At 46.1% G+C, this 72,089-nt stretch overlaps 2 protein-coding genes and 2 pseudogenes across 2 annotated transcripts in view; 2 read left to right on the top strand and 2 right to left on the bottom strand.

Moving 5' to 3' along the window:
- The window catches only part of LOC133052438 (uncharacterized protein CXorf49 homolog), a 3,654-nt gene extending 3,293 nt beyond the window's left edge, over window positions 1-361 (bottom strand). The window contains exon 1 of the mRNA XM_061137324.1: window positions 1-361. This exon is cut by the window's left edge and continues 935 nt beyond it. Coding sequence (XP_060993307.1) covers window positions 1-361 — 361 coding nt within the window.
- Window positions 362-26,730: 26,369 nt separating this feature from the next.
- Window positions 26,731-30,376, top strand: LOC133052403 (uncharacterized protein CXorf49 homolog; annotated as a pseudogene).
- A 15,874-nt stretch (window positions 30,377-46,250) lies between these two features.
- LOC133052426 (uncharacterized protein CXorf49 homolog) lies at window positions 46,251-53,606 on the top strand. The gene is made up of 5 exons (XM_061137314.1): window positions 46,251-47,540; window positions 48,172-48,328; window positions 48,792-48,868; window positions 49,140-49,185; window positions 53,566-53,606. Exons 1-5 carry the CDS (start codon window positions 46,251-46,253, stop codon window positions 53,604-53,606), a joined length of 1,611 nt encoding a protein of 536 aa, XP_060993297.1.
- Window positions 53,607-68,099: 14,493 nt separating this feature from the next.
- Window positions 68,100-71,748, bottom strand: LOC133052394 (uncharacterized protein CXorf49 homolog; annotated as a pseudogene).
- Between the last annotated feature and the right edge of the window lie 341 nt (window positions 71,749-72,089).

Here is a 72,089-nt window from a genome sequence, read left to right as displayed (position 1 = left end):
ATCTGCTGATGCCCAGCACATTCAGGAAGGCCAACTGCTGCAGGATGGCCGCCAGTGACTCGTCAGCCAGCTGCAGGGCGTCCCCCTGGTCGTCGGCCGGGAAACCAGACCGGCCTTCGCGGCCCCACAGAACCCGCTCTCCCGCTTCCAGCAGTTCCCGCTCTGACTCGAAGCCCTCAGGGTCTGGGACGCCACCCCCACCCTCACCCTCGCCGCTTCCAGGTGCCCCCGGCTCAGGGCCAGGGCTGGGGCCGGGTCCCCTCGGGGCTGTGGAGCTGGCCTCAAGGCCGCTGGTCTGCTCCCCGCACTCTGAGCCGAAACCCGCTCCCGAAACAGACACCTCATCATCTGGGGAGCTCATGTCGTGAGATGGGTGGCTATCAGACCTGGGGCGGTGACGATTTATCCGGGTCGCGGTGGCGGTTCGGGCAGATAAGGCGGGCGGTGTCTGGAGTGCGTAGTCAAGCACCAGCCGCACCACACGCAGGAGATGGCCGCAAATAACGCGAGGCTTTCAGCGTGCCAGAGCTGCCGCCTCCTCATTGGTCCGCTTCCTGCCAACCAGCATGCGCCTTGTTTGGCCGTCCCCTCGAGGTGTAACCAATGGGTTCGAGGGCCTCCTCTTGTTTGCTGCCAAGCTCAAGGGCCATCCCGGCAGTTGGTGAGTTGGCGGGTGAAGGTGATCCTGCGAGTATACCTCTGTCAAGCCTCTCATCCCACCTCCTCCTGTCCCACCTCCCCTTTCCGGTTAAAGTCACATCCCTGAGCCCTGACTGTGTACAAAATGGGTGAAGCGGGAGGCAGGAGGGTACTGAGGGCGCTGATCTCCTGGGAGGTGAGGATGAAACGTCAGGATGGAGGTGCTGGACGCCTAGCACGTGCTGAAAGCACTTGCCAGCCTCCCTTCCACCACGAAGTCTTATGACCCAATGGGAGAATGGGCAGAGGAATCTTGCACTCAGTGATGAGTGGTCGGCGTACTTCTCCTTAAGTGGCCAGAGGACAAAGGGATCGTAGTTTTGTTCTGTAACATCTCTGCCTCAACTGCTCCATCAAACGTTCTTGGCAGTCAGATTTGAGGGACAGACTGGGGTTGACCTTGTTCCCTCAGCTCTTTTTCCAATCTGAGGCAATTGAAAGAGAGAATCTCAGTGTCCATTTACACTTGCAAAGGTGCTCACCACTGCTGATTCTTGAGATGTAAACTAAGACAACTAATCAGGTTTCACACACTAGGAAGACAACCTTCCAAGAGCTAAACCATTCTGAGAGTGGGAGAAGTTAGGAGCAAACCTCTGTGGCATAGGTGCAAGAAATCTGTTTGGGAGGTAATTTGGCAGAATCTCTTAAAATCAACTTGTACAGCAGGACCCAGTGCCTGGCACTCTTTTAAGTGCCATACATAAATAGTAATGCTTCCTTGTGACTCTCCTAGGACTATAGTACCAGGGATTACCAGCCTCTTACAGGGGAGGAAACAGGTACTGAGAGGTTCAGTCACTGAACCAAGGTCATTTGGCCTGTGCAGATCAGTGGTAGCATTAAAACCAAGCAATCTCACTCCAGAGCCTTTGCTTTGATCCAAAGATCTTAAAACTTAAAAAAAAAAGCCCCTTTTATTCTCTTCCAGCAAGTCTGCTACCTGGCACACCCTCTATAAGTGAGGGTGTATTTCTAAAATCTCTATTTTACGCCATTGGTCTATTTGGTAAATGGCAGTGCCACACAGTTTTGATTACTGTAGCTTTGTAATATTTTGAAATCAGGAAGTGTGAGTTCTCTACTTTTTTCTTTTTCCAAATTGCTTTGCCTATTAAAGATCTCTTTAGATTCTATTTAGATTTTAGGATGAAGTTTTCTTTTTCTGTAAAATATGCCACTGGGATTTTGATAGGGTTTGCAGTGTGTAGGTCAGTCTGAGTAGTGTGTTAGAAGAACAGGTCCAATGGAGCGTGTGTGTGTTTGTGTGTGTGTGTGTGTTTGTGTGTGAAAAAGAATTGACTCATTCAATTATATAGGCTGGTAAGTCCCAAGATCTAGAGGGTGAGTTGGCTAGCTGGAGACCCAGAAGAGCCAGTGGTTTAGCTCTAGTCCAGGTTAGAAGGCCTAAGAACCAAACCAATAGAGCTGATATTTCAGTTTGGGTCTAAAGGCAGTAAAAGAAGCTGATGTCCCAGTCCTAAGGCTTTCACGCAGGAGGAATTCTCTTACATGAGGAAAGTTTGCCTTTTTTGCTTTATTGAGACTATCAACTGATTAGGTAAAGCCCACCCACATTATCGGCAGAGGGGGGTGGTGGTGTTTTATCCAGTTTACCAATTTAGATGTTAATCTCATGGAAAAGCACCCTACAGAAGCACCCAGAATAATGTTTGACTAAATATCTAGGCACTCTGTGGACCAGTCAAGCTGACACATAAAATTAACCATCTCAGATAGTGTGGACCTCTTAACAATATTTAGTATTCCAGTCTGTGTAAACAGATGTCTTTCCATTTATTTGTGTTTCCATTTATTTGTATTTCTTTTTAATTTCTTTTACCCTGATATCATTTCTTTCAGCAATGATTTGTAGTTTGTAGTGTACAAGTCTTTTGACTCCTTGCTTGAGTTTATTCCTCAGTATTTTATTCTTTTTTGATGTTAATGTCAGTGGAATTGTTCTCTTAATTTCCTTTTCAAATTGTTCTTTGTTAGTGTGTAGTGATAAAACTGAATTTTGTTTCTTGACTTTGTGTCCTGGAACTTTGTGCGTGTGTGTAATCTTTTGGGTTTTCCATGTACAAAATCATGCTATCTGCAAACGGAAATAATTTTACTTCTTTCTGATTTGGATGCCTTTAATTTCTTCCTCTTTCTTAAGTGCTCTGGCTATGACTTCCAGTATGTTGAATAGTAATGGTGAGAGTAGGCTTCCTTGTCTTGTTCCTTACCTTAGAAGAAGAGCTTTCAGTTTTTCACCACTGAGTATGATGTTCATTGTGGACTTTACTTATATGGCTTTTATTATGTTGAGGTAATTTCTTTCTACTCCTAGTTCTTTGACTGTTTTTTATCATGAAAGAGTGTTGTATTTTTATGCCTCTATAGAGATGATCATGTGATTTTTGTCCTTCATTCTTGTTAAAGTGTTTTATTGCATTGATTAATTTTTGTATGTTAAACTATCCTTGCATCCAAGGGATAAATCCCATTTGACTGTGGCACATAGTCGTTCTAACGTGCTGTTGAGTTCGTTTTGCTAGTATTTGTTGAGGAGTTTTGCGTCTGCATTCATCTGGGAAACTGGCCTGTAATATTATTTTCTTTTGGTGCCTTTGATATCAGGGTAAAATGAGTTTGATAGTGTTACTTTCCTTCAGCTTTTTTGGAACCATTTGAGAAAGATTGGTATTAATTCCTTAAATGTTTGGTGGAGTTCTCCATTGAAACTATCTGTTCCTGTTTTTTTGTGGGGGAGTTAGTGATTACTGATTCAATCTCATTATTGGTCTATCAGGTTTTCTATTTCTCCTTGATTCAGTTCTGGTAGATTGTGTGTTTCTAAGAATTTATTCACTTCTTCTAGGTTGTCCAGTTACTTTCCAAACAATGGTTCATAATGTTCTCTTATAATCCTGTTTGTTTCTGGGGCATTGGTTGTAATAGCCCCTCTTTTATTTCTGATTTTAGTTATTTTCATCTTTTTCTCTTAATCTATTAGTATTTGTCAGTGTTCTTGATCTTTTAAAAAACCAAATACAGTTATGTTGATTTTTTTCTGTTGTCTTTTCTGTTCTTTATTTTTTATCTCTGCTTTAATCTTTATTATTTCCTTCCTCTGCTGGCTTTGGTTTTCGTTTGTTCTTTTTCTAGCTCCTTGAGGTGTAAAATTATATAGTTGATTTGTGATCTTTCTTCCTTTTTAATGTACACATTTATAGTTATAAACTCCCAGCATTGCTTTCATTGTACCCCATAACTGTGTCATGTTGTGTTTTCATTTCTTCTGTCTTAAGATGTTTTCTAATTTCCCCTGTGCCTTCTTTTCTGACCCATTGATTGCTTAGGTATATGTTGTTAAACTTTCATACATTTGTGGATTTTCCCATCTTCCTTGTGGCTGTTGCTTTCTGGTTTCATTTACTGTGATCCGAAAAGATACTGTGTGTAGTTTCAGTTTTCTTGAAGTTGCTAAGGCTTGTTCTGCGGTTTAACATGTAGTTTATGCTGGAGAATGTTCCATTTATATAGGGGGATGTGTATTTCACTGTTGTTGGATGGATTGTTCTGCATATGTTGTTAAGTTCAATTGGTCTGTAGCCTTGTTAGGTCCTCTATTTGCTTGTTGATCTACTGTTTGGTTGTTTTTATCCATTACTGAAAGTGGGATATCAAAGTGTCTTACTGTTATTATGTGGCAATATATTTCTCCCTTCAAATATGTCAACATTTGCTTTCTATAGTTAAGAGCTCTGAGGTTTGGTGCCTAAATTTGTGTAATTGTTATATTATGTTGATGAATTGACCCTTTTAGCATTATATAATGTCCTTTGTCACTTATTACTGTTTTTTATTTAAAATCCATCTTAGCTGATATTAGTATAGCCATTCCTGCTCTCATTTTGCATGAAAAATCTATTTCCATTCTTTAATTTTCAGCCTCTGTGTGTTCTTAGACCTAAAGCGAATCTCCTATAGACAGTGTATACGGATTCTGTTTTTTCCCTAATCATTCAGCAAATCTATGTATCTTGGGAAGTTTAATCCATTTACATTTAAGGTAATTATTGATAGGATGGACTTTACTACCAGTTTGTTAATTATTTTCCATATGTCTTGTAGCTTTTTCTGTCCCTCCTTTCATCTCTTATTGCTTTCCCTCCAATTTCGTTGATTTTCTTTTTTGTAGTGATATGTATTAATCCCCTTGTTATTTCCTTTTTTATATATTCTACAGATATTTTCCATGTGGTTACCTTTGGAGTTATATAAAACCTCTTTAAGTTATGCACTATTTTAAATGGCTGAAACCAGCTTCAGTTACATATAAAAGCTGAATTCTTTCCCAGCTCGCTCCCTTTTTATGGTATTAATAACATACATCTTTATATATTGTATACCCATTAATATAGGTTTATAATTATTTTTATGTCTTTCTTATTTAATTCTATTCACCAAAACTCTCATAGTGTTTGGTCCATGTATTTGTCTTTACCAGAGAACCTTATATTTTGACACGGCTTCAGAGTGCTGTTTACCTTCCCTTTGTATCAATTGGAAGGACTTCCTTTAGCCTATCTTGTGGAGCAGGTCTAGTGGTAAAGAACTCCATCAGCTTTTGCTCATCTGGGAATGTTTCCAGTCTTGTGGAAGTGGGGCCCAGTATCTGAGACGGCTGTGCAAGTGCAGTATTGGACGGTTGTGTGGGTGAGGTTATCTTCCTTTCATCGCTCTCTGTCTCTCTTCCTATATTCTCTTGCATGATAAGACTTTCTATGTAGAAGGAGTAAAATGCACATACGAACTTAAAACTAACCTAACTGCCCTAAACTACAGTTTTGGTTGGCACAGAACTCACTTTCTGAAGAACCACATACAACTGTTTGACCAAATGTTTCATCACCACATACCTAAAAGTAACAACTTTTCAACCTGCCATAGCTTTACCATTATGGCTCCAAGTCCAATCCTTCGTATTCAGCCAATTCTAAAACTTTAGATTCTGTAACTTACAGCTTGCACTTTGAGGTACCAAATTCTAAATCAATTAGAATCTGAATTAAGCTCCAGTAACAGGGACTCCAAAAACAGTAGCTTAAACAAATTAAGTAAAATTTTTTTTTCTATTTAAGGAAAAGTCTGAAGATGGGCAGTCAAAGGCTGAAATAGTACTTCATGATGTTTTCATAAATTCAGACTCCTTTTGTATTTCTGCTCAATGTGAGAATGATCATTTATTTAGCCTTCACAAGATGGCTGCCTGAGCTTCATCTTTCACATCTGTCTTCAAGGCAGCAGAGAGGAAGAGAAGGTAAAGAACACAAGGAGATTGGTCAACTGATTCAGCTCTCCCATTCATGTTTCTTTTCCATAAAATTTATTTGTATAAGCCTTTAGGTACTTTTAGGTAGGAAAGATGATACTCTGATTTCACTGCTAGTTTTAGCAGAGTATACTTTCAAAGAATGATATATCCAGTGTGGAGTTGGCAGTTCAACATCAAAACAGATGTTAAACAAAGAGCACGCAATCTGCAAAGAGATTTATAATAATAATTTAAAGCTTCATGAACTAGGATCATTCCAATTTAAAACACTATGAAATGAAATCAACTTCTGAAGGTAAGAAAAGGAATATAAGGCAAGAAGAAAACTAGCATTTGTTGAGTTAAGAGTATGAGCTTTCCATAGCATAGATATCATTCTTCAGTGGGAAACCTTGCAGATAGAAAATAAAATCCAAATATTTGGTCATGTAATACAAATTTTACCTGAAATAAAGCCAAAGCCATAGATTCTGGTTCTGGCTTGTCAGCTATTCCTTGCACTAACATATCTGCAGAAGCATCTGGCCAATTTGTACCTAGTGACCCTTTATGCATGCTAATGGGGTTCAGGTAAAATGACCCTGTGTACAGAGCATTCTCCACCCTGGGGAAGTTATCAGTATATAATAGGAGTTCATATTTTTGTTTCCTTATAGTAATTCAAATGTACCTCCTGCTGTGATTTTTATTTTGCAAAATGAATCTGTGTCCTCTACTTACACTTAACAACAACAACAATAATAATAGTAAAAACTCTAGCTTTAAAGAGTTGACATTTACCACTCAAGATGTGGGACATACTGAGGTCACATTGCTTTCTGAGGACTCTACCCCAAAGCTCTATGTACTCACTTCTAATTATTTCTCACTGGCCAGAATTTAGTCGTGTGCTTATACCTCTCTGAGGAAGCCTGGGAAATGTAGCTTTTTAGCCTGCACATATTGCTGCTCCCAACAAAATCAGAGTTTGTTAACAAGGAAGAAGGAAAGAAAAGATCTCATGGGAGCAACTCTAACTAGTTGGGACAGAAGGGAATTTATCCCTTGCAGAATTGTTAGAAGGGCTATAGAAGAAACTTTGGGCAAAGCTCTCAGAAACATTGTTGCTTAATTGGTCTGACTAACCTCAGAAACACTGCCTCTATTGCCATCCGTGCCACGGAAACCATGACCTCTGCCCAGCAGTTTCTTCATGTTACTTGCAAATCAAAGCCTTCTGCAGAAATACCCTAATGGTGAGAACCACATCACAAGCATGCAACAGGTATTGGGAAATGTAGATTAAGAAAATTATCTGAAGAAGATGGGATTCATAGTAGTGGTGAGTAAGCATATTTCATTGATTCTAAGACAGGCTTTTTTTTTGGTTTTGTTTACATTTTCATGTTTCTAAAATGAGCATACATTTGACAGTGCCAGCTGTTGGTGATCTTCCAGTTTTATGATGTAGTTTTTGTTATTTAAACGTACATGAAACACTGGGAAGACCCAGAGGGATCGGGTAGAGAGGGAGGTGGGAAGGGGGATCGGGATGGGGAATACATGTAAATCCATGGCTGATTCATGTCAATGTATGACAAAAACCACTGCAAAGTTGTGGGGTAATTGGCCTCCAACTAATAAAAATTAAAAAAAAGAAAGCATCTCCACTGACAGGGTGCAGATGGGGGTCTCAGTAGTTTGGAAGGAAATCCTGGACCCAGCAGTGAAGCACTCTTTATAAATGTTGCATGTGGTGCAAAACTAGCAACACTGATAATTCTGAGTTGAAAGGGACTAATAAAATTCTATACTAAATAGAAAGAACTCCTGGAAATGTTATAAAATTTTTTTGATTTTTTGTGTATTTCTAAGAGATTTGCAAAATAATTGTAAATGATATTCTTCAATAAGAACAAGATAAGAACATCTAAATGATAAAGGATTGACTCGGTTGTACCATGGTCAGGAATTGAGCCTGAGGAAATCATTTAAAAGAGAAAAAATTCTCTGTGTATAAAGAAGTTTGCTCACAGCAGTGTAGTTTATAAGGGCAAAAAACCCTGATAGATACTTACATTTTCATCACAAAAGCTACTAATTGAAAGTTTATTATGTGCCAAGCCCTCTACATACATTATGTCATTTGATTCTCACAACAGCCATGTGAAGTAGACAGTAATCTTATCCCTATTTCATATACGAGACACAAGCCCGTGATAACTTGTCCAAAGTCAAACAACTAGTAGGTGGTGGAATCAGGATTTAAACTCTGGTTCAGGGGTTACAAATCTGTGTTATGCAGCTGTTAGAAAAAGAAGTATGTTGCAATAAAAATAATATACTGTACTGTTCTAAGCAAGAACTCACGAAATCTGAAAGTATCTAAAAATGTTGTATTAAAACATGAATGTACAGAATGGGTTTCAGGCAACCAGTAGGTCCAATGGCTCTGGATCTTTCTTGGTTATGGAACTTGTGTTAGTCTGTTCAAGCTGCCAAAACCAAATACCACAGACTGGATGGCTTAAATAAAGAACATTTAGTTTCTCACAGTTCGGGATACTAGAAATCCAAGATCAAGGTGCCAGCAAGTTCAACTCATGGTGAAAGCACTCCTCTTGTATTGTAGTTCACCACCTTCTCTCTGTTTCTTCACATAACATTTCCTCTGGGTATGTATGGAGAAAGAGAGAGAGAGATCTCTGGTAGCTCTTCCTCTTATAAGGATATCAGATCCTATGGGATTAGGGCCCCAATCTTACAACCTCTGTGTGTGCTGTACATGGTTTCTCAGTCGTGTGTGACACTTGGCACCCCATGAACGATGGCCCACCAGGCTGCTCTGTCCATGGGAATTCTCCAGGCAAGAATACTGGTGTGGGTTGCCATGCCCTCCTCCAGGGGATCTCCCCATCACAGGGGTCGAACCCAGGTGTCCCGCATTGCAGGCGGATTCTTTACCATCTAGACACAATGGAAGTCCAAGAATACTAGGGTAGGTAGCCTATCCCTCCTCCAGGGGAACTTCCCGACCCAGGAATCTAACTGGGGTCTTCTGCATTGCAGGCGGATTCTTTACCAGCTCCCTTAATTAACCCTAATTACCTCTCTAAAGACTCCATCTCCAAATTCAGTCACATTGAGGGTTAAGACTTTAAGATAGGAATTTGCGGGCAACACAATTCAGCCCATAATAGGACTCCTTTGAGAATCTAATGAAAGCTCCTTACACTCTCCAAGAAGAGTGTATACATGCCTCCCACAACTTTGCACACAATTTCAGGACGTTCTTGGACCCCAGGTTGAGAACCAGTGATCTAGGTCACCTTCCTCTTTTCCCAGATGGAGAAACAGAGGTTCAGAAAGGGGAAGTGCTTTTCAGCAGGTTAGGAGAGAGGTAGGTTTCCTGATTCCTCATCAAGTGCTTGCCCTACCTTACTCTGCCTTGTGTTAGGCCTGTTAGGTCAACAATCCACAGTGACCACAAAACACTAGAGATTCTGTGGATGCAGTGAAGGGGAGTGCTTCACCTGGGATGCTCAAGTGAGTGAACAAGACTCTAGCTATAACTGACAGTAAATGGGCCAGATTTCATTGTTTCAACTAGTCGTGAGTTTGGGAAATAGCTGCACCAAATTCAACATACATCCATAAGAGGTCTGATTGTGAAGAGATGGAGGTGCTTCTGTTCTAACTAATGACAAAGTGGGAACTGAAGGGGTACAGTTGAATTGTCTTCTGGCCTTGGCATGGCACTGTCCCTCTACTCTTAGATTCCTCATTTGTACACCTCTCAGGAGGAGACCTATTAGATTTCTGCATCAGATTATCTAGCTCTAATATTTTGTATGTTTGTGGTTCTGGGGCAGGAACCATGTGGGAAATATCCGTTGAGGCGTTTGGGTCCTAGAATTATGGGCAAATATTTTTTTTCAAAATGTCTTCTGATGGTGTCCTAGAATTAGCAATAAAGCAAATGTCATTTAAAGAGATGAAAAATCCATAAGAAGAATCTGAGAAGATCCTTTAGATACTCAGTCATTTAAAGTCAAGTCTCAACATAAATGTTTATTCAATTTTTGCTTCAAGGCCATCCTTATAAAGGGAGGTGAATTATGATAGCTGGAATTTTAAACAACAAGGTTAGAAGATGTAACAGTATTTTTAATAGGAAATGTTATTTTATTTTTAGGCAGAGAGGTGGCCCCAGAGAATGATTTTGTTTCATTTCATCAGTCAAAGAGATTTGAAAAAATGACATTCTTCCTGTTGGCCTTATCAATGCCACAAACCAGTGTGGAGCCTTCACTTGGACCACAAGTCTAGAAACAAAGGAGGCACACTCACTGTGGGGTGGAGGCTATCATTTCAGGAAAATTCTTCCAGTTTTGCTCGGTACAAAGAACAAGGGAAGGGCTTGAAGTGTTGTGTGCACACCCACCTACCACGTCTGTGCCAGTGGAAGGTGGGAGCTCACCCAGTCTAGGACATCAATGGTCTCAGTTTCTGTCTGAGGAGAAAGAGGAAGAAAAGAGCTGCTGCTGCAGGGAGCAGGGGTGAAGGCTGGTGTTAAGATAGCAGTTTCAAACGGGCAAGAGAGATGCAGCCCATCCAACCACCACCACCATCACCATCACCACCATATTGGCTCAAATAAGCCCCTCAGTCCCAGGGGTTAATAAGCTAATCACAAAGAACAGAAGAACTCTGAAGGCCTGGCATCTGGCCCTTCCCAACAAACAGCCTTAAACGATACTGCCCTCGGCTGGTCAAATAGGTATGTTACAATGCAGGCACATTACTCTGTATTTTTGGCCTTCATTTCTTTTTCACAGGTTCTTGGTGCTCCACCTCTGAGAGGAAGTGGATGGGAAGGGAGAAGTCTCTGAGAAATTGTAACCAAATACAACACCTCTGTGGGTTTCAGCACAAATTCACAATTAAATTCTGACTTAAAATGTACTACCCAAATATGGAATATTTATTAAAAATTGAGATTGATATTATAATTATGTAAGCATCACTTTCTTATTTTTAGCAAACAGCTATGAGTTCTTGAAAACAAAGCTATTAATATAAATGATATAAGATTACTAATCTCAATTAGATATGTTACAAACAAAGAAAGTAATTTCGGTTCTACTTCTGGTTAGAACATAATTACAATATGCTTATACTGGGATGTTATTTCCCTTAGCATTATCTTTTTCTCCAATTATACTGAAATGTAACATAGACAGAGAAGAAGTAGCAATATATACATGGAGTGTAATAATTGATTATCAATTATATACCCTCAAGTCACAGAAGAGGATAGTGTTGGCTTTCCCTAAGACTTCTGAAGTTTCCCTGTCTTATATTAGCCCCATTCCTTCTTCAAGGAGAATATCCACACTCTTACTTTTGTGCCATCCTTTCTTCCCTTTTCCTCAAAGTTTTGTATTGTATATATATCTGTAAATGATATGAGTTAGCGATGACAGCTATTTACAGCTATATGAGTGAAATTATTAAATGTATCTGTTTAATTTCTTACTTTTTCAATGTTGAATTTGTAAGTTTCATGCTTATTCTGTATAGTTCTACTCTGTATATTTTTGCTGATGGAATTATATTTATTCATATGAAGATGATCTCCCAGAATATTGGGCTTTGATGATCAGCACGACTTACTTTTGGGAGGGCCAGAGGGCTGTAGGAAATAGACACCGCTCTTAAAGGGGACATACAACATCTCACATGCTCCAGGACCCAGGGCTGAAGCAATAATTTGAAAGGAGCCTGGGCCAGAGGCAGCTGCAGGTCTTGGAGAGCCTCCCAGAGAGGCAAGAGGCAGTTGGACTCACCCTGGGGACGTAGACACTGGAAGCAGCCATTTTGCAGAGCTCCTTCTACCACATGGTCACTGGTGCTAACAAGTGCCATTTTGGAATCCTCCCTTAGCTTATTAGCACCTGTGCTCAGACCTACCAGTCAGCCTGTAGACAGTAATACTAGGGCAGGCCAAGCCACGAGGCAAGCAGGGACACAGCCCCACCCACAAGCAAGGTGCTATCTTAAGACTCCCTGGAGCTGGACCTGTCAGTCAGAGGCCCTGACATACCACACTGGCCCTATACACCAGTAAGAAGGCATTAAGCCAGGACTCCAGGGTCCTGCAGTCAAGAGACCCTGGGACCTAGTTCCTGCCCACAGCAGGTCATCACTAGCCCCAGGACCAGTTTTACCCATCAGTGGGTAGGCAACAGCCCTAGTACACCCTGGACCACAGCCCCAACCAAAAGTGGCCCAAAACACCAACTCCTAGAACACTCCAGGGCCCTGAAGCCAGCAAACCCAAGAACCAGCTCCACCCACCAGCAGGCAGACAACAGCAACCACAGTAACTCCCGCTTTGCAGTCTGCCATACCAGGAAAAAGGCCACCCACCAGCAGGCCCACACCAGCACCAGGAGCCACTGAGTTCCAGCAAAGTGTACCAGAAAGTAGACACCAGGTCTGGGACACTTTGGAGCTCTCAGCCAGCAGCTCTGGAATCTGACCCCACACTGCAGTGTGTGGACACCCGCTATGGGACATCTAGGACCCCACCGCCAGCCATGTTAGGAACTGTCCCCACCCAACAGTGAACTGTGACCAGCTCTGGGACCCCAGGGCCCTGCAGCTAGAGACCCAGGAACAGAAACAGATCTCTACACACTAGTGAGCTGGCACTAGCCCCAGGACACCCTGGACCCCAAACTCAGTCAATGGCAGGACAAACCAGCCTCATGATACCTTGGCCTCTCAGCCAGCTGCCTCCAGAAACAGCCACACTCACCAGCAGGACAAGCAAAGTTTTGGGATACCTAGGACCCCGTAGCTAGCCCTACGAAACAATTGGCCTATGCTAGATCTGGGATTCCCAAGCTTGCACCTATTCACAAGAGAAACAGGCTCAGAAATCCCTCAGGGACACAGAGCCAGCAGTGCCATGACCCCCCCGCACTCATAAGTGACTGGCAGACTCCACACAAAGCAGCACCGGGCAAGCAGTCAGACCGGAGGCTAGCTAGCCCTATGAGACCATGCCTCACATACGGGGCATCCCTAGAGCATATAGCTCTGGTGACCAGAGGGGAGTGCACTGCAGAGATGCATGGGATGTCTCCTACAGAAGGCCATTCTTCCAAGATTGGTAGATGTAATCAACCTACTAAACACATAGGATTAAAAATGCAAATTAGACAAAATGATGAGACAGAGGAATATGTTCAAAACAAAGGAGCAAGGTAAGCACTAAGTGAAGTGGAGGTAGGCACTCTACTTGAGAAAGCATTCAGGGTAGGGATCATAAACCAGATCAAAAAATTCAGGGCAAGATTGGATGGACAGGGAAAGAAGTTACAAGTTTTTAACAGAGAATTGAAACTCTAAGACAAGAAACTCTAAAATTCTTAGAGGAAAACAGGCAGAATATTCTATGACATAAATCACAGCAAGATTCTCTATGACACACCACCTAAAGTAATGGAAATAAAAAGAAACAGTGGGATCTAACTAAACTTAAAAGCTTTAGCACAGTAAAGGAATGATAAACAAGATGAAAATACAACCCTCAGAACAGGAGAAAATAACAGCAAATTGAACAACTGACAAAGAAGTAATCTTCAAAAAGATACAAGCAGCTCATGAAGCTCAACACCAGAAAAACAGAAAACCCAATCAAAGACTTGGCAAAATACCTAAATAGACATTTATGCAAGGAAGACACAGAAGGCTAATAAACAGATGGAAGATGCTCAACATCACTCATTATTAGAGACATGTAAATCAAAACTATAATGAGGTATCACCTCACACCAGTCAGAGTGGTCATCATCAAAAAGTTATAAACAATAAATGCTGGAGGGGATGTGGAGGAAAGGGAACCCTCTTGCACTGTTGGTGGGAATGTACATTGATACAGTCAGTATGGAGAACAGTATGGAGAGTCCTTAAAAAAAAAAGCTAGGAATAAAACTACCACAAGACCCAGCAATCCAACTTCTGGGCATATACCATAAGGGAACCATAATGGAAAAAGACGCATGAATGGATAAAGAAGTTGTGGTACATATATACAATTGAATGTTACTCAGCCAGAAAAAGGAATGCATTTGAGTCAGTTCTATTGAGGTGGATGAGCCTAGAGCCTAATATACAGAATGAAGTATGTCAGAAAGAGAAAAACAAGTATCGGATGTTAATGCATACACATGGAATCTAGAAAGATGGTACTGATGAACCTATTTGCAGGGATGAAATGGAGACACAGACATAGAGAACAGATTTGTGGACACAGTGGGGGAAGGAGTGGGTGGAACAAATGGAGAGAGTAGCATTGAAACACATACATTACCTTATATAAAACAGATAGCCAGTGGGAATTTGTTGTGTGACAAAGGGAGCTCAAACCTGGTGCTCTGTGAAAACCTAGATGGATGGGATGGGGTGGGAGCTGGGAAGGAGGTTCAAGTTCATTCAGTTCAGTCGCTCAGTTGTGTCCGACTCTTTGCGACCCCATGAATAGCACGCCAGGCCTCCCTGTCCATCACCAGCTCCCGGAGTTTACTCAAACCCATGTCCATCGAGTCAGTGATGCCATCTAGCCAACTCATCCTCTGTTGTCCCCTTCTCCTCCTGCCCCCAATCCCTCCCAGCACCAGGGTCTTTTCCAATGAGTCTGCTCTTCGCATGAGGTGGCCAAAGTATTGGAGTTTCAGCTTCAGCATCAGTCCTTCCAATGGACACCTTTAGGATGGACTGGTTGGATTTCCTTGCAGTTCAAGGGACTCATAAGAGTCTTCTCCGACACCATAGTTCAAAAGCATCAATTCTTCGGTGCTCAGCTTTCTTCACAGTCCAACTCTCATATCCATACATGACCACTGGAAAAACCATAGCCTTGACTAGACAGACCTTTGTTGGCAAAGTAATGTCTCTGCTTTTTAATATGCTATCGAGGTTGGTCATAACTTTCCTTTCAAGGAGTAAGCATCTTTTAATTTCATGGCTGCAATCACCATCTGCAGTGATTTTGGAACCCCCAAAAATAAAGTCTGACACTGTTTCCACTGTCTCCCCTCTATTTGCCATGAAGTGATGGGACCAGATGCCATGATCTTAGTTTTCTGAATGTTGAGCTTTAAGAGGTTCAGGAGGAGGGTACAAAAAAACAGAGGAAAGGGACATATATATACCTATGGCTGATTCCTGTTGATATATGCCAGAAACCAACATAATATCTTAAAGCACTTATCCTCCAGTTAAAAATAATCAATAAAAAAGTTAAAAAAAAAACAAAAAATGAGTCTATAGGAGAACCAAACAGAGCTGGAGAGTACAATAAGTGAAATGAAAAATACACTTCAATGGTAGGTGAGATGATACAGAGGGACGGATCAATAAGCTGGGAGACAGAATAGTGGAAATCACTGAAGCTGAACAGAAAAAAGAAAGAATAAACAGAAATGAGGATGGTTTCAGAGACCTCTGGGACCACATCAAGCATAGAAACATTTGAATTCTAGGGGTCCCAGGAGGAGAAGAAAGAGAGAAAGGGGTAGAGAATACATTTGAAGACATACTAGCTGAACACTTTGCTAACCTGGGAAAAGAAATGGGCATCCTGGAACAGAGTCCCAAACAAAAAGAAGACCACACCAAGACACATTGTAATTAGAATGGCAAAAATTAAAGCTAGAGAAGGGATATTAAAAGCAGCAAGGGAGAAGCAACAAGTTACAAACAAGAAACTCTGCATGCCAGAAGGGAGTGGCACAATATATTTAAAATAATAAAGAGAAAACCCTACAACCAAGAAGACACTACTGGCAAACTGTCATTTCTTCAAATCTGTCATCCAGATTTGAAGGAGATCAAAAGTTTTACAGACAGGCAAAAGCTAAGAGTTCAGCATCATCAAACCAGCTTTACAGGAAATGTTAAGGGGACTTCTCCAAGCAAAAAAGAAAAGACACAATTAGAAATATGAAAATGATGAAAGGAGTAAGTTCACTGATAAAGGCAAATATACAGTTTACAAAGCTGTATCAATGACTTACAAAGCTATTGGGAAGGTTATAAGACAAAAGTAGTAAAATAATCTATATCTGCAATACGTAGTTAATGCATTGTTGTTGTTTATTCGCTAAGTCATGTCCAACTCTTTGAGATCCCGTGGACTGTAACCTGCCAGGCTCCTTTGTCCGAGGGATTCTCCAGGGAAGAATAGTGGAGTGGGTTGCCATTTCCTTCTCCAGGGGATCTTCCCGAACTGGGGATCGAACTCACATCTCCAGCACTGAGCCACCAGGGAAACCCCTTAGTTAAGTAATATATAGGAAAAAAAAAAAAAGGGAAAATATGATGTCAGTAACAGTAAGCATGAGGAGAGGAGTAAAAATGTGGGGATGTTAAAATGTGTTTAAACTTAAGAGGTCAGCAACTTAAAATAATCAGATACAGAAAGAGTTATGCATAGTGTAGGAAATATAGCCAATAACCGTGTACTATCTTGCATGGTGGCACATTATAACTAGAATTATAGTGCTGACCATTTTGAAATATACAAAAATAATAAATCACTATGTTGTGTACCAGGAGCTAACATAGTGTTGTACATCAATTACACTTCAAAAACAACCAAACAAGCAAAGAAAAAAAGAATCACAGAAAAAGATTTCAGATTTGCACTTACCAAAGGGTAGGTGTGGGGGAGGGGACAGGGGTGGGCAGAAGGGACACACTTCCAGTTATTAGATAAATAAGTACGAGGGATGTAATGTATAACATGATAAATACAATTAACGTTGCTGTATGTTTTATATGAAAGTTGTTAAGAGAATAAATCCCAAGTGGTCTCATCAGAAGAAAAATTTTTTCTTTATCTTTAATTTTCTATCTATATGAGAAGATGCATGTTTACTAAACTTATTGTGATAATCATTTCATGATGTAGGTATGTCAAATCATTATGCTGTACACTTTAATACATACAGTGCTGTATGTCAAGTATATCTGAATAGAATTGGAAGAATCATAAGAAAATCCTAATGCCATAAATTCAGAAAGACAGGACATCACCTATGCAATATTCCTTCTGAAACGTTTAACCTGAATAGAATCAGGAAGCAGCAATCAGACAAATTCCACTGGAGAAGCTTTCTGAAAACCACCTGGACTGGATCTTTAAAAATTTCAATATCATGCAAACCCCCCCAAAAATCTAGGAAAATGTTGTAGTTTAAAGAACACTAAAGACACTGATAACCAAATGCACTACATAACCTTTATTTGGAAGCAAGGTTTATTTTAGAGTTCAGGTACGAAAACAATATTGGGACAATCAGACATTTTGAATGAGGATCATATAGTAAGTTAATTATATTGTCTTAAAGTTAAATTTCCTGAGTATGATAATTGGATTAAGATTTGAGGCAGACTAATTTTTCTCTGAGGAGATACATACTGAAGTATTGAAAGAAGAAACACTGCAATGTCTTAAAGTAACTCCAGTGATTCAACAACACAGAGACAGAAACAGAATATGGGAAATTTGACAAAATATTAATAATGGATCAGTCAAGGTGAAGGATGTTTGGGTGTTCTGTGTTATTTTCTTGCAACTACTGTATGTAGGAGAAATGTTAATATTTCCAAAAATAGAATTTGAGAGGAAAGAGGACACTATGAGCCATTTTATTCTAATCAGCTTGAAAACTTAGGCAAATTGACCAGTTTTAATTTTATTTATTTAATTATTTTATTTTTATATGGCCAAACACAGAAGATATTTTTATTCATCAAAAATATTTAAAATTGACAATTTAAAACAGAACAATGATAATGTGTTTAGAGTTTATAATGTGCATAGATGCAAAATGTATGACAACCACGTGTGTGTGTGTGTGTGTGTGTATACATATGTATATGTATATATAAAGTAAAGTAAAGTTGCTCAGTTGTGTCCGACTCTTTGCAACCCCATGAACTGTAGCCTACCAGGCTCCTCTGTCTGTGGGATTTTCCAGGCAAGAATACTGGAGTGGGTTGCCATTTCCTTCTCCAGGGGATCTTCCCGACCCAGGGATTGAACCTGGGTCTCCAGCATTGCAGACAGATGCTTTACTGTCTGAGCCACCAGGGAAGCCCATATGTATATATATACATATATACAGAGAGAGAGAGAGAGAGAGGGAGAGGGAGAGAAGAGGGACAGAGAGACAGAGAGACAGAGAGAGAGTTGCATGACCTGTTTGCATATTTTGGAAATTAATCCCTTGTTGCTTGCTTTGTTTGCAAATATTTTCTCTGATTCTGAGGGAGGTCTTTCATCTTGTTTATAGTTTCCTTTGCTGTGCAAAAGCTTTTAATTTTAATTTTGTCCTATTGTTTATTTCTGTTTTTATTTTCATTACTCTAGGAGGTGCATGAAAAAACATATTGCTGCGATTTATGTCAAAGCGTGTTCTGCCTGTGTTTTACTCTAAGAGTTTTAGAGTATCTGGTGTTACATTTAGGTCTTTAATCCATTTTGAGTTTATTTCTTTGTATGATATTAGGGAATGTTTTAATTTCATTGTTTTACATGTAGCTGTACTGCTTTCCCAGCACCACTTATTGTAGAGAGTGCCTTTTCTCTTTTGTATATTCTTACCTCCTTTGTCATAGATTAATTGACCATAGGTGCATAGGTTTATTTCTGGGCTTTCTATCCTGTTTCATTGATCAATATTTCTGTTTCTGTGCCAGTACCACACTGTTTTGGTGACTGTATCTTTGTTGTATACTCTGAAGCCCTGGAGCCTGATTCCTCCAGCTCCATTTTTTCTCTCTCAAGATTTCTTTGGCTATTCACGGTCTTTTGTGTCTCCATACAAACTTTGAGATTTTTTGGTTCTAGTTCTGTGAATGATACCGTTGGTAATTTGATAAGGATTGCATTGCATCAGTAGATTGCATTGGGTAGTGTAGTCATTTTGACAGTTTTGATTCTTCCAATCCAAGTGGAGTGGCAGCAGTGAGCAGTGGCTTGAGTGAGCTCTTAGTTCCCTGCCCAGGAATTGAACATGGGTAGCCTGGATGAAAACCAGGAACCCTACGCACTAGACTGAAAATGGCTAGAGGCTAGAAGCAAGTTTTCCCTAGCTCTTTCCCCATTGAAAAATTCGTTTCTGAAGGAAGTAAAAACTTTAAGGCAGTTCAGTCAAGTCAGCCACTCAGTTGCGTCCGACTCTTTGTGACCCCATGGACTGTAGCATGCCAGGCTTCCCTGTCCATCACCAACTACCAGAGCTTGGTCAAACTCATGTCCATCGAGTCAGTGATACCATCCAACCATCTCATGCTCTGTCATCCCCTTCTCCTCCTGCCTTCAACCTTTCCCAGCATCAAAGTCTTTCCCAATGGGTCAGTTTCTTCACATCAGGTGGCCAAAGTATTGGAGCTTCGGTTTCAGCATCATTCCTTCCAATGAATATTCAGGACTGATTTTCTTTAAGATGGACTGGTTTGATCTCCCTGCAGCCCAAGGGACTCTCAAGAGTCTTCTCCAACACCACAGTTCAAAAGCATCAATTCTTCTGTGCTCAGCTTTCTTTATAGTCCACCTCTCACATCCATACATGACTACTGGAAAAACCATAGCTTTGACTAGATGGACCTTTATCAACAAAGTAATGTCTCTGCTTTTTAATATGCTGTCTAGCTTAGTCACAACTTTTCTTCCAAGGAGTAAGTGTCTTTTAATTTCACGGCTGCAGTCACCATCTGCAGTGATTTTGGAACCCAAGGAAATAAAGTTTGTCACTATTTCCATTGTAAAAACAGATACAAAGATTATTGTTAGTGATACAGCACAACAAGTGGGAGAGCACACAGAGAAACAGTTTATTTAGTTAAGACAGAGCAAGGCACAGGAGAGAAGGAAAGATATAACCATCTGAACGCAGAGTTCCAAAGAAGAGCAAGGAGAGATAAGAAAGCCTTCCTAAGTGATCAATGCAAAGAAAGAGAGGAAAACAATGGAATAGTAAAGTCTAGAGATCTTTTCGAGAAAATTAGAGATACCAAGACAACATTTCATGCAAAGATGGGCATAATAAAGGACAGAAATGGTATGGACCTAACAGAACCAGAAGATATTAAGAAGAAGTGGCAAGAATACACAGAAGAACTATACAAAAAAGATCTTAATGACCCGGAAAACCACAATGGTGTGATCACTCACCTAGAGCCAGACATCCTGGAGTGTGAAGGCAAGTGGGCCTTAGGAAGTATGACTATGAACAAAGCTAGTGAAGGTTACAGAATTCCAGTCGAGCTATTTCAAATCCTAAAAGATGATGCTGTGAAAGTGCTGCACTCAATATGCCAGCAATTTTTAAAAACTCAGTTGTGGCCACAGGACTGGAAAAAGTCAGTTTTTATCCCAATCCCAAAGAAAGGCAATGCCAAAGAATGTTCAAACTACCACACAATTGCACTCATCTCACACCATACCAAAGCAATGCTCAAAATTCTCCAAGCAAGGCTTCAACAGTACATGAACCCAGAACTTCCAGATGTTCAAGCTTGATTTAGAAAAGGCAAAGGAGCCAGAGAGCAAGTTGCCAACATCTGTTGGATCATCAGAATAGCAAGGGAGTTCCAGAAAAACATCTACTTCTGCTTTATTGACTATGCCAGAGCCTTTGACTGTGTGGCTCATGACAAACTGGAAAATTCTTCAAGCGATGGGAATACCAGATAACCTGACCTGCCTCCTGAGAAATCTGTATGCAGCAAGAAGCCACTGACATGGAAAAACAGACTGGTTTCAAACTGGGAAAGGAGGTCGTCAAGGCTGTATATTGCCATCTTGTTTATTTAACTTATATGCAGAGTACATTATGCAAAATGCCGGGCTGGATGAAGCACAACCTGGAATCAAGATTGCCGGGAGAAATATCAATAACCTTAGATACACAGATGACACCACCCTTATGGCACAAAGAGAAGAGGAACTGAAGACCCTCTTGATGGAAGTGAAAGAATAGAGTGAAAAAGCTAGCTAAAAACTCAACATTCAAAAAACCAAGGCCATGGTATCCAGTCCCATCACTTCATGGCAAGAGATGGGGAAACAATGGACCATGACAGACTATTTTCTTGGGCTCCAAAATCATTGCAGATGGTGCCTGCAGCCATGAAATTAAAAGATACTTGCTCCTTGGAAGAAAAACTGTGACCAACCCAGACAGTGTATTAAAAAGCAGAGACATTACTTTGCCAAAAAAGGTCCGTCTAGTCAAAGCTATGGTTTTTCCAGTAGTCATATATGGATGTGAGATTTGGACCATAAAGAAGTCTGATTGCTGAAGAATTGATGCTTTTGAACTGTGGTGTTGGAGAAGACTCTTGAGAGTCCCTTGGACTGCAAGGAGATCCAACCAGTCCATCCTAAAGGAAATTGGTCCTGAATGTTCATTGGAAGGGCTGATGCTACAGCTGAAGCTCCAATATTTTGGCCACCTGATGTGAAGAAGTGACTCATTGGAAAAGACCCTGATGCTGAGAAAGATTGAAGGCAGGAGGAGAAGGGGACAACAGAGCATGAGGTGGGATGGTATCACTGACTCGATGGACATGAGTTTGACCAAGCTCTGGTAGTTGGTGATGGACAGGGAAGCCTGGCATGCTGCAGTCCATGGGGTGGCAAAGAAGGGGACACAACAGAGCGACTGAACTGAACTGAACTGAAGGCAAAGATACACACTTGGTGAGAAACAGTGTGGGCATCTGTCGTAATGAGGAGGAGTGCAGTAAAGATTCAGTTAAGTCATTTATATAGGGCAGTCCTTCTGGGTCTTAGTTATGTTTGGCCAGTTATCTGGTTTCTTTTCCCACATCTGACTTGCCCTAGCACCCTCCCCAACATGCATGCACTACTCTATTCCAAGATGGGCGCCAGCCCAGAGACCTATGGGGGAGATGGCATCACATACTATGAGGTGGTGCCCTTTTCTTTTTGACCCCCAAGGGGCACATTCTGCACATGTGCCGTGTCTCTCCTGCCCTGAAGATGGGAAATATGTGATCTCTTGATCTTTTACTCAAACAGGGTATAGCCCCTCTCTGTCTCTGCCATAGCTATCATCTTACAGCGTCGTCAGGAGACAAAGCCTGACTACCCTGTTTCTGTTGTTATTTCTATTTCGAAGTGCAAGCCGGAATCTGATTTAAATATCTAGACTCAGGCCCACTTGCCTCCTTCCTCAGGAAATGTAAACTTTTTATTTAAATAATAAAATGTTATTGGATTTTTCTCAAACGCTTTTTCTGCATATAGAGACCTATGGATTTGTGAATATTGAAAAATTCTTGTATCATATGATAAATCCCTCTTGACCATATTGTATGGTCCTCTTAATGTGTTGTTGGATTAGGTTTGCTACTGTTTTGTTGAGGATTTTTTGCCTATGTTCATCAGTGATAGCGACCTATAGTTTTCTCTTTTGGTGGTATCTTTGTTTGCTTTTGGTATCAGGGTGACAGTGACCTGATAGAATGAGTTTGGAATAGATTCAGAAGGATAGGTATTGACTCTTCCCTTAATGCCTAATAGAATTTGCCTGTGAAGTCATCTGGTCCTGGACTTTTGTTCGCTTGCATGTTGTTGTTCAGTCACCCAGTCATGTCTGACTCTTTCTGACCCCATGGACTGCAGCATGCCAGGCTTCCTTTTCCTTCACCAACTCCCGGAGCTTGGTCAAACTCATGTCCATCGAGTCAGTGATGCAATCCAACAATCTCATCCCCTGTCATTCCCTTCTCCTCCCACATTCAGTCTTTGCCAGCACCAGGGTCTTTTCTAAAGAGTCGGCTCTTCACAACAGGTGGCCAAAGTATTGGAGCTTCAGCTTCAGCATCAGTCCTTCTAATGAATATTCGGGACTGATTTTCTTTAGGATTGACTGGGTGGATCTCCTTGCAGTCCAAGGGACCCTCAAGAGGCTTCACCACAGTTCAAAAGCATCAGTTCTTCAGCAATCACCCTTCTTTATGGTCCAACTCACACATCCATACGTGACTACTGAAAAAACCATAGCTTTGACTAGACAGACCTTTGTTGGCAAAGTAGTGTCTCTGCTTTTTAATATGCTGTCTAGGTGTCTCATAGCTTTTCTTCAAGTAGCAAGTGTCTTTTAATTTCATGGTTGCACTCACCATCTGCAGTGATTTTGGAGCCCAAGAAAATAAAGTCTGTCACTGTTTCCATTGTTTCCCCATCTATTTTTGACATGAAGTGATGGGACTGGATGCCATGATCTTAGCTTTTTAAATGTTGAGTTTTAAGCCAGCTTTTTCACCCTCCTCTTTCCCCTTCATCAGGAGGCTCTTTAGTTCTTCTTCACTTTCTGCCATAAGTGTGGTGTCATCTGCATATCTGAGGTTATTAATAAATATCCTGGCAATATTGATTCCAGGTTGTGCTTAATCCAGCCTGGCATTTCGCATAATGTACTCTGCATTTAAGTTAACTAAGCAGGGTGATGATATACAGCCTTGATTTACTCCTTTCCCAATTTGATAACAATCCATTGTTCCATGTCCAGTTCTAACTGTTGTTTCTTCATCTAAGTACACATTTCTCAGGAGGCAGGTAAGGTGGTAAGGTATTATCATCTCTTTAAGAATTTTCCAATTAAACAGAAGTAGGTGTTTTTCTGGAATTCTCTTGCTTTTTCTATGATCCAATGAACGTTGGCAATTTGATGTCTGGTTCCTCTGCCTTTTCTAAATCCAGCTTGAACACCTGGAAGTTCTCACTTGTGTACCATTGAAGCCTCGTTTTGAGAATTTTGAGCATTATTTTGCAAATGTGTGAATTGAGTGCAATTGTGCAGTAGTTTAAACATTCTAGGCATTGCCTTTCTTTGGGACTGGAATGAAAAGAAAACGTACTTGCACATAGATTATATGATTCTCAAACATGTAGTGGAGCTGACTGGTGTGTGTGTGTGTGTGTGTACTTTAATTAATTTTATTTTATCAAGTCTCCTTTTGATCATTAATCTTTCAATAGAAAGCATTAGGTGATCAAGTATTTCATCTCTCAATTGGTTCTTCACTTGCCCTGGGTCCACCATGTCCCTCCCTGTTGGGTCCTAGGCCCAGCTCTCTGTTTCCTTTTAGAGGGTGGTAATAGTCAAGATATCTGGCAAGGAATAAAGTCAACTCCAAGCTGTCTAGTAGGACTACCCCAATTTTAACATACATGTGCATTATACTCATGCATTACTTTAAAGAGAACTATATATGTGATCAATAGTTTCAAGTTCTTTAGATATCATTATTTTACTAGGAACAGGTGATACACGGTGCAAAAATCAAGACACTATCACTTTATAAGATACACAAACTGTAATCAAAGTTGCCAACAAACAGGAGGATATCATTAGTAAAGACTGAAACCAGTACCCTGTTCAACCAAACCATTTTCCTAGCATTTCCCTTAAACTGGGAAGAGGATCATTCAGTGGAAATGTGACTTTTCATATACATCATAAAGGGGGTTGCATTAGAAGACTCATCAGGTATAAAAATACAGCATTCACTATGTATTATAGTATAAGGTCCCCCTTGGGAAGCTGTTAGAATATTGAGGACCATGCATTCTGCAGGACTGCTTCTCTCATCATGGAAATTTCTGAATTGAGCAAACTAATGGCTTGGTTACTATCATTAAAGGCTTCCTGGGTGAATTTTGTTAAAGTTTCTATATGATTAGTGACATCTTCTATTCCAGCTGAAGGAATAAATATTGTGGCCAAATAATCATACCATTGGAGAACTGATTGAACCCAGCATGCCCACATTGAAGGCAGACTGAGAACGGCTGCTTTCAGGGTACCTGTAGGCAACGTTGAGCCTAAAGGAAACGTACTGTACATCTTCCTAATGAACCCGGGGAGATCCAAGGTCAAAACTTTGTTCCACACACCTACTTGATCCAGTTAGGAGCTATCCAATGTATTTCCCAGCCGGTGAAAACCACACTTCAGAACCTGAAACATACATACACTCAAAGGCTATCAAACATTAGATAGGATTCATTTGGGGTTTTAATAGATTTACAAACATGTATCCAACACCATCATCCTGCAACTTGCAGTATGAAGTCAGGGGGATGCTTTTGAAATCGATGATAATGGCCTGATCCATTCTTTTGGACTGCCACACTTGTATCTACTGGATGCTACACCATGTTGCATTGATCCCTTTGCTTACTGATGAGAATTGGGAGTGTTCTCAGTTTTTCCCATCACCAACACCACTGTGCATGTGTTTCTGTACACTACAAGTACCAGCGTGTCTCCAGAAGATGTACCAGGCAGTGGACTTCCTGGAACAGAGAAAAAATAGTATTTTGTTTTTTTTTCAAGATTTAAGACTTTTGGCTCAAAGCAAGGACTCTGGAGTCATATAGCTTGGTTTCAATTCTGCCACTGATCTGCACGGGCCAAATGCCCTTGGGCCAGTGGCTGAACCTCTCGGAACCTGTTTCCTCACCTGTAAGAGGCTGGTAATCATTGGTACTATAGTCCTAGGAGCCTCACAAGGAAGCATTACTATTTATGTACAGCACTTAGAAGAGTACCAGGCACAGGGGCCCTGCTGTATAAGTTGCTTTTCATAGATTTTGCCAAATTACCTCCAAAATGGATATTTGCAAGACAGTGGTGCACACTGTCACAGGGGTTTGCTTCTAACCTCTCCCACTCTCGGAATGGTTAAGCTCTTGGAAGCTTGTCGTCCTAGAGTGTGAAACCCGATTCATGGTTTTAGTTTACATCTCCAGTATCAGCAGTGGTGAGCCTCTTTGCAGGTGTAACTGGACATTGAGACTCTCTATCCTTTGAATTGCCTCAGAGTGGGGAAAGAGCTGAGGGAGTGAGGTCAACCCCAGTCTGTCCCCCAAATCTGACTGCCAAGAACATCTGATGGAAGCAGATGAGGCAGATTGCTTGCAGAACAAAAATAGGATCCCTTTGCCCTCTGGCCACGTATGGAGAATTATGCCGACCACTGATCACTGACTGTGGGATTCCTCTGCCCAGTCTCTCATTGGGTCCTAAGGCCTGTGGTGGAAGGGAGGCTGGCAAATGCTTTCAGCATGTTCTAAGTGCCCAGCGTCTCCATTCTGATGTTTCATCCTCACCTCCCAGGAGACCAGGGCCCTCAGGACCCTCCTGCCTCCCGCTCCACCCAGTTTGTACAGAGTCAGGGCTCAGGGCTGTGACTCTAATCAGAAAAGGAAGGCAGGACAGGAGGAGGTGGGATGAGAGGCTTGACAGAGGTACTCATACCATCACCTTCATCCGCCAACTCATCAACTGCTCTGATGACCCTTGGGCTCGGCAGCAAACTGGAGGAGGCCTTTGGCCCCATTGGTTACTTGTCGAGGGGCCGGGCAAACAAGGCACGTGCTGGTTGGTAGGAACCAGATCAATAAGGAGGCCATGGCCGGGGCGTCCCAGGCTTACCAAAAGCCTGGGGCAGTTTGCCACAATCTTGCGCATGCGGTGCCTGTGGTGCTTGACCGCTCGCTCCAGACACCGCTGGCCTCACCTTCCATGACCGCCACCACCACTGCCACCACAACTCGGTTGATAAATCATCGCCACCCCAGGTCCGGGGGCCACCCAGATGGCTACATGAGCTCCCCGGATGATGAGGTGTCAGTTTGGGGAGCGGGTTTCGGCTCAGAGGGCAGGGAGCAGACCTGCATCCCCTCAGGCCGGCTCCACAGCCCCACAGGGACTTGGACTGGGCTCCAAGGTGAGGACACCATGAAGCGGGAGGGTGAAGGTGGAGATGGGTACCCAAACCCTGAGGGATTCAACTTAGAGTGGGTGGTGCTGGAAGCGGGGGGGGGGGGGCGGTGCTGTGGGGCTGCCAAGACCAGCTTGGTTCCCTGGCCGATGACAAAGGGGAGGCCCTGCAGCTGGCTGACGAGTCGGTGGCGGCCATCCTGTGGCAAGTGAGTGACCTGGACATACTGGGCGTCCGCAGATACCTGTCCCTGGAGAGCTATGTGATCACCGATGTGTCCTCCTTGTGGGCCGACCTCGAGGTGGGTCCCAGCAGTTGAGGCACGGTCCCCCAGAGTTGTGGGGCAGTGGTGCTGGCTGCGGCCCGCCCTCTCCAGGTTGGTGGGGCTGAGGCAGGCCGGGCCTGGGGGAACCCTAAGAGAGGCACTAAGAGTAAGTTGAACGTGGCTGCAGATCACCAGCAGCCCCCCTCAGAAGGCTCATTTGGGCTGCTGTCTGACTCCGAGTCCTCTGATGAGTTCAGTGAGATAGAGCTGATGAGGGTGAGCATTTATCCCAAAGAAGGAGGCCAAGCCAAGCTCAACAGCCTCAAGGGGCCTAGGAACACGCCCGGACACTCGACTGTCTAAGGCAGGGAGAAGCTCCTTTTTAACCTGCCAGACCCGTTCCTGTCCTCTGTTCTGCGAGGGTTCACTTCGGTTGTGGAAAGGCAGGACAGGCAGGGCGATGCAGAGCTGAACATCTTCCCACCTAAGAAAATGCAGAGTGAGCTCTGAGGGAAGGGTGGCTGCCAGCAGAGCTACCAGGGAGTACCAGTAGTTGGCAGCTACTGCAGCTGCCACTACAGGCAGCCTGCCATGCGTCACTCCTAGGAGGAAGAGAGAGGAGAAGAAATCCCTTGGAGGCGTCTCCAAACCTGCCCTGGGGAGAACCTTCCCTTCCTGGGAGCAGTGAACCTCGGCCACTCCCCTGGAACCGTCCCCTTTGCCCCCAGTCTCTGGCATTCCGCTGCTTGGGAGGTCCAAGAAGTATGCCTTGGTCCCTTGGGGAGCTGAAGAGTCCAAGCATATGGGCGCTGGGGCGAAATCTGTGGCCAGGAGGGCCCGGGAGGCCGTGTCACCGATGGCGGTGGTGGGAGAAGATAACGACCCAAATAGAGACCCAATCACAAAGGGCCAAGCGAGTAGGCCAGGCCCCTCCTCTCTCCCCACTCTTCTCCCTCCCACCCTCCCCAGGACACACGTCTTCACCCGTGCTCCCTCTGTCCGTCCCTCAGGGGTCGTCATTGGGTGCCCCTTGGTCAGTGGGTCATTAGGATGTCAGATTGGGGTCCTTTTACTAGGGACAAACGTTAAAGTAGCACTTTGGGTGTGCTGGGTTCGGTTTTCCACCCTTGGGCTGTTTCCAGTCTCCGCGAGACTGGGACTAGAGAGGAAGGGAGGGCTGGTAGCTTAATTGTGTCAACGAGACCCCTTAAAAGCTTCACAGAGCTTCAGTGTTTAGATGAATGACTTTCCTGAATCTTACTTCCTAGCTGTTTCCCAAACCTTCTTTCAAGGGGCACAGGCTTTCTCAGTGCTGCACTGTTGTCCCCCACTCAGCTCTGCCTGCTGGCCTGGGGCCGACTGATGGAGAAAGTGCTAAAGAGATCAGCCTTTCAATTCTCTTCCCATTCCCCTGCCTCAGCCCAGTCCCAAATCACGCCTGCTCACACACATACAGACACAGACATATAAATGCACTGGTACACACATACACACACACACACACACACACACACACACACACACACACACACACATCATTAGTCCAGATTGGTGAAAAATCTTTGTTTTAGCTTCCCACTCACTGGGCATGGCCATCTTCTCCATGGGCACATCATGGAGAACCCAGCAGTGATGACCTCAACATCAGAGACCCCCAAGATCCAGGAAACTCAGAGCCCTTGGCCCTGAACCCGGGAGAAGTCATGCCCAGAGGACCTGAGCCCTCAGATGAGTGTCTTGGGTTTTGATATGGGGGGAGGGGACCAGGGGTGAGGGCAGAAACCTCTGTCTCTGACTCTCTCTCTCTCTTCTGGGGGCTCAGCCTTGCTCTCAGGCAGTTTCTCCCATGGGAAACAGGGTGTCAACAGGGCTGGCCCTGGCCCCATCACCGTCTATGTGGGATCTGTTTGGCAGGGGTGATCGGTCGCAGTGCCCCAACAGCTACTCTGGGCGTAGACCTGCAGGCTAATAGCCTTTTCTGTCAAGCGCTCTTCACCCACATTGCTCTCCCAGGTGCTGGCTGTGGCTGCAGCTCTGAGAGGCTTGAACCCAGAACCACAGTCTTTGGGGACCGCAGTGGTGAAAATGCAGCCCTTGGGGAACAGGGGAGGCAGGCCCATAGAGAAGGTGTAGCCTGCCAGGCAGAGCAGGGGGGGCTTGTTGCCAGCAGATTGAGGTGCTGCCTCACCTCGCATTAGAGTCTGGTTGACCCTTTCCACCTCACTAGGAGCCTGGGAAGATGGATTGTGTGCCCTTTCCCTCTCAGGTGACCAGGAACCAACCAACCATTCCCCAAGACGGGAAAGGAAGCAGCAGCCACCGGGAATGCTGGACTGTCCTCAGGTAAGGCTTCCTCTGGCTCCTGAAATGCACACCCAATCCTCATGGTGGAATCTGGATCCAAGTACAACGGAAATGTGTGGGCCTCCCTGCCTCGTCCCCATCCCACACCCCTCAGAAGGAGCCCACCTCCTGTCCACTGAGAAAAGTCTTTCCCTTGCCATTCTAGACATCTGGTTTTTGGATGGATGGCCCTGGGGAGAGGAGAAAAAGGAGGCGATGGGAGGGCAGTGTATACTAACCTTTTCTCTTCCTCCCATGTCTACTGGCCTAGTGTCTGGTGCTACAGAGAGAAATGGATGACCTTAAAGAGCAATACAGTATCAGGAACCAGGGACAGAGAGCAGTGTGTTCTTAGTGCAGAAGCAGGATGTGCACTTGGGGTGGGGTGTGCTGCAGGTTCAGGGGACCTCGTAGGGATCAGCAGTCCTGTGGGGAGGAGAACTTATCAAGCCTGTCCCTGGAGCATGCGGTGCATGTTTAGCTGGGTGTGCAGACAAGTAGCAAAGTACCGTGTGGACTGCGTGCACACTCTGTCCGCCAGATGAGTCCTAGAGAGCTCCTTCTGATAGGACTTGTAGAGACACCATGTTGATTTTTCCCTTTAACTGCTGCTTGGTGTGGCCTCTAAGGTTCCTCTTAGATTGTTTGTTTGCGAACAATTTTTGAACTTGAGAGCTGCTGGCACATTTTGGTTCATTTTAGGAAATAGCTCCACATTTAACTCAGGTGGTGGGGAGTGATCAGGCCCAGAGCTCTTTGAATTGGGGCTAGTGGGGTGGGTTTCAGGTTGTATGGCTAGGTTGTTTCACACAGGGACAAGGGGACAGGCTTCTATATCCCTCTGTCTGGAGCACCTTCTTATGCCTTTCCCTATTGCAGCTGCCATGTAGCACCTGGCTGACAAGTTCCAGATCCTTTGAAGTGAGTGTTACACACAACATACCCCTCCCACAGTCCTGGCTGTTGAGCAGGGTTGTGGGCTGGCCCTGTCTTGAGGCTGTTCCCTGACTCTGCTGTTTCATAGGTTGAGACCAACATCTTTCTGCAAGAGGAGCAGGTGTTACCTCTGGGGCTGGTGAGCTGTGGCCAACCTTGTTGCCTCCTGTTTTGCCTCCACCAGGGCATCCTCTGCCCCTTGTTTTGCCCCCTCTCTGCCCCAGTCTCACAGCAGTTTTTGATTAAAGGACTTCTCATATTCTGTGTTCTGCCCTCTCTCTGGGGGGTAGGGGTTGGGGGAGTGGGGCAAGGCCTGGTGGGGAGCCACTCCATATCAGAGCCTGTTGCAGAAAAGTACCTTTGGCATCCTGTGTTGGGGACTCTGGGTCAGCCTCTGCTACCATCCAGGCCAGCAGGGCAATGGATACCCCTGGTCTGGGTTCACTGAGGGCCTGGCCTGGCCACATTGGCACATCCTCCCATTCCCCTAAAGGCCCTTTTCCAGTTCTCTAAGCACCCTCCACTGGGATTTGCCAGTACCCATCCATCACTGACATTCTGCCTCCCCGTTGGAAGGAACTCATGACCCCCTTACAGAACTCCAACCCATCCTCCTTGCCGCACTGGACTCATTGTCCTACTTACCCTGACCACTCTCTTTTCCATTGGAGTACCCTCGATCCCTCCCCTGACTTGCCATTGGTGACCTTGCATGCACGTGTAGTTCAGCAGGTGGAAACAGGCACAGTTGCCCTCATCTCTCCCTTCCCAGGCTCTGCCCTCTCATTGGAGTCCCTACTGCCCGTACCATCCCCACCCCCACCCCAGTCCCACCTCGCACGCTCGAACCTGCACTCAGTCCTCGTCTCCTCTTTAGCCCTCACCCCTGAGACTCAGGCACCAATAGTTTCCCTTTTCCTTCTTTGGATTCAATAAAGGGCTTGGGCATGAAGCCTGGACCCAGTGAGCTGGGGAGCAGGAGGGAAGCTACAGGGAACACAGGAGACAAGCTAGTCTCTGGGCTGGAGGTCAGGAGACGCATCTGTTTGGTGCCAACCAGGTCAGACTGCACCCTGGCAGCCAGAGATGGATGGTGGTGTCCTCAGTCTTTTCAGATCCTCCCTGCCCTAGCCAGCTGACCACCCTCGCCTCCAGCCTGAGCCTCTCTATACCCTTGAGTGGAAATGGGCCCATCATGCTCTATGGCAAGTGTGGTTAGTAAGTCTGTTCTTGCAGGGTCCCTGTCAAATACCGTTCCACCAGACCCATGACACAGATCTTCCAACAAATGATATTTCCCAGAGTATCCCAGCTCAGTATCCCAGACTACTTCTTTTTTCCCAATTATTTTTATTAGTTGGAGGCTAATTACTTTACAATATTGTAGTGGTTTTTGCCATACATTGACATGAATCAGCCACGGATTTACATGTGTTCCCCATCCTGAACCCCCCTCCCACCTCCCTCCCCATCCCTTCCCTCTGGGTCATCCCAGGGCACCATCCCCGAGCACTTGTCTCGTGCATCCAACCTGGACTGGCAATCTGTTTCACACTTGATAATATACACGTTTTGATGCTGTTCTCTCAGATCATCCCACCCTCGCCTTCTCCCATAGAGTCCAAAAGTCTGTTCTATACATCTGTGTCTCTTTTTCTGTCTCACATATAGGGTTTTCATTACCATCTTTCTAAATTCCATATATATGCGTTAGTATACTGTATTGGTGTTTTTCTTTCAGGCTTACTTCATTCTGTATAATGGGCTCCAGTTTCACCCACCTCATTAGAACTGATTCAAATGTATTCTTTTAAATGGCTGAGTAATATTCCATTGTGTATATGTACCACAGCTTTCTTATCCATTCATCTGCTGATGGGCATCTAGGTTGCTTCCATGTCCTCGCTATTATAAACAGTGATGTGATGAACATTGGGGTACAGGTGTCTCTTTCAGATCTGGTTTCCTCAGTGTGTATGCCCAGGAGTGGGATTGCTGAGTCATACGGCAGTTCTATTTCCAGTTTTTTAAGGAATCTCCACACTGTTCTCCATAGTGGCTGTACTAGTTTGCATTCCCACCAATAGTGTAAGAGGGTTCCCTTTTCTCCACACCCACTCCAGCATTTATTTCTTGTAGACTTTTGGATAACAGCCATTCTGACTGGTGTGTAATGGTACCTCATTGAGGTTTTGATTTGCATTTCTCTGATAACGAGTGATGTTGAGCATCTTTTCATGTGTTTGTTAGCCAACTGTATGTCTTCTTTGGAGAAATGCCAGACTACTTGTTTAGGGCACATGACAATGAGTCTGAACTCCGTGTTCAATTTCCCCACTGCTGGAATTTGAGGAGCACTTCCTTTCTCTCAGCCAGCACTCAGCCTGAGACTCAGAGAGACAGATCTGTGGTTTTTTTTTCCATTTATTTTTATTAGTTGGAGGCTAATAATTTTACAATATTGTAGTGGTTTTTGCCATACATTGACATGAATCAGCCATGGATTTACATGTATTCCCCATCCCGATGCCCCCTCCCACTTCCCTCTCCACTTGATCCCTCTGGGTGCTCCCAGTGCACCAACCCCAAGCACTTGTCTCATGCCTCCAACCTGGGCTGGTGATCTGTTTCACCCTTGATAATATGTGGGAGAAGGTGAGGGTGGGATGTTTCAAAAGAACAGATCTGTGTTTGAGTGAACTGAGGGTAGGTTCTGCCTGACACCATTCCTGAAAGACCAGGGTTTTATTACACAAAAGGGGGTATGATGGAAGGTAACACATTCAGAGTTGGTGCCTGGACATCTCTGTGTGAATAAATGTCAGCAAGGATAATGCCCTTGAGGCAGAAGGATGTGATTCGGGGAGTAAAGAAAGTAGAGACTGGTCCAGATTCTGTAAGGCATTGAGTGAGCCGAAGCAAGGGTTGGATCCCCATTATTCAAGGGGTGTTGTCACATTCCCAAAATGTAGGAGGGGGATGATGTAAGGATCACCAAACCTCAGGACAGGGTGTTGGGACTCTCACAGAGTTGGAGTCGCTGGAGGAGGCTCTGGATCCTACCTTCTATGATATCTGCCAACTGCTGAGGGTGTGGATGAATGAAAATGGGAAGGGTGGCTCTGGAGAGCACCAGGGATACTGCTGCTCATCTTAGAAACAGGAGACCGCCCAACATGAGTAACCCGAGGCAGGAGCAAGAAGGGTGCCATGAGGAAGCGAATTTAGGAGTGACTGCACCTGGACAATGGGGAGCACATTGCCCATATTCTCACGTTGATTCCCTTCCAGGCCTCTTGGCATGAGGCCAGGTGGACAGACTACATGTGGGTTGGAACCGTCAGAGACCTCAGGGTCAGAAAAGAACATGTGTGGGACTTACTCCTTCCACTCAGACCCCTCCCAGGAGCAGGTGGGCTTGATCACTTAGTTTAGAGCTGACCCAGTGGTTATTGCCTGGTGGTGTAGCCCATCTCGCTGTTGTCCGAGTGAGTAAATTTGGCAGAGTCTGTCCAGCTGAGGTGTCTGCCGACCAAGACATGTAGGTTAAGTTGTGCCCGGGGAGAAGTCCAGCACCAGCATCAGCACCACCTTTGGGCAGAGAGGGGCCCGAGACTGTGATCACCAGGGTGAGGAAGTGGAGAAGCTCAGGGAAGTGGAGGTGCAAGGGCATGAACACAACCCCTCATTCACTTTTTACCAGGCCCCCTTCCCTCCTCTGAGCACACAGTTCAGACCAACTACCTCACTATAATGTTGCTGGAAACATAGACATCACAGGCCTTGGCTCAGCCCCAAGCCTTCCACTTCCAGTGGGAAATCTGTGGCAGGGCCTGAGGCATAGGTTAAAGAAATCCATCTGGGCCCCAGGGGGTAGGAGGAGTGCAGAAGCCCGGCCTCATTCAGTGCACCCCTGTTGCCTTTCCCCTTCAGCCTCGGAGAGCCCTAGGCCCCATCCTGCCTGGTTCTGCTGCCTGTCCAACTCCAGGGAAGATGCTCCCTCCCTATCACACCCCCACCCTACCACCATCAGCCCAGGTCTACTGCTTTCTCTGGACTATTGAGGGAGACTGGCACAAACAAAGAATTTAGAGTAGGTGAGCCCTGAAAAGAGCGCTGGGTGTGCTGGGCACAGTAATCATGCCCCAAAATGTCCAAATCCTAATCCCTGCATTTGGCTTATATGTTCCTTTGCATGATAGCAGTTGGTTAAGCTTGCAGATGCAATAAAGGCTGCTACTCAGCTGACTTAAAGTGGGGACACTCTCACCTCCAATGGGCAGGTCCGGCCAGGCACTCTGGGCCTGCCAGGGTTGCCAGGTGGACTGTCCCTGTGTGACCCAGGGAGCAGCGTTTGAGTGACTACAGTGTACTTGTTGTACCTGTGCTTGTGCAATGTTGACTTCCTGGTAAGTACTGCTCAGATGCAGATGCAGGACTTTTACAAAGAAGATTCACTTTCTTTCAAAAGATTTACCCTTTCTCATTCATAAAACAACCTTTCCAAACATAGAAGAGAAATTGCATTGAATTAAATGTGAGTTAAACAGACAACACATATACACATTATAGACAGCATAAGCCTTCAATCTGACGAATAGGTAGGTAACAATCAACCCATGTCACTATACTCTGGTGACATGTACACTGCACATCCAGGAGTCACATATATATCCTTTTCCCTCACAAAATCCTCATGGATAAGTCTACCTACTTCCTATTCCATTTACTTGACATTCTTGAGGGGGTCAAACTATATATAGAGAAAACAGATGGGGTGTTGCCTGTGTCTGGGGATTGACAAAGGGGTTAAATGACAAGAAACCAGAAGCAATTTTGCAGGTGATGAAAAAGGTTTTGTTTCGATTGTGGTGGTGGTACCATAAGAGGATGTGCTTATAGCGGCTCAGAGACCTTGTAAGTAATTCCATATTATTGAGATACTAATACCCTTTTTCAACAGCACAAGAGACAGTTTTATGCATGGTCATCACCTAATGGTCAATGCCAACATGAAATTGATTACAGTCTTTGTAGCTGAAGATGGAGAATCTGTATATAGTCAGAAAAAAAAAGACCTGGAGTTAACTGTGGCTCGGATCATCAGATTCACATAGCAAAATTCAGGCTTAACCTAAAAATGTGGTGAAAACTTCTAGACCAGTCAGGTACAACCTAAGGCAAATCCACTATGATAATGCAGCAGAGGCGACAAATGGATTCAAGGGATTAGAACTTGTAAACAGTGTGTCTGAAGAATGATGGACTGAGGTCTGTAATACTGTACAGGAGGCTGTGAACAAAACCATCCAAATGAAAAAGAAAAGCAAGAGGGCAAAGTGGTAGGAGGCCTTACAAATAGCTAAAGAAAGAAGAGAAGCAAAGATCAAGGGAGAAAGGGACAGGTATCAAACTAAATGCAGATTTCCAAAGAACAGCTCAGAGAGACAAGAAAGCCTTCTTCAATGAACAGTGTATAAAACTCGAAGAAAAAACAGAAGAGGAAATACTAGAGATCTCTTCAGAAAAATTGGAGATATTAAGGGAATATTTTTCCCAAAGATGCACACAATAAAGGACAGAAACAGAAGAGACCTAGTAGATGCTGAAAAGATCAAGAAGATATGGAAAGAATATACAGAAGAACTGTACAAAAAAGATCTTAATGTACTGGATTACTGCGATGGTGTGGTCACCACCCAGAGCAACCTATTCTGGAGAGTGAAGTCAAGTGGGCCTTAAAAAGCACTGCTCTTAATAAAGCTAGTGGATGTGGCAGAATTCCAGTAGAACTTCTCAAAACCCTAAAGGATGATGCCATCAAAGTGTTGCATTCAATATGCCAGCAAACGTGGAAGACATAGCAGTGGCCACAGGACTGGAAAAAGTCAATCCACATCCCAATTCCCAAAAAGACTAGTACCAAAGAATGTGCTAACCATCAGACAATTGCACTCGTCTGCCATGCTAGTAAGGAAATGCTTAAAATCTTGCATGCTAGGCTTCAGCATTATGCGAACCAAGAATATCCAGATGTCCAAGTTGGGTTTAGAAAAGGAAGAGAAACCAGAGATCAAATTGCCAACATTCGCTGGATCATAGAGAAACCAAGGGAATTCCAGGAAAACATCTACCTCTGTTTCATCAACTACGCCAAAGCCTTTGTCTGTGTGGATCATGATAAGCTGTGGAAAGCTCTTAGAGAGATGGGAATACCAGACCATCTTACCTGTCTCCTGAGAAACCTGTATGTGGGTCAAGAAGAAACACACACTGTATGGAACAACTGACTGGTTCAGGATTGAGAAAGGAGTATGACAGGGCTGTCTGCTGTCACCCTGTTTGTTTATATGCTGAGCACATCATGAGAAATGCTGGGCTGGATGATTTACAAGCTGGAATCAAGATAGGCAGGAGAAACCTCAACAACCTCAGATATGGGGATGATAACACTCTAATGGCAGAAAAGGAAGAGGAACTAAAGAGCCTCTTGATGAGGGTGAAGGAGGAGAGTGGAAAAAGCCGGCTTAAAACTAAATATTGAAAAGAAAATGATCATGGCATCCCACCCCATTCCGTCATGGCAATTAGAGGGGGGGAAGGTGGAAATGGTGACAGCTTTCCTCTTCTTGGGCTCTAAAATCACTGCGGATGGTGACTGCAGCCATGAAATCAGAAGACGTTTGCTTCTTGGCAGGAAAGCTATGACAAACCTAGACAGTGTGTTGAAAATCAGACACATTACTCTGCTGACAAAGATCCATATAGTCAAGGCTATGGTCTTCCCAGTGGGCATGTACGGTTTGAGAGCTGGAGCATAAAGAAGGCGGAGCACCAAAGAATCAATGCCTTCAAAGTGTGGTGCTGGAGAAGACTCCTGTGAGTCTCTTTGACAGCAAGGAAATCAAAACCAGTCAATCTTAAGCGGAATCAACCCTGAATCCTCTTTGGGAAGGAATGATGCTGAGCTGAAACTCCATTACTTTAGTCACGTGATGTGAACAGCTGACTCATTGGAAAAGTCCCTGATGGTGGGAAAGACTGAGGGCAGAAGGAGAAGAGGGCATCAGAGGATGGGATGGCTGGATGGCATCACCGATGCAATGGACATGAACTTAGGCAAACTTCGGGAGATGGTGAGGGACACGGAGGCCTGGCAAGCTGCAGCCCATGGGGTCGCCAAGAGTCAGACATGACTGGGTAGCTGAACATCAACAACAAACCCATATTCTTGAACAATGATAAAAAGTAGAAATCATCTGCAGCAAAAAACAAAACAAAACTGTAGAAAAAAACAAACATGTGGAGGCGAAGTCAGTGAAGAAATCAAAGAGTAAATCATAATATACCTATAGGGAAATGAAAGGGAAAACACAAACCCTATGGAAGGCAGCAAAAGCAGTTGTAAGAGCGAATTTTGTAGCAATACAATCTTATCTCAGGAAACAAGAAAAATCTCAAATAAACAACCTAACCTTACACCTAAAGCAATGAGAGAAAAAGGAACAAATAAAATGGAAAGTTAGCAGAAGGAAAGACATCAAAGATGAGAGCAGAGATATATGCAATAGACATTAAGAAAGCAATAGTTGAGATCAATGAAACTACTTTGGCCACCTGATGTGAAGAACTGACTCACTGGAAAAGACCATGATGCTGGGAAAGACTGAAGACAGGCGGAGAAGGGGATGACAGAGGATCAGGTGTTTGGATGGCATCACTGACTCAATGGACATGAGTTTGAGCACCCTCTGGGAGACGGTGAAGGACAGGGAAGCCTGGCGTGCTGCAGTCCATTGGTGGCAAAGAGTGGGACACGACTGAGCCACTAAACAACAATAAATTCTATTGAATATAATCCTGCAAGCCTAAAACATACTTGTCTCCCCACTATGAATCAATATCAAATGAATAAGCATAGCCTTCTGCTGACGTAGCTAGTGCTAGCTCCTACATTGCTGGCTAGGGTGTCCTAGGTGTCCCAAAGTTCGCCTTGTCCTGCTGGTGAGTGTGGCTGTTTCTGGGGGCAGCTGGCTGACATGCCAAGGTGTCTTGAGGCTGGTTTGTCCTGCCGTTGGCTGGGTTTGGGGCCCAGGGTGTCCTGGGGCAAGTGCCAGCTCACTGGTAGGTGGAGCTCTGTTTCTGTTCCTGGGTCTCTAGCTGCAGGGCCCGGGGGGGCCCCAGAGCTGGTCTCAGTTCACTGTTGAGTGGGGCCAGTTCCCGACATGGCTGGCTGTGGGATCCTAGATGTCCCAAAGGGGGCTTCCACACACTGCAGTGTGGGGACGGATTCCAGAGCTGCTGGCTGAGAGCTCCAAAGTGTTCCAGACCTGGTGTCGACTTGCTGGTACACTGTGCTGGGACTCAGTGGCTGTTGGGGCTGGGGTGGGCCTGCTGGTGGGTGACCTATTTCCTGGCATGGCAGGCTGCAGGGCTGGAGTTACTCCGGTTGCTGTTGTCTGCCTGCTGGTGTGTGGAGCTGGTTCTTGGGTTCTCTGGCTTCAGGGCTCTGGAGGAGTCCAGGAGTTGGTGCTTTGGGCCATTGGTGGCTGGGGCTGGGTCCAGGGCATACTAGGGCTGGGGCCTAACCACTGATGGGTATAACTGGTCCTGGGGCTAGTGATGACCTGCTGTGGGCAGGAACTAGGTCCCAGGGTCTCTGACTGCAGGACCCTGGAGTCCTGGCTTAATGCCTTCTTACTGGTGTATTGGGCCAGTGTGGTATGTCAGGGCCTCTGATTGACAGGTCCAGCTCCAGGGAGTCTTAAGACAGCAGGCTTGCTTGTGGGTGGGACTGCGTCTCTGCCTGGCTAGTAGCTTGGCCTGCCCCAGTATTATTGCCTACAGGCTGATGGGTAGGTCTGGGCACTGGTGCTAGTCAGCAAGAGGGAGGATTCCAAAATGGCAGTTGCTAGTGCCAGTGTCCACGTGGTGGAAGGAGCTCCACAGAATGGCTGCTTCCAGTGTCGATGCCCCCAGGGTGAGTACAGCTGCCTCTTGCCTCTCTGGGAGGCTCTCCAAGATCAGCAGCTGCCTCTGACCCAGGCTCCCTTCAAATTATTGCTTCAGCCCTGAGTCCTGGAGCATGTGAGATGTTGTATGCCCCCTTTAAGAGTGGAGTCTATTACCCATGGCTCTCTGGCTCTCCCAAAATTAAGCCCTGCCGGCTTCAAATCCAAAAGTTCTGGGAGATCCTCTTCATATGAATAAATACAATTTCATCAGGAAAAATATACAAAGTACTACTACACAGAATAGGCATGAATCTCACAAATTTAACATTGATTGAAAAACCAAGAAGGAACACAGATATATTTAACACGTCCATTCATATAACTGTAAGTAGCTGTCAGCACTAACTCACATTTTATATATCCCACCGCGCCCCTTGTAGCAGGGCAGAAAATAGACACTGAAGAGACCAGCAAACAGAAGCTAAAATAAACAGAGGGAACCGCTTTGGAAGTGACAGGTGCAATAGATTAAAACCCTGGAGTTAGCACTGACTACATAGGAAGGGGCCTATAGACCTTGAGAAATACAAGCCGGACCAAGGAACTCTCTGAAGATGAACTGACCCCACACTGTCCGCAACAGCTCCAGAGAAAGTCTCAGATATATTTTTACTATTATCAGTTTTTAAATTTAAAAAATGATAAAAATTTTTTATTTTGTACTTTGTTGTCTTTTTTGTTTTATCTTTTTATTTTTATGTTCCCATTATTCCTTTAATTTTCATTTTTATAACCTACCATTACCTTGCCAAAAAAAGACCCTATTTTTAAAACAAACTTCATATATACATATTTTATAATTTCTCTTACTTTGTCTTTTGTTTGTTTGTTCACTGGTTTGATTTTTTGCTTTTTTTCTGTTTTTTGCTTTTTTCCTTTTTTTTTTTTTAAATACTCTATTTTTGGTAATTTAACCTCTACTCAGAATTCTTAATCTTTGCTTTTTGGTATTGGTTATCAACTTTGTACCTTTAAGAACCCAATCTTCAGTACCCATTTTTACTTGGGAGCAGGATCACTGGCCTGATTGCTCTCTCCCCCTTTCAACTCTCCTTTTACTCCACCAGGTCGCCTCTATCTCCCCGACTCCCTTTTCTTCTCTACCCAACTTGGTGAATCTCTTTGTATGTTCCAGGCTGTGGAGAACACTTAGGGAACTGATTACTGGCTGGATCTGTCTCTCTCCTTTTGATTCCCCCTTTTATCCTCCTGGCCACCTCTGTCTCCTTCCTCCCTCTTCTCCTCTCTGTGTAACTCTGTGAAACTCTCCAAGGGGTCCAGACTGTGGAGAGCACATAGGGAAGCAATTACTGGCTAGCTTGCTCTCTCCCCTTTTGATACCCCTTCTGCTCCTCCTGGTCAGCTTTAACTCCCTCTTCTCTCTTCTCTTCTCCACGTAACTCTGTGTACCTCTCCGGGTGTCCCTCACTGTGGAGAAACTTTCCATCATTAATCTAGATGTTTTATCATTGGTGCTGTATAGATGGAGAAGTCTTGAGGCTACTGTAAGAATAAGACTGAAAACCAGTGGCAGGAGACTTAAGTCCAAATCCTGAGACTACCAGAGAACTCCTAAATCCAGGGAACATTAAACGATAGGAGCTCATCAAACGCCTCCATACCTACACTGAAACCTAGCACCACCCAAGGGCCAACAAGCTCCAGAGCAAGACATACCACGCAAATTCTCCAGCAACACAGGAACATAATCCTGAGCCTCAATATACAGGCTGACCAAAGCCACACCAAACCCACTGACATCTCCAAACTTATTACTGGACACTTCATTGCACTCCAGAGAGAAGAAATCCAGCTCCACCCACCACAACACTGACACAAGCTTCCCTAGCCAGAAAACCTTGACAAGCCACCTGTCCAACGCCACCCACAGCAAGGAACCTCCACAATAAAGAGGAAACACCAATTGCCAGAATACAGAAAGGCCACCCCAAACACAGCAATATACACAAGATGAAAAGGCAGAGAAATATGCAGCAGGTAAAGGAACGGGATAAATGCCCACCAAACCAAACAACAGAGGAAGAGATAGGGAATCTACCCGATAAAGAATTCTGAATAATGATAGTGAAAATGATCCAAAATCTTGAAAGCAAATTGGAGTTAGAGAAAAATAGCCTGGAGACAAGGATCGAGAAGATGCAAGAAAGGTTTAACAAAGACCTAGAAGAAATAAAAGAGTCAATATATAATGAACAATGCAATAAATGAGATCAAAAACACTCTGCAGGGAACCAGCAGTAGAATAACGGAGGCAGAAGATGGGATAAGTGAGGTAGAAGATAGAACGGTAGAAATAAATGAAACAGAGAGGAGAAGAGAGAAGAATTAAAAGAAATGAGGACAACCTCAGAGACCTCTGGGACAACGTGAAATGCCCCAACATTCGAATCATAGGAGTCCCAGAAGAAGAGGACAAAAAGGAAGACCACGAGAAAATACTTGAGGAGATAATAGTTGAAAACTTCCCTAAAGTGGGGAAGGAAATAATCACCCAAGTCCAAGAAACCCAGAGAGTCCCAAACAGGATAAACCCGAGACGCAACACCCAGAGGCACATATTAATCAAATTAAAAAAGATCAAACACAAAGAACAAATATTAAAAGCAGCAAGGGAAAAACAACAAATAACTCACAAGGGGATTCCCATAAGGATAACAGCTGATCTTTCAATAGAAACTCTTCAGGCCAGAAGGGAATGGCAGGACATACTTAAAGTGATGAAAGAAAATAACCTACAGCCCAGATTACTGTACCCAGCAAGGATCTCATTCAAATATGAAGGAGAAATCAAAAGCTTTACAGACAAGCAAAAGCTGAGAGAACTCAGCACCACCAATCCAGCTCTCCAACAAATGCTAAAGGATCTTCTCAAGACAGGAAACACAGAAAGGATGTATAAACTCGAACCCAAAACAATAAACGGGATCATACTTATCAATAATTACCTGAAATGTAAATGGGTTGAAGGCCCCAACCAAAAGAGAAAGACTGACTGAATGGATATGAAAACAAGACCCCTATATATGTTGTCTACAAGCGACCCACCTCAAAACAAGGGACACATACAGACTGAAAGTGAAGGGCTAGAAAAAGATATTCCATACAAATAGAGACCAAAAGAAAGCAGGAGTCGCAATACTCATATCAGACAAAATAGACTTTAAAACAAAGACTGTGAAAAGAGATAAAGATGGACACTACACAATGATCAAAGGATCAATCCAAGAAGAAGATACAACAATCATAAATATATATGCACCCAGCACAGGAGCACCACAATATGTAAGACAAATGTTAACAAGTATGAGAATGAAAATTAACAATAACACAATAATAGTGGGAGACTTTCATACCCCACTCACGCCTATGGATAGATCAACTAAACAGAAAAGTAACAAGGAAACAGAAACTTTAAATGATACAATAGACCAGTTAGACCTGATTGATATTTATAGGACATTTCACCCCAAAACAATCAATTTCACCTTTTTCTCAAGCGCACACGGAACCTTCTCCAGGATAGATCACATCCTGGGCCATAAATCTGGCCTTGGTAAATTCAAAAAAATTGAAATCATTCCAAGCATCTTTTCTGACCACAATGCAGTAAGATTAGATGTCAATTACAGGAGAAAAACTATTAAAAATTCCAACACATGGAGGCTGAACAACACGCTGCTGAACAACCAACAAATCACAGAAGAAATCAAAACAGAAATCAAAAGATGCATAGAAACGAATGAAAATGAAAACACAACAACCCAAACCTATGGGACACTGTAAAAGCAGTGCTAAGGGGAAGGTTCATAGCAATACAGGCATACCTCAAGAAGCAAGAAAGAAGCCAAATAAATAACCTAACTGTACACCTAAAGCAACTTGAAAAGGAAGAAATTATGAACCCCAGGGTTAGTAGAAGGAAAGAAATCTTAAAAATTAGGGCAGAAATGAATGCAAAAGAAGCAAAAGAGACCATAGCAAAAATCAACAAAACCAAAACTTTGGTTTTTGAAAAGATAAACAAAATTGACAAACCGTTAGCAAGACTCATTAAGAAATAAAGGGAGAAGAACCAACTCAACAAAATTAGAAATGAAAATGGAGAGATGACAACAGACAACACTGAAATACAAAGGATCATAAGAGACTACTACCAGCAGCTCTATGCCAATAAAATGGACAACTTGGAAGAAATGGACAAATTCTTAGAAAAGTATAACTTTCCAAAACTGAACCAGGAAGAAACAGAAGATCTTAACAGACCCATCTCAAGCATGGAAATCGAAACTGTAATCAGAAATCTTCCAGCAAACTAAAGCCCAGGACCAGATGGCTTCACAGCTGAATTCTACCAAAAATTTAGAGAAGAGCTAACACCTATCTTATTCAAACTCTTCCAGAAAATTGCAGAGGAAGGTAAACTTCCAAACTCATTCCATGAGGCCACCATCACCCTAATTCCAAAACCAGAGAAAGATGCCAGAAAAAAAGAAAACTACAGGCCAATATCACTGATGAACATAGATGCAACAATCCTTAACAAAATTCTAGTAAACAGAATCCAGCAACATATTAAGAAGATCATACATCATGACCAAGTGGGCTTTACCCCAGGAATGCAAGGATTCTTTAATATCTGCAAATCAATCAATGTAATACACCACATTAACAAATTGAAAAATAAAAACCATATGGTTATCTCAATAGATCCAGAGAAGGCCTTTGACAAAATTCAACATCCATTTATGATTTTTAAAAAAAACCTTCCAGAAAGCAGGCAGAGAAAGAACATATGTCAACATAATTAAAGCTATATATGACAAACCCTCAGCAAACATTATCCTCAATGGTGAAAAATTGAAAGCATTTCCCCTAAAGTCAGGAACAAGACAAGGGTGCCACTCTCACCACTACTATTCAACATAGTTTTGAAAGTGTTGGCCACAGCAATCAGAGCAGAAAAAGAAATAAAAGAAATCCAGATAGGAAAAGAAGAAGTGAAACTCTCACTGTTTGCAGATGACATGATGCTCTACATAGAAAACCCTAAAGACTCTACCAGAAAATTACTAGAGCTAATCAATGAATATAGTAAAGGTAGAGGATGTAAAATTAACACACAGAAATCCCTTGCATTCCTATGCACTAACAAAGAGAAAACAGGAAAAGATATTAAGGAAACAATGCCATTCACCATTGCAACAAAAAGAATAAAATACTTAGGAGTATATCTACCTAAAGAAACAAAAGGTCTATACATAGAAAACTATAAAACACTGATGAAAGAAATCAAAGAGGACACAAATAGATGGAGAAAGTCCAGGGTATCTGAGGTGGTTAATTTTATGTGTCAGCTTGACTGGTACACAGAGTGCCTAGATATTTAGTCAAATATTATTCTGGATGTTTCCGTAGTGTGCTTTTCCATGATATTAACATTTAAATCAGTCAAATGGATAAAACAGATTTCCCCCTGATAATGTGGGTGGGTTTTACCTAATCAGTTGATAGTCTGATTAAACAAAAAAGCAACCTTTCCTCATGTAAGAGAAGTCCTCCTGCCTGAAAGCCTTTAGACCTGGGACATCAACTTCTTTTCCTGCCTTTACACCCAAACTGAAATATCAGCTCTATTGCTTTGGTTCTTAGGCCTTCTAACCTGGACTAGAGCTAAACCACTGGCTCTTCTGAGTCTCCAGCTAGCCAACTCACCCCCTAGATTTTGGGACTTACCAGCCGCTATAAATGAATGAGTCAATTCTTTTACACAAAGACACAGACACACACACTCCACTAAATCTGTTCTTCTAACACACTACCCAGAGTGATCTACAGATCCAATGCAAACCGTATCAAAATCACAATAGCATGCTTTGCAGAAATAGAAAAACTCATCCTAAAGTTTAAGTAGAATCTAAAGAGATCCTTAATAGGGAAAACAATTTGGACAAAGAAAAAGTAGAGAACTCCAACTTCATGATTTCAAAACATTACAAAGCTCCACTAATGAAAACTGTGTGTTACTGCCATAATAACAAATAGACCAATGGAGTAAAATAGAGATCTTAGAAATAAACCCTCACTTTTAGAAGATATGCCAGGCAGTGGACTTCCTGATAGAGGGGAAAACATAGCTTTTCTAGATCTTTGGATCAAAGCAAGGACTCTGGAGTCAGATTGCTTGGCTTCAATTCTACCACTGATCCCCATGGGCCAAATGACCATGGGTCAGTGGCTGAACCTTAGGCTGGTAATCATTAGTACTATAGTCCTGGCAATGTCACAAAGAACCACTAATATTTACGTACAGCACTTAGAAGAGTGCCGGGCATGGGGTCTCTGCTGTAAAGTAGCTTTTCACAGATTCTGCCAAATTACCTCCCAAATGGAATTCTTGCACCACTGCCACAGAGGTTTGCCCCTAAACTCTCCCACTCTCGGAATCGTTAACCACTTGGAAGAGATGGGACGAGACGCTTGACAGAGGTATCCTCGCAGCATCACCTTCACCCGCCAACTCGCCAACTGCCGGGATGGCCCTTGGACTTGGCAGCAAGCCAGAGGAGGCTCTCGACCCCATTGGTTACACCTCGAGGGGACGGCCAAACAAGGCGCGTGCTGGTTGGCAGGAACCGGACCAATGAGGAGGCGGCAGGGCTGGCGCGCTGAAAACCTCGCGTCATTTGCGGCCATCTCCTGCGTGCTTGACGGCGAGCTCCAGACGGCACCCACCACACCTGCCCTGACCGCCACCACCGCCGCCACCGCGACCCGGTTGATAAATCGTCGCCGCCCCAGGTCCGGCGGCCACCCAGATCGCGACATGAGCTCCCCAGATGATGAGGTGTCTGTTTCGGGAGCGGGTTTCGGCTCAGAGTGCGGGGAGCAGACCAGCGGCCTTGAGGCCGGCTCCACAGCCCCTAGGGGACCCGGACCCGGCCCAGAGCCTGGGGCACCACGAAGCGGCGAAGGTGAGGGCGGGAATGGCTTCCCAGACCCTAAGGGCTTCGAGTCAGAGCGGGAGGTGCTGGAAGCGAGAGGGCCGGTGCTGCGGGGCCGCGAACGCCGGCCTGGCTCCCTGGCCGACGACCAGGGGGACGCCCTGCAGCTGGCTGACGAGTCACTGGCGGCCATCCTGCAGCAGCTGACCGACCTGAACATGCAGGGCACCCGCAGATACCTGTCCCAGGAGAGCTACGCGGTCGGTGAAGTGTCTGCCTTGCGGGACCTCGAGGCGCGACCCCGCAGTCGAGGCGGTGCCGTCCAGAGGTGTGGGGAGGCCACACAGGCTGAGGCTGGCCCTCTCCGGGTCGGCGGGCCCAAGGCGGGCCGGGCCTGGGGGAACCCTAAGAAAGGCACTAAGAGTAGGTTGAACGTGGCTGTGGATCACCAGTGGCCCCCCTCAGAAAGCACAGCCGGGCTGCTGTCCGACCCCGAGTCCTCCGATGAATTCAGTAAGATAGAGCTGATGAGGGTGAGCATTTATCCCAAAGATGGAGGCCAGGCCAAGCTCAACAGCCCCGAGGATCCTGGGAACACACCCAGACGCTGGAATGTCCAAGGCAGGGAGAATCTTCTTAATGTGCCAGAAACTTGCCTGTCCTCGATTCCGCGAGGATTAATTTCTGTTGTGGAAAGGCAGGGCAGGCAGGGCGATGCAGAGCAGGAGGACACCTCTCCCCCTAAGAAAATGCAGAGCGTGCTCTGGGGGAAGGGGGGCAGCCTGTCCAGCTACCCGGGACTGGCAGTAGCATCAGCTACTGCAGCTGCCTCTACAGGCAGCAGGCCGCGGCCCACTCCTAGGAGGAAGGGGGTCCAGGAGAAGAAATCCCTTGGGGGCGTCTCCAAACCTGCCATGGGGAGAATCTTCCCTTCCTGGGGGCAAAGAATCTCGGCCACTCCCCTGGAACCGGCCACATTCCCCCCAATTTCTGGCATCCCGCTGCTCGGGAGGTCCAAGAAGTATGCCTTGGTCTCTTCGGGAGCTGAAGAGTCCAGGCACACTGGTGCTGGGAAGAAACCCGTGGCTAGGCGGGCGCGGGAGTCGGTGGCAGCAATGGCGGTGTCAGGAGAAGACAACGACCCAAATAGAGACCCATTCCCAAAGGGCCAAGTGAGTAGGCCAGGCCCCTCCTCTCTCCTCACTCTTCCCCCTCCCACCCTCCCCAGGGCACAGGTCTTCACCCGTTGCTCCTCCTCTCCATCCCTCAGGCGTCGTCATTGGGTGACCCTCGGTCACTGGGTCATTAGGATGCCAGATTGGGGTCCTTTTACTAGGGACAAACGTTAAGGTAGCACTTTGTGTGTGCTGGGCTTGTTTTTCCACCCTTGGCCTGTTTCCAGCCTCCTCCACGAGGCTGGGGCTGGAGTGGAAGGGAGAGCTGGTAGCTGAATTGATTTGAGGGGACCCCTTAAAAGCTTCACAGAGCTTCAGTGTTTAGACGCATCACTTTCCTGAATCCTACTTGCTAGGTCTTCCCCAAACCTTCCTTGCAGGGACCCCAGGTTTCTCAGTGACACAATGCTGTCCCCAGCTCAGCTCTACCTGCTGACCTGGGGCTGACTGAGAGAGAATGTGCTAAAGAGATCAGCCTTTCAATTCTCTTTCGAATTCCCTGCCTCAGCTCCGTCTTGAATCACATGAGCTCTCACACACACAGGCATAGAGATATAAATGCACTGGTACACACACGCGCGCGGGCCCACACACACTCTTCAGATCAGTGAGAAATCTGTCTTTTTAGCTGACCACTGACAGGCCATGGCCATCTTCTCCATGGGTGCATCATGGAGAACCCAGCAGCACCAACCTTAACATCAGAGGAACACAGTATTCAGGAAACTCAGAGCCCGTGGCCATGAACAAGGGAGAAGTCATGCCCAGAGGGCCTGGCCCCTCAGGTGAGTGTCCTGGCTTTTGATATGGGGGGAGGAGGTCAGGGGTGAAGGCAGAAACCTCTGTCTCTGACTCTCTCTCTCTCTCTTCTGGGGGCTCAGCCTTGCTCTCAGGACGCTTCACCCATGGGAAAAAGGGTTTCAACTCTGGGTGTAGACTGCAGGCTAATAGCCTTTTCTGTGAAGTGTGTTCGCTCACATTGCTCTCCCAGGTGCTGGCTGTGGCTGCCACTCTGGGAGGCTCGAACCCAGAACCACAGCCTTTGGTGACCATTGAGGTGAAATGGCTGTCCCTGAGGAGTAGGAGGGGCAGGCCCAGAGAGAAGGTTTGTGCTGCCTCCCAGGCGGAGCAGGGGACGCTTGCTGCTAGCAGAGGGTGGTACTGCCTCACCTCACGTTAGACCTGGCTTGGCCCTTTGCACCTCACTGGGAACCTGGGAAGCTGGATTGTGTGTCCTTTCCCTGTCAGGTGGCCGGGAACCAACTGACCATCCCCCAAGACCCAAAAGGCAGCAGCAGCCACCTGGAAGGCAGGGCTGTCCTCAGGTAATGCTTCTTCTGGCTCCTGGAAATGCACACCCAAACCCCATGGTGGGATCTGAGTCCAAGTACAACTGATATTTGTGGGCCCCCCACCCCCATCCCCGTCCTACACCCCAGGGAGGGAGCCCACCTCCTTTCCCCTGAGGAAAGTCTTTCCCTTGCCAGTCTAGACACCTGGCTTTGGGATGGAGGACCCAGGGTAGAGGAGAGGAGGAGGAGAGGGGAGGCGGGTGTATACTAACCATTTCTCTTCCTCCTTTGTCTGCTGGCCTAGTGTCCGGTGTTACAGAGAGAAATAGATGACCTTAAGGAGCAACTTGGTATGAGGAACCAGGGACAGAGAGCAGCGGGTTCTTAGTGCAGAATCGGGGTGGTCCCTGGGGTGGGGTGGGCTGCAGGTGCCGGGGGCCTCGTAGGGATCAGCATTCCTGTGGGGAGGAGAACCTATGAAGCCTGTCCCTGGAGCGTGCAGTGCATATTCAGCTGGGGATGTGGACAAGTAGCAAAGTACTGCGTGGACTGTGTGCACACTCTGCCAGCCAGGAAGTCCTAGAGACCTCCTTCTGATAGGACTTGAGAGATGCCTTGTTGATCTGGTGTGGCCTCTAAGGGTCTTGTTGGATTGTTTACGAGACAGTTTTTGAATGGTTTGTGCGTGGCCCCAAGCTTGAGAGCTGCTGGCACATTTTGTTTCCTTTTAGGAAATGGCTCCACATTAAATTCCGTTGGTGAGGAGTGATCAGGCCCAGAGCTCTTTGCATTGGGGCTGGGGGTATGTGGGTTTCAGGTTGCAGGGCTAGGTGGTTCCCCACCGGGACAGGGGCACAGGCTTCTATTCCGTCTGTCTGGAGCACCTGTTTATGCCTCTCCCTGTTGCAGCCTCCATGCGGTACCTGGCTGACAAGTTCCAGATCTTTTGAAGTGAGTGTTACACACTGCATACCCCTTCCCACAAGGTTGGCTGTTGAGCAGGGCTGTGGGCTGCCCTGGCTTGAGGCTCTTCCCTGACTCTGCTCTTTTACAGGTTGAGCCCAGTATCTTCCTGCAAGAGGAGCAGCTGTTACCTCCGGGGCTGGCGAGCTGTGGCTAAGCTTGTTGCCTCTCGTTCTGCCTCCACCAGGGCATCCTCTGCCCCTTGTTTTGTCCCCTCTCAGCCCAGTGTCACAGCAGTTTTTGATTAAAGGACTTCTCATGTTCTGTGTACTGCCCTTTCTCTGGGGGGTAGACGTTGGGGGAGTGGTGGGGCAGGGCCTGGTGAGGAGCAACTCCATATCATAGCCTGTTGCAGAACAGTACCTCTGGCATCCTGTGGCAGGGTCTCTGGGTCAGCCTCTGCTACCATCCAGGCCAGCAGGGCAGTGGAGTGCCCCCAGTCTGGGTTTACTGAGGGCCTTGACTGGCCACATTGGCACATCCTCCCATTCCCCTAAAGGCCCTCTTCTAGTTCGCTAAACACCCTCTTCTGGGATTTGCTGGTTCCCATCCATTGCTGACATTCTTCCTCCCCATTGGAAGGAACTCATGACCCCCTTAGAGAGCTCCAACCCATCCTCCTGCCTCACTGGACTCATTGTCCTACTTACCCTGACCACTCTCTTTTCCTGTTGGAGCACCCTCGATCCCTTCCCTGACTTGCCATTGGTGACCTTGCGTGCACGTGTAGTTCAGCAGGTGGAAACAGGCACAGGTGCCCTCATCTCTCCCTTCCCAGGCTCTGCCCTCTCATTGGAGTCCCTACTGCTGGTACCATCCCCACCCCCGCCCCATCCCACCTTGCATTCTGGAACCTGCACACAGTCCTCCTCTCCTCTTTAGCCCTCACCCCTGAGACTCAGGCACCAACAGTTTCCCTTTTCCTTCTTTGGATTCAATAAGGGGCTTGGGCATGAAGCCTGAATCTCCTTTTTAACGTGCCAGGCTCGTTCTTGTCATCTGTTCTGCGAGGGTGCACTTCGGTTGTGGAAAGGCAGGACAGGCAGGGCGATGCAGAGCTGAACATCTTCCCACCTAAGAAAATGCAGAGCGAGCACTGGGGGAAGGGTGGCTGCCTGCAGAGCTACCAGGGAGTACCAGTAGTTGGCAGCTACTGCAGCTGCCACTACAGGCAGCCTGCCATGCGTCACTCCTAGGAGGAAGAGAGAGGAGAAGAAATCCCTTGGAGGCATCTCCAAACCTGCCCTGGGGAGAACCTTCCCTTCCTGGGAGCAGTGAACCTCGGCCACTCCCCGGGAACTGGCTCCCTTGCCCCCAGTCTCTGGCATTCCGCTGCTTGGGAGGTCCAAGAAGTATGCCTTGGCCCCTTTGGGAACCAAAGAGTATAAGCACACGGGCGCTGGGGCGAAATCTGTGGCCAGGAGGGCATAGGAGGCTGTGTCAGTGATGGCAGTGGTGGAAGACAACGACCCAAATAGAGACCCAGTCACAAAGGGCCAAGCGAGTAGGCCAGGCCCCTCCTCTCTCCCCACTCTTCTCCCTCCCACCCTCCCCAGGACACACGTCTTCACCCGTGCTCCCTCTGTCCGTCCCTCAGGGGTCGTCATTGGGTGCCCCTTGGTCAGTGGGTCATTAGGATGCCAGATTGGGGTCCTTTTACTAGGGACAAATGGTAAAGTAGCACTTTGGGTGTGCTGGGTTCGGTTTTCCACCCTTGGGCTGTTTCCAGTCTCCGCGAGGCTGGGACTAGAGAGGAAGGGAGGGCTGGTAGCTTAATTGTGTCAAGGAGACCCCTTAAAAGCTTCACAGAGCTTCAGTGTTTAGATGAATGACTTTCCTGAATCCTACTTCTTAGCTGTTCCCTAAACTCTTCTTTCAAGGGGCCCGGGCTTTCTCAGTGCTGCACTGTTGTCCCCCACTCAGCTCTGCCTGCTGGCCTGGGGCCGACTGATGGAGAAAGTGCTAAAGAGATCAGCCTTTCAATTCTCTTCCCATTCCCCTGCCTCAGCCCAGTCCCAAATCACGCCTGCTCATGCACACACACAGACACAGTCATATAAATGCACTGGTACACACATACATACACACACACACACATCATTAGTCCAGATTGGTGAAAAATCTTTGTTTTAGCTTCCCACTCACTGGGCATGGCCATCTTCTCTGTGGGCACATCATGGAGAACCCAGCAGTGATGACCTCAACATCAGAGATCCCCAAGATCAGGGAAACTCAGAGCCCTTGGCCCTGAACCTGGGAAGAGTCATGCCCAGAGGACCTGAACCCTCAGATGAGTGTCGGGTTTTGATATGGGGGGAGGGAACCGGGGGTGAGGGCAGAAACCTCTCTCTCTCTCTGCTGTGGGCTCAGCCTTGCTCTTAGGCAGCTTCTTCCATGGGAAATGATGTCAACAGGGCTGGCCCTGGTCCCATCATCTGTGTGGGATTTGTTTGGCAGAGGTAATCGGTGGCAGTGCCCCAATAGCTTCTCTGGATGTAAACTTGCAAGTTAATAGCCTTTTCTGTGAAGTGCTCTTCACCCACATTGCTCTCCCAGGTGCTGGCTGTGGCTGCCAGTCTGAGAGGCTTGAACCCAGAACCACAGTCTTTGGGGACCACAGTGGTGAAAATGCAGCCCTTGGGGAACAGGGGAGGCAGGCCCATAGAGAAGGTGTAGCCTGCCAGGCAGAGCAGGGGAGGCTTATTGCCAGCAGATCAAGGTGCTGCCTCACCTCGCGTTAGAGTCTGGTTGACCCTTTCCACCTCACTAGGAGCCTGGGAAGATGGATTGTGTGCCCTTTCCCTCTCAGGTGACCAGGAACCAACTGACCATGGCCCAAGACGGGAAAGGAAGCAGCAGCCACCGGGAATGCTGGACTGTCCTCAGGTAAGGCTTCCTCTGGCTCCTGAAATGCACACCCAGTCCTCATGGTGGAATCTGGATCCAAGTGCAACTGAAATGTTTGGGCCTCCCCACCTTGTCCCCATCCCACACCCCTCAGAAGGAGCCCACCTTCTGTCCACGGAGAAAATTCTTTCCCTTGCCATTCTAGACACCTGGCTTTGGGATGGATGGCCCTGGGGAGAGGAGAAAAAGGAGGCGACGGGAGGGCAGTGTATACTAACCTTCTCTCTTCATCCCATGTCTTCTGGCCTATTGTCTGTTGCTACGGAGAGAAATAGACGACTTTAAGGAGCAATACAGTATCAGGAACCAGGGACAGAGAACCGTGTGTTCTCAGTGCAGAAGCAGGATGTGCACTTGGGGTGGGGTGGGCTGCAGGTGCAGGGGACCTCATAGGAATCAGCATTCCTGTTGGGAGGAGAACCTATCAAGCATGTCCCTGGAGTGTACAGTGCATGTTTAGCTGGGCATGTGGACAAGTAGCAAAGTACTGTGTGGACTGCGTGGACACTCTGCCCGACAGATGAGTCCTAGAGAGCTCCTTCTGATAGGACTTGTAGAGATGCCATGTTGATTTTTCCCTTTAACTGCTGCTTGGTGTGGCCTCTAAGGTTCTTGTTAGATTGTTTGTTTGCGAGACAGTTTTTGAACTTGAGAACTGCTGGCACATTTTGGTTTGTTTCAAGAAATAACTCCACATTTAACTCAGGTGGTGGGGAGTGATCACGCCCAGAGCTCTTTGCATTGGGGCTAATGGGGGGGGGGTTCACGTTGTAGGGCTAGGTAGTTCCACACAGGGACAAGCGAACAGGCTTCTATATCCCTCCGTCTGGAGCACCTTCTTATGCCTCGCCCTATTGCAGCCACCATGCAGTACCTGGCTGACAAGTTCCAGATCCTTTGAAGTGAGTGTTACACACACCATACTGCTTCCCACAGTCCTGGCTGTTGAGCAGGGTTGTGGACTGGCCCTGGCTTGAGGTTCTTCCCTGACTCTGCTGTTTCACAGGTTGAGCCCAATATCTTTCTTCAAGAGGAGCAGAAGTTACTTCCGGTGCTGGTGAGCTGTGGCCAACCTTGTTGCCTCCTGCCTCCACCAGGGCATCCTCTGCCCATTGTTTTGCCCCCTCTCTGCCCCAGTCTCACAGCAGTTTTTGATTAAAGCCCTTCTCATATTCTGTGTTCTGCCCTCTCTCTGGGGGTAGGGGTTGGGGGACTGGGGCAAGGCCTGGTGGGGAGCCATGCCATATTAGAGCCTGTTGCAGAACAGTACCTCTGGCATCCTGTGGTGGGGACTCTGGGTCAGCCTCTGCTACCATCCAGGCCAGCAGGGCAGTGGAGTGCACCTGGTCTGGGTTCACTGAGGGCCTTGTCTGGCCACATTGGCACATCCTCCCATTCCTCTAAAGGCCCTTTTCCAGTTCTCTAAGCACCCTCCACTGGGATTTGCCAGTACCCATCCATCACTGACATTCTGCCTCCCCGTTGGAAGGAACTCATGACCCCCTTACAGAACTCCAACCCATCCTCCTTGCCGCACTGGACTCATTGTCCTACTTACCCTGACCACTCTCTTTTCCTGTTGGAGTACCCTCGATCCCTCCCATGACTTGCCATTGGTGACCTTGCATGCACGTGTAGTTCAGCAGGTGGAAACAGGCACAGGTGCCCTCATCTCTCCCTTCCCAGGCTCTGCCCACTCATTGGAGTCCCTACTGCCCGTACACTCCCCACCCCCGCCCCACTCCCAGCATGCACTCTGGAACCTGCACACAGTCCTTCTCTCCTCTTTAGCCCTCAGCCCTGAGACTCAGGCCCCTATAGTTCTGCGTCTCCATCTTTGGATGCAATAAAGGCCTTGGTATCAAGCCTGGACCCAGTGAGCTGGGGAGCAGGTGGGAAGCTACAGGGAACACAGAAGACAGGCTAGTCTCTGGGCTGGAGGTCAGGAGATGCACCAGTTTGGTGGCAGCCTCGGTCAGACTGCACCCTGGCAGCCAGAGATGGATGGTGGAGTCCTTTGTGTTTTCACATCCTCCCTGCCCTAGCCAGCTGACCACCCTCGCCTCCAGCCTGAGCCTCTCTATACCCTTGAGTGGAAATGGGCCCATCATGATCTATGGCAAGTGTGGTTAGTAAGTCTCTGTTCTTGCAGGGTCCCTGTCAAATACTGTTCCACCAGACCCATGACACAGATCTTCCAACAAATGATATTTCCCAGAGTATCCCAGCTCAGTATCCTGGACTACATCTTTAGGGCACATGACAATGAGTCTGAACTCTGTGTTCAATTTCCCCCTCACTGGAATTTGGGAAGCACTTCCTTTCCCTCAGCCAGCACTCCAGGACTGTGCCAGCCTGAGACTCAGAGAGACAGATCTGTGTTGGAGTGAACTGAGGGTAGGTTCTGCCTGACACCATTCCTGAAACACCAGGGTTTTATTACACAAAAGGGGGTATGATGGTAGATAGCACATGCAGAGTTCGTGCCTGGACATCTCTCGGTGTGAATAAAAGTCAGCAAGGATAATGCCCTTGAGGCAGAAGGATGTGATTCGGGGAGTAAAGAAAGTAGAGACTGGTCCAGATTCTGTAAGGCACTGAGTGAGCTGAAGTAAGCATCGGATCCCCGATATTCAAGGGGTATTGTCACATTTCCAAAACGTAGGAGGGGGATGATGCAGGGGTCACCAAACCTCAGGACAGGGTGTTGCGACTCTGACAGAGGTGGAGTGGCTAGAGGAGGCCCTGGATCCTACCTTGCCATGCTATGATATCTGCCAACGGCTGAGGGTGTGGATGAATGAAAATTGGAAGAGTGGCTCTGGAGTGTACCAGGGATACTGCTGCTCATCTTAGAAACAAGAGACCCCCCCAACATGAGTTACCCGAGGCAGGGGCAAGGAGGGTGCCACGAGGAAGCGAATTTAGGAGTGACTGCACCTGGAATGGGGAGCACTTCCCCCATATTCTCACATTGATTCCCTTCCAGGCCTCTTGGCATGAGGCCAGGTGGACAGACTACGTGTGGGTGGAACAGTCAGAGACCTTGGGGTCAGAAAAGAACATGCGTGGGACTTACTCCTTCCACTCAGACCCTTCCCTGGAAGTTCGTATTGATAACTTAGTTTAGAGCTGATCCAGTGGTTATTGCATGGTAGTGTAGCCCATCTGGCAGTTGTCCGAGTGAGTAAATTTGGCAGAGACCTTCTGGCTGAGGTCTCTGCCCACCAAGACATGTAAGTAATTTGTGCCCAAGGAGAAGTCCAGCACTAGCATCAGCAACACCCTTGGGCAGAGAGGGGCCTGGGACTGTGGTCACCAGGGTGAGGCAGTGGAGAAGCTCATGGAAGTGGAGGTGCGAGGGTGTGAACTCAACCCCCCGTTCACTTTTTACCAGGCTCCCTTCCCTCCTCTGAGCACACAGTTCAGACCAACTACCTCACTATAATGTTGCTGGAAACATAGACATCACAGGCCTTGGCTCAGCCCCAAGCCTTCCACTTCCAGTGGGAAATCCGTGGCAGGGCCTGAGGCATAGGTTAAAGAAATCCATCTGGGCCCCAAGGGGTAGGATGAATGCAGAAGCCAGGCCTCATTCAGTGCACCCCTGTTGCCTTTCCCCCTCATGCCCCATCTCCAGCCTGGGCGACAGTGACAGCTGCTTTGGAGAGCCCTAGGCCCCATCCTGCCTGATTCTGCTACCTGTCCAACACCTGGGAAGATGCTGCTCCCCATCACACCCACACCCCACCAGCACCAGCCCCAGGTGTACCTCTCTCTCTGGACTCTTGAGGGAGATTGGCTCAAACAAAGAAGGTAGAGTAGGTGAGTCCTGAAGAGGGAACCTCGGGTGGTGAGCACGGTAATTTTGCCACAAAATGTCCAAGTCCTAATCCCTGCAGTTGGCTTGTATTTTCCTTTGCATGGTAACAGTGGGTTATGCTTGCAGATGCAATAAAGGCTGCTACTCAGCTGACTTAATGTGAGGTAGGTCTCACCTGCATTGGCCAGATCCGGCCGGGCACACTGGGTCTGCCAGATTTTCCACCTTGACTATCCCTGGGTAACTGTCCCAGTCCCTGGGCTGTCCCAGTGTTTGAATGACTGTGTTGTGCTTGGTGCCCTTGTGCTTGTGCAATATTGAAGGCCTGGTAAGTCCTGCTCAGATGCAGATGAAGAACAGACCTGTAGGTTTGAACCCCCCTTTTGTTCCAAGCCCATCACTTCTTCCTCCCTAGTCCTCTTGAGGTATCTGCCAGCCTGACTTTTACAATGATGATTCAGCTTTTTTAAATTTAATTGATTAATTAATTTTACTTTACAACATTGTATTGGTTTTGCCATACATTGACTGAATCCGCCACGGGTGGACATGTGTTCCCCATCCTGAACCCCCCTCCCACCTCCCTCCCCATCCCAGTGCACCAGCCCCGAGCATCCTGTATCATGCATCAAACCTGGACGGGCGATTCATTTCTCATATGATAATTTACATGTTTCAATGACATTCTCCCATATCATCCCTCCCTCGCCCTCTCCCACAGAGTCCAAAAGACTGTTCAATGCATCTGTGTGTCATTTGCTGTTTCGCATACAGGGTTACTGTTTCCATCTTTCTAAATTCCCTATATATGCATTAGTGTACTGTATTGGTGTTTTTCTTTCAGGCTTACTTCACTCTGTATAATGGGCTCCAGTTTCATCCACCTCATTAGAACTGATTCAAATGTATTCTTTCTAATTGCTGAGTAATATTCCATTGTGTATATGTACCACAGCTTTCTTATCCACTCGTCTGCTGATGGACATCTAGGTTGTTTCCATGTCCTGGCTATTAAAAACAGTGTTGCGGTGAACATTGGGGTACACATGTCTCTTTCAATTCTGGTTTCCTCAGTGTGCATGCCCAGCAGCGGAATTGCTGTGTCATATGGCAGTTCTATTTCCAGGTTTTTAAGGACTCTCCACACAGATCTCCATAGTGGCTGCACTAGTTTGCATTCCTACCAACAGTGGAAGAGGGTTCCCCTTTCTCCACACCCTCTCCAGCATTTATTGCTTGTACACTTTTAGATAGCTGTCATTCTGATTGGCGTGAAATGGTACCTTTTTGTTTTTTTGATTTGCATTTCTCTGATAATGAGCGCTGTTGAGCATCTTTTCATGTGTTTGTTAGCCATCTGTATGTCTTCATTGGAGAAATGCCTGTTTAGATCTTTGGCCCACTTTTTGATTGGGTCTTTTATTTTTCTGGAATCGAGCTGCAGGAGTTGCTTGTGTATTTTTGAGATTCATTCTTTGTCCATTGCTCATGTGCTATTATTTTCTCTCATTCTGAAGGCTGTCTTTTCACCTTGCTTATAGTTTCCTGAGTTGTGCAGAAGCTTTTAATTTTAATTACGTCCCCACAGGGACAGGGGCATTAAGTATTAAAACCTTATCTATTGATAATTACTCTAAATGTAACTGGATTTAGTTCTCCAGCAAAAGGAATAGAGTGGATGGATGGATTAAAAAAAAAATAAACACTGAAAAACAGTGCTCAACTGCACTGTTGCCTACAAGAGACTCACTTCAGGTTTAAGGCCATACATATGCTCAAAGTGAAGGCATGGTGAAAGGTATTCCATGAAAGTGGGAAACAAAAGAGAGCAGGAATAGCCATACTGATATCAGACAAAATAGGCTTTAAGCCAAAAATGGTAATTTGCGACAAAGAAAGTCATTATATAATGATAAAGGGTGTCAGTTCATCGAGATGATACAAGGATTGTGAATATTAATATATACCCACCCACCAGTGGAACACCTGTGTATATTGAGCAAATACTGACAGATCTGAACAGCTAAATAGGTATCAACACAATAGTAGGGGATTTGAATATTCCAGTTCCACAATGGATAGATTATCCACAGGAGATCAACAAAAGGAATAAGGAAATGGGCTTGAACCATACTGTAGCCCAGATGGAATTAACAGACGTATACAACATTCCATCTCACAGCAGCAGAACAGATTCTTCTCAAGGGCAAATGGAACATCTTCCAGGATGGATCATACGATATCTCATGAAACATCTCTAATTAAATTTAAGAAGATTGAAACCACACCAAGTATCTTTTGTGAGTACAATGGCATGAAACTAGAAATCAGTAACAGGAACAAAGCTGGAAAATTCACAAATATCTGGATATTAAATAGCACACTTCTGCGCAACTAATGGGTCAAAGAAGAAGTAAAATGGTATATTTAAGAATATCTCGAAACAAATGAAAATGGAACCACAATGTACTACAAAAGCAGGTCTAAGAAAGAAGTTTATAATAATAAATGAATACATTAAGAAACAAGAAAGAGGGATTCTCCATTGGCTCAGTGGAAAAGAATCTGCTTGCCAATGCAGGATGCACAGGTTCATGCCCTGATCTGGGAGAATCCCACAAGCCGCAGAGCAACTAAGCCTGTGCACTACAACTATGAGCCTGTGCTCTAGAGCCTGGGAGCTGCAACTACTGAGTCTGGGCACCTAGAGCCTGTGCTCCACAACAAGAGAAGCCACTGCAACCGGGGGCCTGCACACCGCAACTAGAGAGTAGCCCCCATTTGCCGCTACTGGAGAAAAGCCTGCATATCAACGGAGACCAAGCTTGGCCAAAAATAAATAAATGGGAATGAAATTATATTTTTTTTTAAAAAGAAACAAGAAAGCTACCAAATAAACAACCTTGTGGAATAAGGGAAAAAAAGAAAAAGCTAAGTGCAAAGTTAGAGATAGAAGGAAACAACAAAGATCAGAGAAGAAAAAAAATTGAAATGGAGACCAGAGAATGAATAGAAAAGATCAATGAAAATAAGAGCTGGCTTTTTGAAATGATAAACAAAATTGACAAACTTGTTACTAGATTAACTCAGAAAAAAGAGTTCAAACAAATAAAATCAGAAATGAAATAGGAGACATTACAATGACACCACAGAAATACAAAGATTGTGAGAGACAATTATGAACAGCCATATACCATCAAACTAGAAATCTAGGAATGGATAAATTTCTAGAAACATGCAATTTACCAAGACTGAATCATGTAGAAATAGAAAATACGAACAGACCAATTATAAGGAGATCAAATCAGTGAAGGCAAAAACAACTCTCAGCAAAGAAAAGGCCAAGACCAGGTGGTTTCAATTGTGAATTCTACCTATCATTTAAGGAAGAATTAATGCCAGTCTTTCTCAAACTCTTCCAGAAAACTGAAAAGGATGGAATACTTCTGAACTCATTTCACAAGGCCAGTGTTATCTGATACCAAGGTCAAAGAAAGACACTACAAGAAAACTATAGACTAATGTCACTGATGTCACTGAAATTCTTAACAAAATAGCAGGCCAAACTCAACAGCACATGAAAAGAAGTATATGCTATGACCAAGTGAGAATTATCCCTGAGAGGCGAGGGTGGTTCAACCTATTTAAATCAATAAGTGTGATATACCACATTAAAAAGTGAAAAATTAGAATCATATGATCACTTTGATATATGAAGAAAAAGCATTTGGCAAAATACATCACTTCAGGATAAAAATGCTGAACAAGTTGGGTATAGAAGGAACATACTTCAACATAATAAAGGCCATATATGACAAGCCCACCATCAGCATCATACTAAACAGTGAAAGGTCATGTCACACATGATCAAAACATGTCTGGGAAATTGTTCTAGTTTAAAGGACACTAAAGAGACACGAAAACTGAATGCAATGCATGTTCTTTGATTGGAAGCAGAATTAAAAATATAGGGACAAAGAACAGTTTGGGGACACATGGATTTTGAATGAGTGCCTTCAGTAAATAATTGTATCGCCTCAAAGTTAAATTTTCTAAGTTTGAAAACTGCTTAAGATGTTGTAGCAATCAACATGTAAAAGAATTAAATTAGAACACTTCCTAAACACCATACACAAAGATAAATTCAAGATGGATTAAAGACCTAAATGTAAGACCAGAAACTATAAAACTCTTAGAGGAAAACATAGGCAGAACCCTCAATGACATAAATCAAAGCAAGATCCTCCATGACCACCTCCTAGACTAATGGAAATAAAGACAAAAATAAACAAGTGGGACCTAATTAAACTTAAAAGCTTTTCCACAGCAAAGGAAACTACAAACAAGGTGAAAAGACAATGCTCAGAATGGGAAAAGATAATAGCAGATGAAACAACTGACAAAGGATTAATTTCCAAAATATACAACCAGCTCATACAAGTCAATACCAGAGAAACAAACAACCCAATCAAAAAGTGAGGAAAAGACCTAAACGGACATTTCTCCAAAGAAGACATACAGATGGCTAACAAACACATTAAAAGATGCTCAGCATCACTCATTAGTAGAGAAATGCAAATCAAAACTACAATGAGATATCACCTCACACCGGTCAGAATGGCCATCATCAAAAAGTCTACAAACAATAAATGCTGGAGAGGGTGTGGAGAAAAGGGACGACTCTTGCACTGTTGGTAGGAATGTAAATTGACACAGTCACTAGGGAAGACAGTATGGAGATTCCTTAAAGAAGTAGGAGTAAAACCACCATGTGACCCAGCAATCCCACTCCTAGGCATATACCCAGAGGACACCAAAATTGAAAAAGACACATGTACCCCAATGTTCATTGCAGCACTGTTCACAATAGCTAAGACACGGAAGCAACCTAGATGTCCATCAACTGATGAATGGGTAACGAAGCTGTAGTACATATACACAATGAAACATTACTCAGCCATAAAAAGGAACGCATTTGAATCAGTTCTAATGTGGTGGAAGAACCTAGACCCTATTATACAGAGAGAAATAAGTCAGAAAGAGAAACATTAATATTGTATACACTGATGCATATATATGGAATCTAGAAAGATGATACCAATGAATTTATTTGTGGGGCAGCAATGGAGAAACAGACATAGAGAACAGAGTTATGGACATGGGGAGAAGGGAGGAGAGGGTGAGATGTATGGAGAGAGTAACATGGAAACTTACGTTACCATATGTAAAATGAATGGCCAATGGGAATTTGCTGTATGTCACAGGGAACTCAAACAGGGGCTCTGTATCAACCTAGAGGGGCAGGGTAGAGAAGGAGATGGGAGGGAGGTTCAAGAGGGAGGGGCATATGTATACCTATGGCTGATTCATGTTGATGTTTGAGAGAAAAGAAAATTCTATAAAGAATGATCATCTCTAGGTCCATCCATGTTGATGCAGATGGCATTATTTCTTTCTTTTTTATGGCTAATATTCCATTGTATGCATATATATATATATACACACACACACATCTTCTTTACCCATTCTATTTCATGTGTGTATGTATGTGTGTATAGATATAGATATACAGACATATTTATGTGTGTGTATGTATATGTATATTTATATCACATCTTCTTTATTCATTCCTCTTTTGATGGACATTTAGGTTACTTCCATGTCTTGGCTATTTTGAAGTAGTTTTCCCACACCACCTTCTAAAGAGACTCTCTTTTCTCCATTGTATATTCTTGCCTCCTCTGTCACAGAGTAATTGACCATAAGTGCATGGGTTTATTTCTGGGCTTTCTACCCTGTAGCATTGATCTTTGTGTCTGTTTTTGTGCTGGTACCATGCTGTTTTGATTACTGTATCTTTGTAGCACAGTCTAAGGTCAGGGAGCATAATTCCTACAACTACATTCTTCTTTCTCATGATTGTTTCCACAATTCAGGGCTGTGTGTGTTTCCATGCAATTTTGAAAATTATTTGTTCCAGTTGTGTGAAAAATGCCATTGGTAATTTGATAGGGATTGCACTGAAATCTGTAGATTGCCTTGGGTACCATGGACATTTAACAACATTGATTCTTCCAATCCAAGTTCAGTTCAGTTCAGTTTAGTCGTGCAGTCGTGTCTGACTCTTTATGACCCCATGGACTGCAGAACGCCAGGCTTCCCTGTCCATCACCAATTCCCGGAACTTACTCAAACTCATGTCCATCCAGCCGGTGATGCCATCCAACCACCTCATCCTCGGTCGTCCCCTTTTTCTCTCACCTTCAATCGTTCCCAGTATCAGGGTCTTTTCCAATGAGTCAGTTCTTCGCATCAGGTGGCCAAAGTATTGGGGTTTCAGCTTCAGCATCAGTCCTTCCAATGAATATTCAGGACTGATTTCCTTTAGGATGGACTGGTTTTAACTCCTTCCAGTCCAAGGGACTTGCAAGAGTCTTCTCCAACACGGGAGTTCAAAAGTGTCAATTCTTTGGCGCTCAGCTTTCTTTAAAGTCCAAGTCTCACATCCATGCATGACTACTGGAAAAACCAGTTGACTAGAGAGTTGACAAAAACCAGTTGACAAAAAACCTTTGACTAGACAGCCCTTTGTCGGCAAAGTAATGTCTCTGCTTTTTAATATGCTGTCTAGGTTGGTCATAGCTTTTCTTCCAAGGAGCAAACGTCTTTTAATTTCATGGCTGCAGTCACCATCTGCAGTGATTTGGGGACCCCCCAAAATAAAGTCTGTCACTGTTTCCACTGTTTTCCCATCTATTTGCCAGGAAGTGATGGGACCAGATGCCATGATCTTCATTTTTTGAATGTTGAGTTTTAAGCCAGCTTTTCCACTCTCCTCTTTCACCTTCATCAAGAGGCTCTTTAGTTTCTCTCCGTTTTCTGCCACTAGAGTGGTATCCCCTGACTATCTGAGGTTATTGCTATTTCTCCTGGCAATCTTGATTTTGGCCTGTGATTCATCCAGCCCAGCATTTCGCATGATGTATTCTGATTATTTAATCAGGGTGACAAAATACAGCCTTGATGTACTCCTTTCCCAATTTTGAACCAGTCCGTTGTTCCATGTTTGGTTCTAACTGTTGCTTCTTGACCCGCATACAGGTTTCTCAGGAGACAGGTAAATTGGTCTGGTACTCCCATCTCAGATGATAGAGAATCTGACTGCAATGCAGGAAACATGAGTTCTGGTCCCTGGGTCAGGAAGATCCCGTGGAGAAGGGGAATGGCTTCTCGCTTCAGTATTCTTGCCTGGAGAAACCCATAAACAGAGGAGCCTGGTGGGTTACAGTCCATGGGTTTGCCAAGAGTCACACACGACTGAGCAACTAATACTTTCACTTTCACTTACTAGCATGTGAAATGAGCACAGGTGTATGGTAGTTTGAATGTTCTTTGGCATTACCCTTCTTTGGGATTGGACCCCATGAACAGGATAGAAATGTAACAGATTCTATATAATGCTTTTGTACTCTGCAACTTTACTGAATTGATTTATGAATTCTGGTAGATTTCAGGTGACATCCTTACGATTTCCAGTGTATAGTAACATGTCATCTGCAAACAGTGACAGTTTTAATTTTCCTTTTCCATTTTGGATTCCCTTTGTTTCTTTTTCTTCTCTGATTGCCATCTCATAAAGTACTTTCTACAATTGATTAAATAATATGGGCTTATTGAAATTAATTTACACACAAAATCTAAGTGCCTGCAAACATTCTCTTATGGAACCACCACTACAATCAACATAAAAAATATTTTCATCAGCTACAAAATTGTTTCATGCTCTTTGGTAGTTTAATCCCTAATCTCAAGCTTGAGACCCTGGCAATCCCCAGTCTGTTTTCTTGTGTCTATAGTTTGGCCTCCTCAAGACTGTGAAGTAAATGGAATCAGGCAGTATGGAGATTTATCCATTTGGATTCCTCAGAGAAAAGAACATATAGGTGACTTCTGGAAGTGCAATGTACATCTATGTCACCTGAGTATAGTTACATGGGTTGATTGGTTCATAATTATTTGTGATACTGAGGGCTTACACTCTCCACAACGTGTATATGTATAGTCTGTTTAATTCATATTTAATTCAATGTAATTAACTTTTTATGTTTGGAAGGGCTATTTTATGAAAAAGCAATAGTAAATCCTTTTTAAAAAGTGAATCACCATTGTAAAAGTCAGGCCGGCAGTTACCTCAAGAGGACTAGGGAGGAAGAAGTGATGGGCTTGGAACAAAACGGGGGTTCAAACCTACACGTCTGTTCTCCATCTGCATCTGAGCAGGACTTACCAGGCCTTCAATATTGCACAAGCACAAGGGCACCAAGCACAACACAGTCATTCAAACACTGGGACAGCCCAGGGACTGGGACAGTTACCCAGGGATAGTCAAGGTGGAAAATCTGGCAGCCCCAGTGTGCCCGGCCGGATCTGGGCAATGCAGGTGAGACTTACCCCACATTAAGTCAGCTGAGTAGCAGCCTTTATTGCATCTGCAAGCATAACCCACTGTTACCATGCAAAGGAAAATACAAGCCAACTGCAGGGATTAGGTCTTGGACATCTTTTGGAAAGATTACAGTGCTCACCACCCCAGGCTCCCTCTTCAGGACTCACCTACTCTACCTTCTTTGTTTGTGCCAATCTCCCTCAAGAGTCCAGAGAGGGAGGTAGACCTGGGGCTGGGGCTGGTGAGGTGTGGGTGTGATGGGGAGGGAGCATCTTCCCAGGTGATGGACAGGCAGCAGAACCAGGCAGGATGGGGCCTAGGGCTCTCCAAAGCAGCTGTCACTGTCGCCCAGGCTGGAGAAGGGACATGAGGGGGAAAAGCAAGAAGGGTGCACTGAATGAGGCCTGGCTTCTGCATTCATCCTACCCCTTGGGGCCTAGATGTATTTCTTTAACCTATGCCTCAGGCCCTGCCACAGATTTCCCACTGGAAGTGGAAGGCTTGGGGCTGAGCCAAGGCCTGTGATGTCTATGTTTCCAGCAACATTATAGTGAGGTAGTTGGTCTGAGCTGTGTGCTCAGAGGAGGGAAGGGAGCCTGGTAAAAAGTGAATGAGGGGTTGTGTTCATGCCCTTGCACCTCCACTTCCATGAGCTTCTCCACTTCCTCACCCTGGTGACCAAAGTCCCGGGTCCCTCTCTGCCAAAGGGTGGTGTTGATGCTGGTGCTGGACTTCTCCCTGAGAAGAACTTACCTACATGTCTCAGTGGCCAGAGACCTCAACTGGACGGTCTCTGCCAAATTTACTCACTCGGACAAAAACGAGGTGGGCTACACTACCTTGCAACAACCACTGGATAAGCTCTAAACTAAGTGATCAAGCCCACCTGCTCCTGGGAGGGGTCTGAGTGGAAGGAGTAAGTCCCACGCATGTTCTTTTCTTACCATGAGGTCTCTGACTCTTCCAACCTACATGTAGTCTGTTCACCTGGCCTCATGACAAGAGGCCTGGAAGGGAATCAACGTGAGAATATGGGGGAAGTGCTCCCCATTGTCCAGGTGCAGTCACTCCTAACTTCGCTTCCTCATGGCACCCTTCTTGCCCCTGCCTCGGGTAACTCATGTTGGGCGGTCTCCTGTTTCTAAGATGAGCAGCAGTATCCCTGGTGCTCTCCAGAGCCACCCTTCCCATTTTCATTCATCCACACCCTCAGCAGTTGGCAGATATCATAGAATGCCAAGGTAGGATCCAGAGCCTCCTCCAGCGACTCCAACTCTGTGAGAGTCCCAACACCCTGTCCTGAGGTTTGGTGACCCCTGCATCATCCCCCTGCTACCTTTTGGGAATGTGACAACACCCCCTTAAATATTGGAGATCCAACGCTTGCTTCAGCTCACTCAGTGCCTTACATTATCTGGACCAGTCTCTACTTTCTTTACTCCCTGAATCACATCTTATGCCTCAAGGGCATTATCCTTGCTCACATTTATTCACACAGAGAGATGTCCAGGCACCAACTCTGAATGTGCTACCTACCGGCATACCCCCTTTTGTGTAATAAAACCCTGGTCTTTCATGAATGGTGTCAGGCAGAACCTATCCTCAGGTCACTCCAACACAGATCTGTCTCTCTGAGTCTCAGGCTGGCACAGTCCTGGAGTGTTGGCTGAGGGAAACGAAGTGCCCAAATTCCAGCGAGGGGAAATTGAACACAGAGTTCAGACTCATTGTCATGTGCCCTATAGATGTAGTCTGGGATACTGAGCTAGGATACTCTGGGAAATATCATTTGTTTGAAGATCTGTGTAATGGGTCTGGTGGAACAGTATTTAACAGGGACCCTTCAAGAAGAGACTTACTAACCACACTTGCGATAGAGCATGATGGGCCCATTTCCACTCAAGGGTATAGAGAGGCTCAGGCTGGAGGCGAGGGTGGTCAGCTGGCTAGGGCAGGGAGGATGTGAAAACACTGAGGACACCACCATCCATCTCTAGCTGCCAGGGTGCAGTCTGACCCAGGTTGGCACCAAACAGATGCCTCTCCTGGCATCCAGCCCAGAGACTAACCTGTCTCCTGTGTTCCCTGTACCTACCCTCCTGCTCCCCAGTTCACTGGATCCAGGCTTCATGCCCAAAACCTCTACTCAGTACAAAGAAGGAGAAGCAAAACTATTGGTGCCTGTCTCAGGGGTGAAGGCTAAAGTGGAGAGGAGGACTGTGTGCAGGTTCGAGCATGCAAGGTGGGACTGGGGCGGGGGTGGGGATGGTACCAGCAGTAGGGACTCCAATGAGAGGGCAGAGCCTGGGAAGGGAGAGATGAGGGCACCTGTGCCTGTTTCCACCTGCTGAACTACACATGCAGGCAAGGTGACCATTGGCAAGTCAAGGGAGGGATGAAGGGTGCTCCTTGGCAAGTCAAGGGAGGGATGAAGGGTGCTCCAATAGGAAAAGAGAGTGGTCAGGGTAAGTAGGACAATGAGTCCAGTGCGGCAAGGAGGATGGGCTGGAGCTCTGTATCGGGGTCATGATTTCCTTCCAACGGGGAGGCAGAATGTCAGCAATGGATGGGAACCGGCAAATCCCAGGAGGGTGTTTAGAAACTAGAAGAGGGATTTTAGGGGAATGGGAGGATGTGTCAATGTGGCCAGACAGAACCCTCAGTGAACCCAGACCGGGGGCGCTCCGTTGCCCTGCTAGCATGGATGGTAGCAGAGACTGACCCAGAGTCCCCGCCACAGGATTCCAGAGGTACTGTTCTGCAACAGGCTCTAATATGGAGTGACTCCCCACCAGGCCTTGCCCCACTCCCCCAACCCCTACCACCCAGAGAGAGGGCAGAACACAGAATATGAGAATTCCTTTAATCAAAAACTGCTGTGAGACTAGAGCAGAGAGGGGGCAAAACAAGGGGCAAAGGATTCCCTGGTGGAGGCAGAATGAGAGGCAACAAGCTTGGCCACAGCTTGCCAGCCCTTGAGGTAACAGCTGCTCATCTTCCAGAAAGATACTGGGCTCAACCTGTAAAACAGCAGAGTCAGGGAAGAGCCTCAAGCCTGGGCCAGCCCACAGCCCTGCTCAACAGCCAACGTTGTGGGAAGGGGTATGCAGTGTGTAACACTCACTTCAAAGGATCTGGAACTTGTTAGCCAGGTACCGCATGGAGGCTGCAAATTGGAGAGGCATAAACAGGCGCTCCGGACTGACGGACATAGAAGCCTGTGCCCCTGTCCCAGTGGGGAACCACCTAGCCCTGCAACCTGAAACCCACATACCCCCAGCCCCCATGCAAAGAGCTCTGGGCCTGATCACTCCCCACTCCCGGAATTAAATGTGGAGCCATTTCCTAAAAGGAAACATAATGTGCCAGCAGCTCTCAAGCTCAGGGCCACGCCCGAACCTTTCAAAAATTGTCTCGCAAACAATCCAACAAGACCCTTTGAGACCACAACAGATCAACAAGGCATCTCTCAAGTCCTATCAGAAGGAGCTGTCTAGGACTCGTCTGGCTGGCAGAGTGTGCACGCAGTCCACGCAGTACTTTGCTACGTGTCCGCCTGCCCAGTTGAATATGCACCACATGCTCCAGGGACAGGCTTGATAGGTTCTCCTCCCCACAGGAATGCTGATCCCTACGAGGCCCCCTGCACCTGCAGCCCACCCCACCCCAGGGACCACCCCGATTCTGCACTAAGAACCCGCTGCTCTCTGTCCCTGGTTCCTCATACCAAGTTGCTCCTTAAGGTCGTCTATTTCTCTCTGTAGCACCGGACATTAGGTCAGCAGACACAGGAGGAAGAGAAATGGTTAGTATACAACCACCTCCCCTCTCCTCCTCCTCTCCTCTCCCCCGGGCCCTCCATCCCAAAGCCAGGTGTCTAGACTGGCAAGGGAAAGACTTTCCTCAGTGGAATAGAGGTGGGCTCCCTCCCTGCGGTGCGGGATAGGATGGGGGTTGGGGACCCACACATGTCAGGTGCACATGGACCCAGATCCCACCATGGGGTTTGGGTGTGCATTTCCAGGAGCCAGAAGAAGTATTACCGGAGGACATCCCTGCCTTCCGGGTGGCTGCTGCTGCCTTTTCGGCCTTGGGGGATGGTCAGTTGGTTCCCGGTCACCTGACAGGGAAAGGACACGCAATCCAGCTTCCCAGGTTCCTAGTGAGGTGCAAAGGGCCAAGCCGGGTCTAAGGTGAGCTGAGGCAGTACCGCCCTCTGCTAGCATCAAGTCTCCCCTGCTCTGCCCGGCAGGCAGCCCAAACTGTCTCTCTGGGCCTGCCCCTCCTATTCTGTAGGTGTGGCCATTTCACCACAATGGTCGCAAAAGACTATGGTTCTGGGTTTCAGCTTCCCAGAGCGGCAGCCACAGCCAGCACCTGGGAGAGCAATGTGGGCAAACAGCACTTCACAGAAAAGACTATTAGCCTGCAGGTCTACGCCCAGAGTAGCTGTTGGGGCACTGCCACCCATCACCCCTACCAAAGAAAACAGGTTGATACCTTCTTTCTCATGGGAGAAGCGGCCTGAGAGCAAGGCTGAGTCCCCAGATGAGAGAGAGAGAGAGAGAGAGAGAGAGAGTCAGAGACAGAGGTTTCTGCCCTCACCCCTGGCCTCCTCCCCCCATATCAAAACCCAGGACACTCACCTGAGGGGCCAGGCCTCTGTTCATGACTTCTCCCTAGTTCATGGCCACGGGCTCTGAGTTTCCTGAATCTTGTGCACCTCTGAAGTTGACGTTGGGGCCGCTGGGTTCTCCATGATGCACCCATGGACAAGATGGCCCTGGCCTGTCAGTGGTCAGCTATAAACAAAGATTTCTCACTGATCTGGAGTAAGGATGTGTGTGCGTGCATGGGTGTGTGTACCAGTGCATTTATATGTCTATGTCTGTGTGTGTGAGAGCTCATGTGATTCAAGATGGAGCTGAGGCAGGGAACTGGAAAGAGAATTGAAAGGCTGATCTCTTCAGCACATTCTCTCTCAGTCAGCCCCAGGTCAGCAGGCAGAGCTGAGCTGGGGTCAACAGTGTGGCACTTAGAAAGCCTGGGTCCCATCCCTGGAAGGTTTGAGGAGCAGCTAGGAAGTAGGATTCAGGAAAGTGATGCGTCTAAACACCGAAGCTCTGTGAAGCTTTTAAGGGGTCCCCTCAAATCAATTCAGCTTCGAACTCTCCCTTCCACTCCAGCCCCAGCTGCGTGGAGGAGGCTGGCACCAGGCCAAGGGTTAAGAGCCAAGCCCAGCACACCCAAAGTGCTACCTTAACGTTTGTCCCTAGTAAAAGGACCCCAATCTGGCATCCTAATGACCCAGTGACCGAGGGCCACCCAATGACAACACCTGCGGGATGGAAAGAGGGAGCAAGGTGTGAAGACCTGTGCCGTGGGGAGGGTGGGAGGGGGAAGAGTGTGGAGAGAGGAGGGGCCTGGCCTACTCACTTGGCCCTTTGGCAATGGATCTCTATTTGGGTCGTTGCCTTCTCCCGACACTGCCATTGCTGCCACTGATTCCCGGGCCCGCCTAGTCATGGATTTCTTCGCCATTGCTGCCACCGACTCCCGGGCCCGCCTAGCCATGGATTTCTTCCCAGTGATGGTGTGCTTGGACTCTTGGGCTACCCAAGGGACCAAGGCATACTTCTTGGACCTCCCGAGGAGCTGGATGCCGGAGATTTGAGGAAAGGTGGCCGGTTCCAGGGGAGTGGCCGAGATTCCCTGCCCCCAGGAAGGGAAGGTTCTCGCCACGGCAGGTTTGGAGATGCCCCCAAGGGATTTCTTCTCCTGGACCCCCTTCCTCCTAGGAGTGGGCCGCGGCCTGCTGCCTGTAGCGGCAGCTGCAGTAGCTAATACTACTGCCACTCCCAGGTAGCTGGGCAGGCTGCCCCCCTTCCCCCAGAGCACGCTCTGCATTTTCTTAGGGGGAGAGATGTCCTCCTGCTCTGCATCGCCCTGCCTGCCCTGCCTTTCCACAACCGAAATTAATCCCCTCAGAGCCAAGGACTGGCAAGTGCCTGGCACATTAAGGAGATTCTCCCTGCCTTGGACATTCGAGCATCTGGTTGTGTTCCCAGGATCCTTGGGGCTGTTGAGCTTGGCCTGGCCTCCATCTTTGGGATAAATGCTCACTCTCGTCAGTTCTATCTCACTGAACTCATCAGAGGACTCGGGGTCGGACAGCAGCCCGGCTGTGCTTTCTAAGGGAGGCCACTGGTGATCCACAGCCATGTTCAACCTACTCTTAGTGTCTCTCATAGGGTTCCCCCAGGCCCGGCCTGCCTTGAGCCTGCCGACCCCGAGAGGGACGGCCTCAGCCTGTGCAGTTTCCCCACACCTCTGGGTGGCACCGTCTTGACTGGTGGGATGCGCCTCCAGGTCCCACAAGGCAGACACTTCACTGACCGGGTAGCTCTTCTGCAACAGGCATCTGCGGGTGCCCAGCATGCTTAGGTCGGCCAGCTGTTGCAGGATGGCCGCCACTGACTCATCAGCCAGCTGCAGGGCATCCCCCTGGTCGTCCGCAGGAGAGCCAGGCCGGCCTTCACGGCCCCAGAGCACCGGCCCTCTCGCTTCCAGCAGCTCCCGCTCTGACTCGAAGCCCTCAGGGTCTGGGAAGCCATTCCCACCCTCACCCTCGCCGCTTCGCGGTGTCCCTGGCTCGGGGCTGGGGCCGGGTCCCCTAGGGGCTGTGGAGCCGGCCTCAAGGCCCCTTATGTGCTCTCTGCACTCTGAGCCAAAACCCGCTCCCGAAACAGACACCTCATCATCTGTGGAGCTCATATTGTGATCTGGATGGCCGCTGGACCTGGGGCGGTGACGATTTATCAACCAGGTCATGGTGGCCGCGGTGGTGGCGGTCAGGGCAGGTGAGCCGGGCAGCGTCTGGAGCTCGCCAAAAAGTATCAGTGGCACCACATGCAGGAGATGGCCACAAATGACGTGAGGTTTTCAGCGCGCCAGAGCTGCCACCTCCTCATTGGTCCGGCTCTTGCCAACCAGCACACGCCTTGTTTGGCCGTCCCCTCGAGGTGTAACCAATGGGGTCGAGAGCCTCCTCTGGTTTGGTGCCAAGCCCAAGGGCCCTCCCGGCAGTACGTGCGAGTTGGCGGGTGAAAGTGATG

The sequence above is a fragment of the Dama dama genome, chromosome X (assembly GCF_033118175.1).
Source record: "Dama dama isolate Ldn47 chromosome X, ASM3311817v1, whole genome shotgun sequence".
NCBI lineage: Eukaryota > Metazoa > Chordata > Mammalia > Artiodactyla > Cervidae > Dama > Dama dama.
Note: the sequence above shows the minus strand (reverse complement) of the source record. Positions and strands in the feature narration are given on the sequence as shown.

Coding starts and splice junctions, on each gene's coding strand:
- LOC133052426 (XM_061137314.1), top strand. CDS start 46,251: ATGAGCTCCCCAGATGATGAGGTGTCTGTTTCGGGAGCGGGTTTCGGC. Junction 47,541..48,171: donor ACCCATTCCCAAAGGGCCAA/GTGAGTAGGCCA, acceptor CTGTCTTTTTAG/CTGACCACTGACAGGCCATG. Junction 49,186..53,565: donor TGACCTTAAGGAGCAACTTG/GTATGAGGAACC, acceptor GCCCTATTGCAG/CCACCATGCAGTACCTGGCT.